General features: G+C 34.2%; 4 protein-coding genes across 15 annotated transcripts; 2 read left to right on the top strand and 2 right to left on the bottom strand.

The window, feature by feature from the left end:
* The first annotated feature begins 20,768 nt into the window (after positions 1-20,768).
* LOC141392016 (ethanolaminephosphotransferase 1) lies at positions 20,769-41,269 on the top strand. 11 transcript variants are annotated; one of them, XM_073964919.1, is made up of 10 exons: positions 20,769-20,998; positions 23,213-23,347; positions 37,402-37,470; positions 37,561-37,744; positions 37,817-38,073; positions 38,136-38,293; positions 38,373-38,553; positions 38,624-38,833; positions 38,895-38,936; positions 40,994-41,269. In XM_073964919.1, exons 2-10 carry the CDS (start codon positions 23,291-23,293, stop codon positions 41,048-41,050), a joined length of 1,215 nt encoding a protein of 404 aa, XP_073821020.1. In that variant the 5' UTR covers positions 20,769-20,998; positions 23,213-23,290; the 3' UTR covers positions 41,051-41,269. The 11 variants fall into 11 exon arrangements, with proteins under 11 accessions (XP_073821020.1, XP_073821019.1, XP_073821017.1 ...); XM_073964918.1 differs by having other exon boundaries at positions 20,769-21,039; XM_073964916.1 differs by having other exon boundaries at positions 20,769-21,039; positions 23,085-23,347.
* LOC141392020 (uncharacterized) lies at positions 41,159-51,984 on the bottom strand. Of its 2 annotated transcripts, none has more exons than XM_073964923.1 (4): positions 51,044-51,984; positions 49,875-50,394; positions 41,551-41,727; positions 41,159-41,493 (listed from the first exon to the last, which is right to left on the bottom strand). In XM_073964923.1, the coding sequence occupies exons 2-4, from the start codon at positions 50,216-50,218 to the stop codon at positions 41,259-41,261; spliced, it is 756 nt and encodes a 251-aa protein (XP_073821024.1). In that variant the 5' UTR covers positions 50,219-50,394; positions 51,044-51,984; the 3' UTR covers positions 41,159-41,258. The 2 variants fall into 2 exon arrangements, with proteins under 2 accessions (XP_073821024.1, XP_073821023.1); XM_073964922.1 differs by having other exon boundaries at positions 49,875-50,098; positions 51,340-51,664.
* LOC141392019 (uncharacterized) lies at positions 51,739-55,845 on the bottom strand. Its single transcript, XM_073964921.1, has 3 exons — positions 55,334-55,845; positions 52,055-52,234; positions 51,739-51,991 (listed from the first exon to the last, which is right to left on the bottom strand). Exons 1-3 carry the CDS (start codon positions 55,786-55,788, stop codon positions 51,739-51,741), a joined length of 888 nt encoding a protein of 295 aa, XP_073821022.1. The 5' UTR covers positions 55,789-55,845.
* On the top strand, positions 55,790-68,703 carry LOC141392023 (uncharacterized). The gene is made up of 5 exons (XM_073964928.1): positions 55,790-55,851; positions 66,973-67,241; positions 67,402-67,628; positions 67,690-67,860; positions 67,915-68,703. Exons 2-5 carry the CDS (start codon positions 67,041-67,043, stop codon positions 68,129-68,131), a joined length of 816 nt encoding a protein of 271 aa, XP_073821029.1. The 5' UTR covers positions 55,790-55,851; positions 66,973-67,040; the 3' UTR covers positions 68,132-68,703.
* The last annotated feature ends 3,386 nt before the right edge of the window (positions 68,704-72,089 follow it).

Raw genomic sequence — 72,089 nt, 5'->3', positions numbered from 1 at the left:
GAATACCCCTTGGGTAACATGGTTCTAATATATGACTTATCGATTTATGCACTACATTGCTCTTAAAACGATGTTGACATTTTGTAGTTTTGATTTCAGTGTTTTTTAAGTTTTCTTATAATTAGGCGGTGCAACCAGATATTATTCTGAACTAATTATAGGATTATAGAACTCGTGATTCCACGTAGTATTATGTATATCGCATGAGTGTGCTCCGTACAGCTTCCTAGTAATAGGTGCCCAAACCCCTATTTTTGGCTTTAAAATTTACAACTGTCCTACAGGTACCCTTGAACCCTGCGTGATTTTAGTTTTTTAGGCGCCGGATCCAATAAGCCCACCCGCGTTCCAATCCATCCACTAAATCGGCGGATATAGATACCTGGAAAGTCGGTAAATCTTCAAAAAATATATTTTGACAATTCCGTGCATTGAACCGCGATTCCCTTTGATTATTTTTACATAAATGTAATCCTTTCTACGCGATTATAATATTTCCTTTTTGGCACATTTTATCAAATATATAGAAACAATCTATTCCATGACCTGCAAAAATCTAATATTTTCAATATTTTTAAAATTTTTATGTCTTTGACTACGTTTATAAGTTAGTTTCATCATAAAGCTAAAAATATAATTTCAACAAACATTGTAATGCCAATTGTTATTGCAACTGAATTTAGTCGGATTTTTTTTGCAAAAAATAGTTGTCGACTTATTTAAGACAATAAATAATCTAAAAAAAATTAACCCACGATGTTCAATAATAATAATAATCAAAACCAATATCTACATGTAATGCAAGTTGTCAAATAAATGTTTTCGAAATTCTATTAAAGTTCCAAAATTTCCCTTGTTATTTTTAAAAAGGATTAACTACTAACAAGTTTCAACAATATAATATATAGAATACCACTACTAAGAGGGTTACCACATGGACCAAGGAAGTACCAGATCATATTACATGTAAACAATGTCATATAGATCTCAAACCGGGAATATCAACAAAACTAAGACATTTAATGAATTTTTCAGTTTACCAGGATGGACTGTCATCAATTGCAATAAATATTGCCAGCAGGATAACTTGATCAGGAGGCATGCTAGATCGACTAATAAAGTACCAAGTCATATAATAATAATAATAATAATAATAATAATAATGATAATAATAATATTTCGCTGAACCCACTCTCTACACTCCTTAATCAAACCCAATATGGCTATAAACTTAGACAGACCGACGCATACAAAATATCACACTGTTTCTACATGGACGATCTGAAGATATATGCAGGCACTAAGCCGAACCTAAATTGCTTACTTCAAATAGTGGAAACATTCTCCAAAGACATAAAGATGTCATTCGGTATCGAGAAATGCAGAACGCAAAACATTACAAAGGGAAAATATAACTCAGGAAATGTTTTCAGCACGTCTGAAGGAGAACAAATAACACCGCTCCTAAGAAATGAGCACTATAAATACTTGGGTATCAAACAAAATATAACAATAGATCACAACGCACACAAAAACACAATAAAGAACGAATTCACAGACCGATTACACAAAATCTGCAAAACAAAACTTAATGCCAAAAACATGATAAAAGCAATAAACACATACACCATACCACTACTAACATACACGTTCGGTATTATATCCTGGTCCAACACCGACCTAACTGATCTGGACAGAACAGTCAGGAAAACCCTAACAAAATACAAGCACCACCACCCCAGAGCTTGTATGGAAAGGTTAACAATACCAAGAAAAATGGGAGGCAGGGGACTGCTACACATCCAATCCTTACACAATAAGCAAATCCAGAGCCTTATTAACTACTTCCACGCGAAGGCAGCAACATCAACACTTTATAATGCCATTGTTAACGCGGATGATAATCTTACACCTTTAAATCTTAAAAACAACACCCCCGCAAGCGTAACACGCGCACCATCAGCAATAGAGAGTTGGAAATCAAAACCACTCCACGGTAAATACCCCAACCAATTATACCAACCACACATAGATACAGACAATACAACAAACTGGCTAAAATACAGCAACATATTCTCCGAAACAGAGGGATTCATGATAGCCATACAAGATGGTGTAATACCCACTAAAAATTATCGAAAATACATCCTGCACGACAGCAATATAACTGACGACAAGTGCAGAAGATGCGGAGAATCCCAGGAAACAACAGCACACCTACTAAATAGTTGTAAAGCATTAATACATAGCCACTACACAACAAGACACAACAACATGGGGAAAATAATATACATTAATATAATCAAAGCACTACAAATCAATGAAACTACCGCCTATTACTATAAATACCATCCAAAACCAGTGTTAAATACAGAAAATTACACCATATATTGGGATCGATCCATCCTGGTAAATAACCCTCCCGATGTAACAATCCCGAATAGACCAGATATGATAATAATCGACAAAAAAGGCCGCAGGGCAACAATAATAGACTTCGCAGTCCCACTAGACAACAACATTGTGGACACAATAAACACAAAGAAGCAGAAATACCAACCATTATCACAATACCTGAAGAACACCCAAAACCTACAAGAAATCAAGATTCTACCTGTAGTAATAAGTTCACTCGGAACCATACCCAAAGAAACAACAACCAACATAAAAGAGTTAAATCTAGAAACCAAAGTACTAACAGAAATGCAAAAATCAGTAATATTAAAAGCCACATCAATAATAAGAGAAACGATAGGATAAGTAATGGATGTCAAACATCCCAACTGAGCGCAACCTTTGGTCAATGACCCGGTGCGTAAATTCCAGCAAAGCTGAGAATGTAGTAACTCAGATAATAATAATAATAATAATAATAATAATAATAATAATAATAGTAATAATAATAATAATAATAATAATAATAATAATAATAATAATAATAATAATAATAATAATAATAATAATAATAATAATAATAATAATAATAATAATAATAATAATAATAATAATAATAATAATAATAATAATAATAATAATAATAATAATAATAATAATAATAATAATAATAATAATAATAATAATAATAATAATAATAATAATAATAATAATAATAATAATAATAATAATAATAGTAATAATAATAATAATAATAATAATAATAATAATAATAATAATAATAATAATAATAATAATAACAATAATAATAATAATAATAATAATAATAATAATAATAATAATAATAATAATAATAATAATAATAATAATAATAATAATAATAATAATAATAATAATAATAATAATAATAATAATAATAATAATAATAATAATAATAATAATAATAATAATAATAATAATAATAATAATAATAATAATAATAATAATAATAATAATAATAATAATAATAATAATAATAGTAATAGTAATAATAATAATAATAATAATAATAATAATAATAATAATAATAATAATAATAATAATAATAATAATAATAATAATAATAATAATAAAAATAATAGTAATAAAAATAATAATAATAATAATAATAATAATAATAATAATAATAATTTTTTTTTTTTTTTTTGCGGTTAGGGATGGGAAAATGCTTTACGCATGTGACGACGTCGTCACAGTCGTCCTATGCCGGACTCATGTCTATACCGGCTAAAAACCCACCTCCGTCCTCCCCAGGGGCTCGCCTCCACCTCGGAACCGCTTACGCATTACTTCGAGGTGGACCCCTATGTGGTGTTTCTCACCATCTTCTTCAAATATTGCCTGCGTCCAGGCACCGCTATCTCGTTCTATGCGTTCCTATCCAGGACAGTTTTTTTGTTGCGGAGAACGTATTCCGCGTATTTTGCAACTGCTTGCCAGTTTGCTTCTCTTTCCATCATTTTCATTGTGATGTTTCCACTTCCAAAATGACCAATCTCGGTTTCTAGTATTTGCCGCCTTTCTGTCCACCGGTTACACTTAAAGAATGTGTGTTCCGCGTCATCAACTACCTCCTCTTCTTCATATACGCAATAAGGTGTGCTGCATTTTCCCATTCGGTGTAGGTACTTCCGGAAATAACCGTGACCTGTTAACATCTGTGTTATGTAGTAGTTGACTTCACCGTGTTTTCTGTTATACCAGCTTCGTATGTCAGGGATTAGCTTGTGCGTCCATTTACCACTACTTTCATTTTGCCACCGTATTTGCCAAGTTTCCATCGTTTCTTCTCGGACAACTCTCGCGTACTCCATATGTGGTGGTTCGCTTTGCTGCTTGGTGATAAATATTTTATGGCGCTCCATTGCCTGTAGATCTATGGGGATCATTCCCGCTATAGCAAGTACAGCTCCTGCAGATACCGTGCGGTAGGCTGATGTTACCCTTAACGCTGCTGTTCTCTGCACCGACAATAATTTACTCGCCCTGACATGAGTTGTTAGAGCCGTAGCCCAGATTTCCGAACCGTACAGCAGTATGCTGTTGCTCGCCTCCATTAGAATTTTCCTCCTGCTTGGTATGGGGCCACCAATATTAGCCATCAATCTACTTAATTGTGAGGTTATTTTCGCAGCTTTTGTGGTTGCATACTCAATCTGCTTTGAGTATGTTAACTTTGAATCAAGTCTCAAGCCCAAATATTTTACGGATTGTTTTGTGGGGATGATTACGTCGCCTATATTGATATCTATTTCGGTTGGTATATGTCGCCTGGTAAGAAGTAACAGTTCCGTTTTTTGCAGAGCTAGTTGAAGCCCATGTTCATCCAACCAACATTTCGTGCGTATCATGGTCTGACGCAGTTTACTCTGAGCTTCGTTAATGGTCCTGGCTTTAATTACTGCAGCGATGTCGTCTGCGTATCCCACGAGGAATGTATCATGTGGCATCTCAATCTTTAGTATTTCATCGTAGGTTGCGTTCCACAGATCAGGTCCCAGTATAGAGCCTTGGGCTGCTCCCGACGTGACTTGCATACTTTTGTTACCTTGTTTGGTATCATACAGCAGTGTTCTATTTCTCAGGTAGTCTCTGATAATCTTGAGTAAATACTTCGGGATATTGAATATTTTGTCTAGCGTTTGCGTTACGTCAGCCCATCGTAAGCTGTTAAACGCGTTTTTCACATCCAAAGTTGCTAATAATATAATGGGACGGGATGAATGATTTCCGCACTGAGCACTTTCTACCGTGTCTATCACGTCTTTGAGGGCTCCTACCGTGGACTTGCCGGGGCGAAAGCCATACTGTCTTTTTGAGAGACCGCCTGCGGCTTGAATGGCTTCATTTAACCTGGGTTTGATTAATCTCTCTAGTAGCTTCCCAGCTGTATCCAGCATACAGAGTGGCCGGTACGATGATGGTTCTGTGCTTTCGCCTTTTCCTTTGCTTAATAGGACTAGTTTTTGCGTTTTCCATGGATCAGGAAAAATACCTTCCGTTAAACATCTATTGTACATTTTTAGCAACACTTTCGGTCGGTGTTTTGCTATAGCTTTGATAGCTTCGGTTGGAATACCGTCTGGTCCCGGCGCTTTCTTTGGTTTGAGGCTATGTGCAGCTGCTTGCAGTTCGTTTATTGTGAAAAGCGGTATGTTTGTGGGAACTTCTGTTTCAATCGGAACATCTCTGATAGTATGTTTTGGGAATAACGTATTTACAATATTATCCATTACGTCCTCGTCCATCTGCCCAACTGTATTTTTTGACCCGAGTTTTTTCATGACTATCTTGTAGCCAAGTCCCCATGGATCTTTGTTTATGTCTTCTCTTAGTTCTTCCCATTTATTTTTCTTGCTTCTTTCGATGGATTTCTGCAGCTGTTTTTTGGCATCTTTGTATGCATCGTGTTCCGTATGTGCTTCCCCTCTTCGTCTCGCTCTTGTGTATTTCCTCCTCATCTTTAGACAATTTCGCCTGGATTCATCAATCGTGGTGTTCCACCAGTATACCTCCTTTCGTTTCGGGCGAGCAATTACTTTTGGCATAGCCTTATTGCAACTTCTGGTGACAATCCCCATTACGTTTTTTACGGTTTGTTTAGCGTCAGCATCGTCTTGTGCTTCTTCGGCTAATCTGTCTATCTCAGAGAGCAGTAGGGCTGTATTGAGCTTATTAACGTTCCATTTCCGAGTGGTTACGTCGATACACTTGCTCCGCATGGTTTCATTTGTTTTCACACTGAAGGATATATATTGATGGTCGCTTCCTGTGTATATTTCCAACACTCTCCATTCTTTAATTTTTTCGAATAATCCATCCGATACAAAAGTTACATCTGGGATTGTGCCTTCGCACCCAGGTCGCCTGAAAGTAGCTGTGCTTCCGACGTTAACGGTAGTTGCACCTAATCGAGCTATCATATCCACACTCCGCTTACCTCTAGCGTCTGTTGTCGGCATCCCCCATTCCACAGCGCGAGAATTAAAATCTCCGGCGATTATAAGCTCTTCATGTTGGGACATAGCAAAATCTTCTATTCGGTCTAGTTTTTCTTGGAAGGTGTCAATGCTGTCGCTTGGAGTAAGGTAGCAGCTGATAATTGTAAACTTGTCAATTTGAATCCACGAGAACCCGTTTCCATGACCGCACTTTTTTATATTTTGTTTATCGCTTGGGATCCAAATTGCATCCAAATTGCAGCAACGTCAGTGTTCTCTTCTTTTACAATTTGAAACAGAAGTGCATGCGCAACTTTTCCCCGATGCATGTTCGCCTGAAGGAACCTCATTGTTGTTAAGCAAATTCCCATGCCTTTTCTGTCTGGTCCTTTGCAGTCCCATTGCATATGACCCGATTCAAAACATCTATAGCATCGCTTCACTTCTTGCTTGTATTTTATTTGGCTGTATCCCAATCCAATAAATATTCTCCTTTTGTCGATGAGTGTGTTTGCATCTGTTGCAGATAAAGATACATAAGCTCTCTTTTGTTCTCGTGCGTTGGTAGCAGTTACTCGCACTTTCACGTCTTCTAATGGTATATTCGTCGTTTTATTTATAGCATCCATCACCTCCTGTTCAGTCGTCAGCGCGTCGAGATTTTGAATTTCGATGGTGACCGTCGTATTCATGTTTTTCACTTCGGCTTCTTCTTTTAGTGACCCTACAATTGTCTCGCGAAACTGCTCTTTGTTTCCTCCTTTCCCCATAACAAGGAGTATGGAGCCCGTCTTTGTCTTGCGGACGGATTGGACTGCAACGTCTGTGCTTTCTGGGTTCACCGTTTTTCTAAGCGTTCTTAGTACATCTGCGTAGCTGTGGCCGTCTCGAGGTTTTATGACGACAGCATCTGGTCTCTGCTTTGGCCTCTTCGTGCGCGGCTTCCTCCTTCTGCCTACGGCATTCCATTCAGGTTCATTCTCTGCTTGGGTTCGTTTCGGCACTGCTTCTAGAGGAGTTTTTTCTTCTGTTTTATTTTTATGTTTTTTCTGCGGGGTGGTTTCGACTGGGCTGGTTGCACTTCGCTTCTTCTGATGTGCTTGGGGTGCTGAAAGGTTTAAGTGTGTTAGGGCATTTTGGGCCCTCAGAGCTTCTCTTTCCTTTTCGGCAGTTTTCCAGTTCCTTCGATAGTCGCCAATGACATCTATGAGCTCAGCTAGTTCAGTAACGCCGTTTTGGACGTCTCTACTAATGTTGCGTTGTTTGGTGAATGCTTCTCTCATTCTCCGAAGCACCTCGTGGCACTTCGCGAGTGCTTCTTCTTCGGATGCTCTCATCTGGAGTATGAATTCCTGCTTTGGGGAGTTATGAGTACACGGAACTGCGAAATTTAGTTGTGGAGTTCTGTCGACGATGTGTACACTATCGTCTGCTTCCACCGCTGCTGCCGTCACGTTAATCGGTGAACGCTTGGTCCTCGTACTTACGCGGAAAGCGCTTTCTCCATCTTTTGGGGGTTTCTGTTGTCATCATCATTTAATAATAATAATAATAATAATAATAATAATAATAATAATAATAATAATAATAATAATAATAATAATAATAATAATAATAATAATAATAATAATAATAATAATAATAATAATAATAATAATAATAATAATAATAATAATAATAATAATAATAATAATAATAATAATAATAATAATAATGATAATAATAATAATAATAGTAATAATAATAATAATAATAATAATAATAATAATAATAATAATAATAATAATAATAATAATAATAATAATAATAATAATAATAATAATAATAATAATAATAATAATAATAATAAAAATAATAATAATAATAATTATAATAATAATAATAATAATAATAATAATAATAATAATAATAATAATAATAATAATAATAATAATAATAATAATAATAATAATAGTAATAATAATAATAGTAATAATAATAATAATAATAATAATAATAATAATAATAATAATAATAATAATAATAATAATAATAATAATAATAATAATAATAATAATAATAATAATAATAATAATAATAATAATAATAATAATACTAATAATAATACTAATAATAATAATAATAATAATAATAATAATAATAATAATAATAATAATAATAATAATACTAATAATAATAATAATAATAATAATAATAATAATAATAATAATAATAATAATAATAATAATAATAATAATAATAATAATAATAATAATAATAATAATAATAATAATAATAATAATAATAATAATAATAATAATAATGATAATAATAATAATAATAATAATAATAATAATAATAATAATAATAATAATAATAATAATTTTTTTTTTTTTTGCGGTTAGGGATGGGAAAATGCGTTGCGCATCTGGCGATGTCGTCACAATCGTCGTATGCCGGACTCAGATCTATACCGGCTAAAAACCCACCACCTTCCTCCTCGGGGTCGGCTCCACCTCGGAACCGCTCGTGCATTACTTTGAGGTGGACCCCTAATTTGGTGTCTCGCACCAACATCTTCACTTATTGCCTGCGTCCAGGCACCGCTATTTTATTTTAGTGGTTCATATCAAGATCAAACTTTTTCTTGCGGAGAACGTATTCCACATATTTACATACCTCTTTCCACACTACTTCTCTTTCGATCATTTTCATTGCGATGTTTCTGATTCCAACTTCACCAATCTCGGTTTCTAGTGTTTGTCGTCTTTCTGACCATCGGCTACACTTAAAGAACGTGTGTTCCGCGTCGTCAAGCACCTCATTCTCTTCGTATATGCAATGGGGTGTGCTGCATTTGCCCATTCTATATAGGTACTTGCGGAAATATCCGTGACCTGTCAGCATCTGCGTTACATAATAGTTGACTTCCCCATGCTTCCTCTTGTACCAGCTCTGTACGTCTGGGATTAACCTCCGTGTCCATTTACCACTATTTTCGGCTTGCCACCGTTGTTGCCATACTTCCATTGTTTCTTGTCGAAAAGCCGGGGCGTATTCAGTTTGTAATGCATTTTGCTGCTTTGCGGTAAAGATTTTATGACGCTCCATTGCTTGTAGGTCGAAAGGGATCATTCCAGCTATATTCCAGCTATTACAAGTACGGCTGCTGCAGATACCGTGCGGTATGCTGATGTTACGCGCAATGCCGCTGTTCTTTGCACCGATAATAGTTTATTTGCTCTCGAGCAGGTTTTTAGAGCCGGGGCCCAAATTTCTGAACCGTACAGCATTACACTATTGCACGCCTCCATGAGAATCTTACTCCTACTTGGCAGAGGGCCGCCAATATTTGCCATCAACTGACTCAATTGTGAAGTTATTTTTGCAGCTTTAGTGGTTGCATACTCAATCTGCTTTGAGTATGTCAACTTTGAGTCCAATCTCATGCCTAGGTATGTAAGGAATTGCTTTGTTGGGAGTACAATGTCTCCTATGTTCATCTCTATTTCGGTGGGGATATGTCGTCTGGTAAGCAAAAGAAGTTCTGTTTTTTGCAGTGCTAATTGAAGGCCGTGTTCATCAAGCCAATGTTTTGTGCGAATCATGGTTTGTCGCAGTTTGCTTTGGGCTTCATCGGTGCTCCTGGCTTTAATAACTGCTGCAATGTCATCTGCGTATCCCACAAGGTAAGTGTCATGTGGCATTTCAATTTTCAGAATTTCGTCGTAGGTTGCGTTCCACAAGTCAGGTCCGAGTATAGACCCTTGGGCTGCTCCCGACGTGACCTGTATGTTTTTATTACCTTGTTTGGTATCATACAACAGCGTTCTATTTCGTAGGTAATCTCGGATGATACTGAGTAAGTATTTCGGAATATTGAAGATTTTATCTAAAGCTGCTATAACGTCGGCCCAGCGCAGGCTATTGAAAGCGTTTTTTACATCCAGTGTGGCTAACAATATAATAGACCGGGAGTGATGATTTCCAATTTGACTGCCTTCTACAGTGTCTATCACGTCTTTGAGGGCTCCTACCGTTGATTTGCCTGGACGAAACCCGTATTGTCTTCTGGAGAGACCGCCTGCGGCTTGTATGGCTTCATTTAGTCTGGGCTTGATTAGCCTCTCTAGTAGTTTCCCAGCTGTGTCGAGCATACAGAGTGGTCTGTACGCTGATGGTTCTGTGCTTTCGCCTTTTCCTTTACTTAGCAGGACCAGTTTTTGTGTTTTCCATGGATCCGGGAAAATGCCTTCCATTAAACATCTATTGTACATTGTGAGTAGTACATCAGGGCGGTTTTTTGCAATTGCTTTAATAACTTCGGTAGGTATGCCATCGGGGCCGGGTGCTTTTTTAGTTTTGAGACTTTGAGCAGCTGCTTGCAGTTCATCTGTGGTGAACAGTGGTATGTTTGTGTGGGATTCTGGTTCCGTTGATTCGTCTCTAATGGCGTGTTTTGGAAATAATGTGTTCACAATATTATCCATAATGTCTTCATCCATCTGACCAACCGTGGTTTTTGATCCGAGTTTTCGCATGACGACCTTGTAACCCAGTCCCCATGGATCTTGGTTGATGTCTGCTCTCAGTTCTTCCCATTTTTGTTTTTTACTTCTCTCGATGGTGTTCTGCAGCTGTTTTTTAGCATCTTTGTATGCCTCGTGTTCCATATGTGCTTCGCCTCTTCGTCTAGCTCTTGTGTATTTTCTCCTCATCTTGAGACAGTTTCGTCTGGACTCATCAATCGTGGTATTCCACCAATAGACCTCTTTTCGTTTTTGACGAGCTGTTGCCTTTGGCATGGCTTTATTACAGCTTCTAGTGACAATATCCATTACGTTTTTCACGGTTTGGTTTGCATCTAATTCGTCTTGTACTTCTTGAGTTAATCTGTCTATCTCTGCGAGTAGTACGGCTGTGTTGAGTTTGTTAACGTTCCATTTTCGGGTGGATACGTTGGTACATTTGCTCGGCAGGTTTTCATCTGTTTTCACACAAAATGATATGTATTGGTGGTCGCTTCCTGTGTATGTTTCCATGACACGCCATTCTTTAACTTTCCCTAGTAATCCATCTGAAGCAAAGGTTACATCTGGGATTGTGCCTTCGCACCCTGGCCGTCTGAAAGTTGCAATGTTTCCGGTGTTTACGGTAGTTACACCTAATCTAGCTACCATGTCTACAATTCGCTTGCCTCTAGCGTCTGTTGTCGCCATACCCCATTCGACAGCGCGAGCGTTAAAGTCTCCAGCGATTATAAGGCATCCATGTTGGGACATTGCAAAATCTTCTATCCGCTCTAGTTTTTCATGGAAGGTGTCAATGTTGTCGCTTGGAGTAAGGTAGCAGCTAATAATTGTAAGCTTGTCAATTTGAATCCACGAAAACCCATTTCCATGACCGCTCCTTCTTACATTATCTTTACCGCAAGGGACCCAAATTGCGGCAGTTTTTGACTCATCTTCGATCCATGTCCCGCTGGCAATGCTTGCGTACTGTTCGCTGATTATAACAATGTCAGTGTTCTCTTCATGTACAATTTGAGATAGAAGCGCATGCGCAACTTTTCCCCGATGCATGTTAGCCTGGAGAAACCTCATTGTTTATTTTCTTGGTTTGGTTTACACCTATAACTGCCGGGCATATGGTTTGTTCGGCTGTTTTTGTACTGCGAGCAGATACAGCAATTCACTGCGTTTGTACATTCCTTCAGTTTGTGTCCCTTCTGGCCACACCTTAAGCACATTCCCATGCCTTTTCGGTCGGGTCCTTTGCAGTCCCATTGCATATGGCCCGACTCGAAACATCTGTAGCAACGCTTCACTTCTTGTTTGTATTTTATTTGGGCATATCCCAATCCAATAAATATCCTTCGCTTATCGATGAGTTTATTTGCATCTGTTGCAGATAAAGATACAAAAGCCCTCTTTTGTTCTCGCGCGTTGGTACCAGTTACTTGCACGTTCATGTCCTCTAATGGGATATTCATCGTTTTATTTATAGCATCCATCACCTCCCTTTCGGTGGTGAGCGCGTCGAGATTTTGAATTTCAATAGTGGCCATCGTCTTCATGCTTCTCACAACGGCTTCTTCCTTTAGTGACCCCACAATTGTCTCGCGAAACTGCTCTTTGTTTCCTCCTTTCCCCATTACAAGGAGTACAGAGCCAGTCTTTGTCTTGCGGACGGATTGGACTGCCACGTCAGTGCTTTCTGGGTTCACCTTTTCCCTAAGAGTTCTTAATACATCTGCGTAGTTGTGGCCGTCTAGAGGTTTTATGATGACGGCATCTGGCCTCTCCTTTGGTCTCCTCGCACGCGGCTTCCTCCGTCTGCCTGCAGTTTTCCATTCAGGTTCGTCCTCTGTTTGGGTTCGGTTCGACACTGCATCTAGGGGATTTTCTACTGCTTTCTTTTTGTGTTTTTTCTCCGGGTTGGTTTCGACTGGACTGGGTGCACTTCGCTTCTTTTGATGTGCTTGTGATGTTGGAGTATTTAGGCATGTTGCGAGAGTTTGTGCCTTAAAGGAATCTCTCTCCTTTTCGGCCTTTTTCCAATTTCTCCTATATTCACCAATGACATCTAATAGCTCTGCTAGTTCGTTCACGCCATTTTGAACGTCTCTGCTGATGTTGCGTTGCTTTGCAAAAGCTTCTCTCATTTTCCGAAGAACATTGTAGCACTTCCCGAGCGCTTCTTCTTCTGATGTTCTCATCTTGAAAATGAACTCCTGTTTAGGGGAGTTGTAGATCAGTGCTGACCTCTCTTTTCGTGATGCTCCAGCGGTAGATTGTGGGGTTTCTATCACCATCGGCGTCACCGTTTCTTCTACTCTGATTTCTTTTTCCAGGGAGTTTACCGGAGTTCTTTTGGTTTTCGAACTCATTTGGAAGGCGTTTACTCCATCTTCGGTGGTTTTGGGGGTTTCATTATTCAACATCAGGTGAGTGGGTCCCAACTCAGAGCCGTTATCCTTACTCGTTATGCAGTTGTCCTTATAATAATAATAATAATAATAATAATAATAATAATAATAATAATAATAATAATAATAATAATAATAATAATAATAATAATAATAATAATAATAATAATAATAATAATAATAATAATAATAATAATAATAATAATAATAATAATAATAATAATAATAATAATAATAATAATAATAATAATAATAATAATAATAATAATAATAATAATAATAATAATAATAATAATAATAATAATAATAATAATAATAATAATAATAATAATAATAATAATAATAATAATAATAATAATAATAATAATAATAATAATAATAATAATAATAATAATAATAATAATAATAATAATAATAATAATAATAATAATAATAATAATAATAATAATAATAATAATAATAATAATAATAATAATAATAATAATAATAATAATAATAATAATAATAATAATAATAATAATAATAATAATAATAATAATAATAATAATAATAATAATAATAATAATAATAATAATAATAATAATAATAATAATAATAATAATAATAATAATAATAATAATAATAATAATAATAATAATAATAATAATAATAATAATAATAATAATAATAATAATAATAATAATAATAATAATAATAATAATAATAATAATAATAATAATAATAATAATAATAATAATAATAATAATAATAATAATAATAATAATAATAATAATAATAATAATAATAATAATAATAATAATAATAATAATAATAATAATAATAATAATAATAATAATAATAATAATAATAATAATAATAATAATAATAATAATAATAATAATAATAATAATAATAATAATAATAATAATAATAATAATAATAATAATAATAATAATAATAATAATAATAATAATAATAATAATAATAATAATAATAATAATAATAATAATAATAATAATAATAATAGTAATAATAATAATAATAATAATAATAATAATAATAATAATAATAATAATAATAATAATAATAATAATAATAATAATAATAATAATAATAATAATAATAACAATAATAATAATAATAATAATAATAAAAATAATAATAATAATAATAATAATAATAATAATAATAATAATAATAATAATAATAATAATAATAATAATAATAATAATAATAATAATAAAAAAGAAATGTTGCCAACATTACTGAGGGGTATTTCGCCGTCGAAAAATGTTTGATGTTGACTGGCCGGGAAATCGAACCCACGACCTTCTGCGTGCAAGGCGGGTGTGCATACCATTGCACCACGGTGGCACCCTGTTATGTTTTCTATATATGTACAAGATTAATACATCTGTAGTGGAATTCAGTACTTTTTTTGTGATTACCGGCAAAAATCAGTAAAAGTAAAATACAAAGTTATGAATGAACAAGTAAGTTTGGGGTATAGTCAGACTGGGCCGACCATGTGATACCTTACATCACTTCCTCTGGGCACTGTTTTTCACGGAATTTATTTTATATGATTGGGATACATTATGTTATTTATATAATTAATTCATGTTTCTTAGATAAGTTTTTCATGTTATATTTGCATCAAAGGAGAGATCAAGAGTTGGTTTTTATGTTTCGTGTTCGTAATTTGTGGGAATATTTAAAAATTGGGCCAAAAATTAAATTTCGATATCCGATAATTTTTTTCAAAATTATGGCATTTTCCTTGACAATACAACCTTTTACTTCATGCACAAATTTGTCAGTATTAAAATAGGGTCGAAATTATATCTAGCGTAATTATGGTTCTACTACAACAACTGTGGGATCCCTGCATATACTAGGCTGTAACTATGTTCTCTGACCATGTACATAAGGTTAATTGGCATCAATGGGAAATATAACTTACGTGGATGGAACATACCTCCCAGGAATAAAAATACTGTCATTATACGAACAATTTTGCCAAATTTAACACAAAAGTTTTGGTTCATTTAAACAGCTAAATACTATCTGATCATCATGTCAAATTGCAAGCTTTTTCCTTGTCATAAACACAAACCATATTTAAAATTTCGATTGGGGTATTATTGCGACCTACAGAGTAGCTACAAAATCGGGTCAAAATTTAGCTTTTGGTCTATTTCATCGATAAATATTTTTGGTCTGAGAGCGACCTCTATATAACAGTTCGTTACTATTGTTCCATATTTGCAGCCGGGAGTTTGATTAAATTTGTTAATGGACGGACGGACACACGATCACACATCTCAAAATCGCTTTATCTCGTCAATATATGGTGGTGTCTACGACGATTATTTCGCAGTGTTACATGCATTTTCGGAAAAAAACTTATAATACCCTTTCCACATTCCGTTCAAAGACATAGAACTGTAAAGACTGGAAAAGATGCAAACATTTTACCAACAACAGGTGTATGTTACTGATAAAAACCCCATTAAAGCGCAATTCGGCTTATACAAATTGTACGAAAGCAAAGATTTGGGATCAGGATTGTATTCCATACATAGCAGTTTCCAGTTCATTGAGTATGAATTTAGCGGTTGAAATCGCCTGAAATGGTTAACTACTTAACAGAATGTTGTTATGATATCGTAACAACAGAGCTTAACTCCATCTATTGACAAATGTTAACAATTGAGTTTTCCAATCTTAATGAATTTACATCTTTGTTCCGTTGTAGGGTACAAAAATTTAAATAAATGTTGTCACTAAGATGTCTGTTGTTCCGAAATTATGATATACGTACGTAACTCACTACGGGAAATATTTACCTTCCTACCACAACAACGCTCTCTGAGCGTCAGTATTATGACCGAAATCCCGTTTAAAAAACAGAAAATCGGGATTAATACATGTTAAAGCTTTTTTCATTCGTAGAAACAAATAATTTTTCTTTACAACAAATTGCACTTCATGTTTTGTTGGGCTTTTGTTTTCAAAATATAAAATACACACACATACATACAAAACATATTATACGTTCTGTTAATGTTGAATTTATTCAACGCTCGACGTGTTTCGGTAGTATTCATAAGAATACATGTGTTCTACTTTTTGCACCACAAACGCTTTGGGTATACGTATACGTATTTAGGCCTATTATAAAATAATTGCTACCACAGATTCTTAACGAATCGGCGACGGATATTTCAAGGATTTTTAAGACTAAATACAATGTCGTATGTCAAATATGGTGTTATTAAATGCTTTGGTGAGTCCGATATAAACAAAGCCATTGGATAAGCTTAAATGTGAAATCGGATAATAAATTGAAAGCCTTTATTAAATTTTTATTGAAACACTTTATTAATATCCAAATTGTATCTTAATTTGATAAGCTTAGTGTTTTTTATCTACGGAAATCCGATTAAAATTAATATACATATCACAATTTACTCAAAGAGTGTCATATCTCAATAAATCCGGATTCGAGAAACAACGCGTTTTATATTGCCAATTGAAATTTGACTTCCCAACTTAAAAAGATTATTGCAAAAAATGAAAAAACTAATTGCACCATCTTTTGCAAAGAGCTAAATTATTGTGCAAGATCTACAAGATTGAAGTATTTTAATGCTTCATAAACTTTTGTTGTTGTATTATGTATATCAAACACATAGTAAATGAGCTGTAACTCGTTGAGTTTTATAGATATCAACACGAACACACGGTGCTCTTGAAATAATTTTAAATGGAAGGTGCTTACACCTCGGAAGTTTTTGCGGATTCTGAAACTACAATGTTTATAGATGAGAAAAATCAAAAAACAAAAAAATCGCCGGAGCGCTTTTTAAATAAATCGCGATTTAAGTTGACATTTTTAGGGGTTGTTTAGGTTTTCGCGATTTTGCTTAGAAACCGCAAGTTCAATCAAAATGAGACTAAAACAAATGTTGTAGCTATGAAAATTCTCTACAAGGTTGACCTTTATGGTATTCTCGTCGGTTTTGCCGTTTTTGAGATATAGAAGTTCAAATTGGGACAATTCAAATTCAATTCAATTCTGTATCGCCCCCTTATAAAACAATGTCATGACTGCAAATTCCCAACTTTAACTTATATATCTATAAAAATGTTACAACTTAGAATAAGTTACTTAAGCCAGTCTTGTAGAGAATTTTCACAGCTTTAAGATTTTTTCAGGTCCCACATCGATAAGACTTACCGTATTCAAGCAAAATCGCGAAACACTAACAAAAAAACCTAAATATGTAAACTGAGCTTCTTTATCTCAAAAATGGTACAGGCTAGGAACAAATGATAAACGTGAATCCTCTAGAGAATTTTCACAGCTATAACATTTTCTTTAGCTCCATTTCGATTGGACTTGCGGTTTCCAAGCAAAATCGTGAAAATCTAAAAAACACCTAAAAATGTGAATTTTGTCCGCGATTTATTTAAAAATCCCTACAGCGATTTTTTCTTGTTTTTGGATTTTTCTCATCTATGAACACAGCTGTTTCAGAGTTCACAAAAAACTTTCCCTGTGTAAAAGGTTTTCATCAAAAATTAGTTAAGGCGCACCCTTCATGATATTGTTTTATAAGGGGGCGATACAGTCAGTGCATTGTCCCAATTTGAACTTCTATATCTCAAAAATGGTAAAAACTACGAAAATACCGTAAAAGTCGATGTTGTAGTGAATTTTCATAGCTACAACATTTTCTTTAGTCTCATTTTGATAGGACTTGCGGTTTCTAAGCAAAATCGTGAAAACCTAAACAACCCCTAAAAATGTCAACTTAAATCGCGATTTATTTAAAAAGCGCTCCGGCGATTTTTTTTGTTTTTTGATTTTTCTCATCTACGAACATTGTAGTTTCAGAATCCGCAAAAACTTCCAAGGTGTAAGCACCTTCCATTTAAAATTGTTTCAAGAGCACCGTGAACATTTTACACAATATAAAGCAGAAGTTGTAGATAAAATAGGGAATTATTAACTCATTTTTGATTTATGCCACTCTTTGAGTAAATGAGCGATCACTGTGAGCCTGAACTAACTTTAAATGAAGGGTGCTTACACATGGGAAGTTTTTTTATACCTATAACAAACAAGTAAGCCAAGGCTATAGTCGGACGGGTCCGACCATGTGATACCCTACACCTTTACCACTGGGAGTTAGCTTTTCACAAATCAAAATTTCTTTATTGAACAAATAAACTTATTGTAAGAAATAACGTTGTGGCTTCTGGTACCGTATCACACAAAGCTTAAATAATAACGAATTTGCCTGGCTGGGGAATCGTTTTGCAAAAAAGGCGGCAAAGGATGGGTAGCCTACATCGTATGTATAAAAATCCAATTGGACAATTAAAACGTTAGTGCACCATATAATTTGCACCAATGCAAAAACTGCGAATAGGAAAATGTGGTTCTCTACACAAAACACATTATATATTAAGCAGTAGGCCCGTTATTTAGCAGACTCGTTATTGCAATTTGCATCAAAAGGAAAAGTCAGTAGTTCTTTTTCCATATGTAGACTATATTGCCGGTATATGTCCTCCAGGAAATAAAATATAGACCTAAAATATTTTTTTTATTTTTCATACAAAAGCAATGGTTCGTTTCACCCGCTAAATAATATCAGATCATCATCCAAAGTTGTAGCCATCTTCTTCTAAACTCTTACCTCGTGCAAAATTTCGTGACTATTGCGATACAATTGCGATCTCTAGCGTGTTTACGATTACACTACAAACAATTAGGTTGTAACTCTGTTATCTGACCATGTAGAACAACACAATTATCATCAATAAAAAGGTCAAGCGTTCCATTTTGTTTTTCAAACTAGTCAGGCTTAATCCCATAGTCGTTGTTTTAATATTTTATTAAAACAACTTTAATTTATTAGTGGGAAAACAAATTGGCGATGTTTACCAAGGGGTAAGGCAGGGAAGACTATAGTTTCAGATCTCGCCACAGATCTTCATCAGTTATTTAAAATTTCGAGCTGATCGGACTATTATTGCGACCTACAAAATCGGATAAAAGTTATGTTTTTGGTCCATTTCACCGGCTAAATATTTCACGATCATCACCATTAAAAATAATGATCTATTCTGATGTGAAACCGACCTCCATACTAAATTTCGTGACGATCGGTCCATAATTGCGGACTGGAGTTTGATTACAATTTATAATGGACAGACAGACGGACGGACACACATCTCCAAATCGCTTTATCTCGCCGAGATATGAAGATTGGTATACCACATTGGGGGTCTGCAAAGAATATTTCGCGGCGTTACATGCATTTTTACCAAAACATTGCTGTAGGGCTTTTTAAATAAATCGCGGTCAAAGGTCACATTTTTATGGTTTTTTTTAGGTTTTCACGATTTTTCTTGGAAACCGCAAGTGCAATCGGAATGAGTCTAAAGGAAATGTTGTAGAAGTGGGAATTGTCTACAAGATTTATCTGTATGATATTTTCATAGATTTTACAAATTTTCAGTTATAGAAGTTCATATTGGGACAATGCACTGACTGTATCGCCTCCTTATAAAACAATCCCATTCGAGTTTGGGAATTCCCGACTTTTTTCATTCCCGGGAAATCGGGAATAACAATTTCTCAATCCCGGGAACCCGGGAATTCCCGGAACTATGAAAAATCGAATTTATATTTATAGTTGTATAATCAGTTATCTTTTGGAACAATATTAAGGGTAAAATTCCTATAGGGTGAAATAGCAATAGCAAACATCTTAAACGACGATGAGCCAAAATCTTGAAATTACCACCAAATCATATATGGCTGTTCAAAAGTACTTATATGCATGAGCTCAAAACCCAATTATCCCCCATTCTTTTCTCGACTCTATTTTTAGGTCACGTTCTTCTTATAGTTCGAAGGGCGTGTCGATTATAGAATAAATCCGTTGATAAAGGATTTTTGCAAGGTGGACCTTTTGTGTACAAGGCTTGGCAATTGCACCACTGTGGCACCAAGGATATAGAGGCGTACTTATATGAACATACATATCATAGTCATTACTGACTTCCAATCCTAATATACACGATTTGCCAATTACACATTATACAGTTTTTTATATTACATACAATAGTTTTGGAGAAAGCAACGATTCGAATCGATCACAGAGTACGGTGCTCTAGAATGGATGGTGCTTACACCTGGAGTTAGTTCAGTTGTATGTAAATCTGAAATTGTTTTTCCATATTATTAAGAGAATTCTTCATTATACCGAAAAATAAGACGTGTCATTTTTTTGTTATTTCAATTTTATTCAAAAACTGATTAAATAATGTAATCTATATTACAGTGTTTTTAAATGTCAAGAATACAATACTTATCACAATGTCACAAAACGAACATGTAACCTAAAACATCGCACAATCGGCAAGTAGGGTATTAAAGAAAGCACACCAACACATTTGACCAGTCATTTATTTGTCTGCACTCTCAATGTTTGCATTTTCAGTTAAGTCTTAAGAATCGACCGGAACAGACGTACTAAAATTGTCGAGCAACTGAAGGTTGCAACGGAATAGTTTTCTACTTTAAAATTACGTGTACCCGGTTTTATCGAAAATAAAAAAAAAACGTGCGAAATACTTTCCCACATACGAGGAGACTAGCATGTCGTAGCAATAGACCTTTAATTGATATTATTTTATACTAATAGTCATTCCAAACGTAATTCCGCTGTTGCAAATACATTTTCCTACTATTAGTCTGTATGTTGTTTTTATTGTTGTTTAATAATTGTGTGTTTATTAACGAACACGGAGAATATAACGAATATAAAGTTATTATACGGTATGAAATATGGCATTAGTCAATCAGATTGAAACCGGCAAAAATTACCTTTAATCTGTGGAAATAACCCCTTTACTAATTGTTCATATCACAATCCAAGTGTAGATTTTTTAGTCAGTATTCTACTTAATACCAGTATTTGACATTGATTTAAAAATTCAAATTCCATTGAACTTAAACCCAGTAAATATAATTGTTTACATGGGCATCAATGTACATATGTACATTTATGTTTTCCAGAAAATTATTGATGCATGAAGCCACAAAACACCAGCTTTTTATAGTATAAAAATACATATAATTACCAGAATTTATATACAGTCAGTGTCGTTGGAAGTCTGTGGCACAATGGCATAATGAGTGTAACAAGTCGATCTATCAGAATTCCCGGTTACCGAACGAATTTGTTCGAGTCACTATCAGAACCCTGTTGGTTTAAAAATAGTTTTGGTCTTTCCAAAATAGTAAATCGAACAGATTGATGCGCATAGTATTTTACAGAAAAAGGCAGTTACTCTATCGCCGGTTGTGAAATTTACAGAAAAAGGCTGTTATTCTATCGCCGGTTGTGAATTCAGTATGGGAATTTCGCGTAAGCCCTGCTTCAGTTCGATAAAACTTAGAAAGATAATGTCAATACAAAATTTGCATTAAATTAAATCATCTTCAAATTTAGCTTAATCAAAGACTTATTAACCCATACGGCCATTTACTTTATTTTACGTCATTTTGAATTTAATAAGGGCTCAGAATATCAGCGATAAAAAAATATTTTGACTAAATTTTTTTTGTTATTTTAAATATTTTGATATTTATGATCATCAATTCAAAAGATACTTAATGTTGACGCTTATTGTATACGCATAAGTGTTTATAATAATTTGTCCGTGTATTTACCTACGTCTGTATGACAAATTCATTGAAATACATGCTCACTGTTATGCTACAAATAAAAATAACGAAAGCATTTTAAAGGAAGTAGGAATATTGTCTGTCTCTTCTCTCGTTGAACTGCGCACAGTGGAAGATTTCTTATGAATAAACATTGACACATATCATTGATATAAATATTATGAGACATTCACAATGTTAACTTATTTTATAGTTTTTAAATTGAAATTGAACTCAATAATTTAATTTAAAAAATGGTTACATAAAAAGTTCAGAGATTAAATGTACTATAGTGTTAAATGATTAAAAATATGTTTTTTATTGTGAATTTAAGAAAATTTAGGGAAGTTTCATTCATTAGTTCATTAGTACATCCTTTGGAACTTAATCCAATCTGATTGGTTGAATTAAATTTCGTTGCGTATGTTCAGTTCGACGATATTGGCCTAAATTTAATATCGGAAGCTTAATGTTTAATGATTTAAAATGCCTTAAGAAATTTTCTAAAAATCAGATTTCGTTGATACTGTATTCGTCAATATCGATTTTGCCTAATCCAGTTAGGAGTTTGTGATGAACATTTAACTAATTTATATTATATTTTTTTTGCCTTATTCCAACTTCATCAGAGGCTCTATTCATTAAGAATTCTAAATAAATATAATATATAATGAAATGGACATAATAACACTAATTATAACTGTATATAACAAAATCTAATTTTACATGATCTTCTATGATGTTTTACGAATTTCCCATCCCCTCACGACCATATACTCGTAATTTTTTCTCGTAATTGTTTCTTATTTCCCCTTTCTTATTGTTCTACAAACAAGTTGATTCTCTTTAAGTTTGTAACTAAGTACTACTTTAAATACATTTATAATAAAAATCTTACACTGTGCTGTGTGTGTTTCTTCTCATAATCAATTCCCCGCTAATTCGGAATCTTGCGATAGCCATGAAACACTTTTCAACTGATTAAAGTCAAACACGGTTGATAACGCCTATTCTGTCGCTTTTTGCGTACACAGCGGCGAATATTTGAAATGTCAAACATATTTTGCGACAGTCGGTCGTTAGTGTGCCGCGCGAATAGAAGTAATAAAAAAGAAAATAAAAATAGAACTAAATTTAAATTTCTCTAATTAAAACGCAAGTGAAATAACTAAATCCACCTACGGTTTTGTCTACATTTAGGCTACTTTAACTATATCATTAAGTGAAATAAGTTCCCCGGAGCAAGAGGAGGACATCATAATCATTGGCTGTGGCAACATGTTGGGCGTCAAATATTTAACCGAAGCCCATTTGAAGGGCTTCGAAAAATACAAGGTAAGCAAAGGAAAAAATACCCAAGAGAGAACCATAATTAAATTAAAACTGACGACACCGCTAAAAAAATTAAAATTGACATGCAACAAACAAAACAAAATGAACTGAACCGCAGCATTTGTTGATAGAACAACACATACTCGTCATGTTGTGTTATTACAAAATGCCATCGATTATTTTTTTTTTCAATTAAAAATTGATATTGAATTGAAATAATTATTAAGTAAACATACAGACATATTTGTGTCCTTGGTTCTATACGGATTCAAAGAAAAAACAAGTAAAAAAGCATTAAGTTCGGCCGGGCCGAACTTTTCATACCCTCCACCATAAAATATTCATTCCTGTCCCCAACTTTAAGTGAGTACGTTAAGATGTCAGATAATGTACATAAAATGCTTCATTCGGGAGGTCCTTTTTTATGGTGCCTATATCTAACTGTTGACAATTTTGGTGGGCTAGAAATTGGGAGGTACTGTTATATAGGGGTTATAATATGTTGACAGTTTTTGATGGGAGCCTTTAATGTCAAATAACTCCTAATTCGGTTAAAAATTTAGCTAGAATCCTCAAAATACCGAAAATCGGTACATAACGTGGGAACTTCAAATGTCATTAACAGCTAGTTCGGAGGTATCTGGGCTATACGAAAATATGAACTTAAATGAACAATTTTTGTTGCAGAATTTTTGTTGACTTTTAAATTTCAAATTACAGAAATTCGTCCAAAAAATAAAGCTAAGGTACGGAAAATCGGGAGGTTTGTTTTGGGGCTATACAAAAACATGGACCTACGTTCGGTTAAACATTTTAAGTAAAATCCTCAAAATACCGAAAATCGGGAAGTATCGTTATATTGGGGCTATGTTGAAAATTGTTGATGCAGATGTGTGGTGACCACTACAACCTTCAAATGTAAATTACAGTTAGTTCTGTTAAAAATTGTAGCTAAAATAGCAAAATTACTGAAAATTGGGAGGTACCGTTACATGGGAGCTATATCCGAACATGCACCTATGTTGACAATTTTTGATGGAGAGGTGTTGTGATCACTAAGAACTTCAAATGTCAAATTACGTGGACCTATGTCCACAAGTTTTGTCACATAAGTTTATTGACATTTAAGAACTTCAAACGTCAAATTAGAGCTTCATCGGTCTGAAAATGTAGCTAAAACCGTCAAAATACCGTAAATCGGGGGGGGGGGGGGGGGGGGGGGGGGGGGGGGGGGGGTGGTACCGTTATATAGGGGCTATACCAAAACGTAGACCTATGTCCACAACTTTTGTTATATAAGTTTATTGACATTTAAGAACCCTAAAAATGTAGCTAAAAACGTCAAAATACCGCAAATCGGGGGGTACCGTTATATGGGGGCTATACCAAAACGTGGACCTATGTCCACAAGTTTTGTTATATATGTTTATTAACACTTAAGAACCCTAAATATCAAATTATAGCCACATCGGTCTGAAAATGTAGCTAAAGCCGTCAAAATACCGTAAATCGGGGGGTACCGTTATATGGGGGCTATACCAAAACGTGGACCTATGTCCACAACTTTTGTTATATAAGTTTATTGACATTTACGAACCCTAAATGTCAAATTATAGCTACATCGGTCTGATAATGTAGCTAAAAACGTCAAAATACCGTATATCGGGGGGTACCGTTATATGGGGGCTATACCAAAACGTGGACCTATGTCCACAACTTTTGTTATATATATTTATTAACACTTAAGAACCCTAAATGTCAATTTATAGCTAAGTCGGTCTAAAAATGTAGCTAAAAACGTCAAAATACCGCAAATCGGGGGGTACCGTTATATGGGGGCTATACCAAAACGTGGACCTATGTCCACAAGTTTTGTTATATATGTTTATTAACACTTAAGAGCCCTAAATGTCAAATTATAGCCAAATCGGTCTGAAAATGTAGCTAAAGCCGTCAAAATACCGTAAATCGGGGGGTACCGTTATATGGGGGCTATACCAAAACGTGGACCTATGCCCACAACTTTTGTTATATAAGTTTATTGATACTTAAGAACCCTAAATGTCAAATTATAGCTAAATCGGTCTAAAAATGTAGCTAAAAACGTCAAAATACCGCAAATCGGGGGGTACCGTTATATGGGGGCTATACCAACACGTGGACCTATGTCCACAAGTTTTGTTGTATATGTTTACTGACACTTAAGAACCCTAAATGTCAAATTATAGCCAAATCGGTCTGAAAATGTAGCTAAAAACGTAAAAATTTCGTAAATCGGGGGGTACCGTTATATGGGGGCTATACCAAAACGTGGACCGATATAGCCCATCATCGAACTTGACCTGCCTGCAAACAAAAGACGCATTTTCCCAACATTTCAGCGTCCTATCTCCATTTTTGTGGATGCTAGAGTGATTACCACAGACGGACGGACGGACGGACGGACGGACGTGCTCAGATCGACTTAGAATTTTACCCTGATCAAGAATATATATACTTTATAGGGTCGCAAATGAGTATTTCAATGCGTTACAAACGGAAAAACAAACTTAATATACCCTCCATACTATGGTGGAGGGTATAACAAGAAACTCATTTAAATATAATAAAAAGGGAATATTTTTGACTAGAATACGCCATAATTAAGTGAATCTAGTATTTTTCGACGCTTTAACGTATTGATTTTTCAAATTTAAATTTTGTGTATTATCGACCTTTTTATTCAATTTAACATATTGATTTTAGAAGAATTTCACTTTTTAAAATTATTTTCCGTGCGGAAAATTGCAAGGGAAATATTCATGACTGCCCTGGATATTTATAATAAAATTCGTTATGTTTTCATGTTTGTCTATATATTTGGATTTACACATTGAATGATATTGGTGCTTTACACCGTTAAGACTTTATTTTTCATATTTGCAAAAACTTAGAACCCTAATGTACATATGTATATTTGTATGTATGTATGTATTTTTATTGATAAATTGATACCATGTATTCACAATAATTTGATATATGTATATAAGAGGTTAGTTACAATATATAACTTTTCTACTTAAACATATAAACGGTCATTTAATCAGTATGTATACAAATAACAGTATTTTGGGGAAAAGTTTAAAAAACCCCTGAAAACATATGTATATTTCAAATTTAGTTTATTGTTATTATACAAAATTCATCCCCAGCAATCCCCCAAAATACATATGTACGAGTACATACATATATATGCATGTGTATATTCACACTCAAGATAGTCTTGAAACCGGATCAGCATCATTAAGATTTGGGGTACCATCTTAATGGCGAATTTTTTGATTTATTTAATATGATTTTTGTTAGTCAATTGTTATTTATATCGCCACCGTTTTGTGTCCGTTCATCCGTTCGCTTTTCCCCTCTATTGGGGATGCTTGCTTATCTTTTCCGTTTTTTATTATTTTATTACAGTTCAGAGAATTTATATTGTTTGCTGGCTAGCTTGAGAGTGATCTCTCAAACTCACTCTCCGTCTATCTAATTTCGTGATATTCGAAATGTGGGGGGCATTGACCAAGTAAAGCGTTGTTGTTCTACTTGGTTGATTCTGTCATCTCATCATCTTTGTCCAGTTTTGCAAATCAATTTTTCTCAATGGAATTGTAAATCATTTTCTTGTAGTGGAGTGAGGCATTGTTTTTCCTAGCAATGAAAGTATCAGCGGGATGTGCGTGCCAAATGTGATAAGCTGCTGTGTGAGGCACTTGCGTTATCATTTTTATAAACGGGTGCCTATTTAGTAGAGCATAATGTGGGGTTTTATTAGTAGAGGTTGACTTTTAAAAAAATTCAATAAAATTGTTTTTTTTTTTTACAAGAAACCCCAATGACCTGTATATAAAAATGCACGTGCGAATTTATTTATATACAATTTCCGAAACAATGTTGAAGGAAAGGGTAACTTAGTTTGTTGTTCCGCTTATAACGCAAATAATCATTTGCGACCCTACAAAGTAGACATAAAAATGTACGTCCGTCTGCGGTATTCACTCCTTTAGAAGAAATTTATATGGGAACTATACCTAAACATGGACCTATGTTACAGTTTTTAATGGAGTAGTGTTGTTGAAAATGTTCAAAGTTCAAAATGATCGACTTTAGAATACACGTGTTCTATTTGTGGTAACAACACCTTGGGAGTAAGGGTGTATTTAGGCACGAGTGTTAAACATTAAAATCATCGAAACAATAACAATAAAAGTGACAGTCATCGATGTATATTTTTATGAACTCCCCTTCAAAGATAATCTGAAATGCTAATTATTTCATAAGTGGCTTTCTGATTTTGATTATGGTTAATCTTATCTTACCTCGTTATCGTTGTCTCTTACTTGTCGGACAATCATGATTCTTGTTATATACATATCGCTCATTTAATCAAAGAGTGACACATTTCAAAAAATCCGGTTTCGTGAAAAACGCTTTTAAAGTTAGCGATTGAATTTTGAGTTCCCAACTTAAAAAAAATATTACACAAAAACTAAAATAATCACTTGGACCATATTCTGCAAACAGCTAGCCAGATATCAGTGCTAAATTTCTGTGCAAGATCAAGCATGATTTGAGTTGTTTTAGTGCTTCATAAACCCAAAAAACAGTTGTGTTGAATTATGCGAAGCTCGTAGTAAATGAGCTGTAACTCGTTGAGAGATATTAGCATGAAAATTTGACACAAGATAAATTAGAAGTCGTAGAAATTGCTAACTCAGAAAACGCATTTTTTGGTTATGCCACTCTTTTAGTAAATGAGCGATATGTACATAAACATTAATAACGCATGTTAACAAATTTATGTCAACTTTTGGAAGCAATCCCAGAAAAAACTCGGATCTGTTAGTCATTATGTAGTACGGGGATACAGAGCATGTGTACGATGAAGTACGTATGACTGTACTTACTTTTAAACATCCCAAATAAAAAAAAAAAACAAATAATTTGCAACATATTAAAAATTATATTTTAAAAAATATTGAAGACTAGCATGTGCCCGCTACTTCGTTAGCGAAAAGCTCACATTAATAGAAAATGGGATGCAAACAGACTTTTATTAACCCGTTCATATTTTGAAAATTTATAAAGTAAAATATGAAAAATTTGTTCAAATTACAAAATTCGATGCCTGACATGTCTAAAACTAATGGTACACCCTATACAAAATTTATTGATTTTTGCAAATTAGTTAAACCTAAGCAACAGCAGTGACCCTAATGTCAAAATTCCAGCTTTATCGTTTAATCCAAGTTGTACACTCCAACTGTAATCTTAAATTCAAATTCCAGGATTACAGCTCTATTCGTTCCTCCAAATCCAAATTGTACCAAATTTAGTACTTTTCGTACCCATAAGTACGAATTTCCGAAACTACCTCCATATCCAACAGTAATACTAATTCCAAACTTCAGAATTCCAGCTCTATCCGTTAACGCAAATCTAATTTGCAGCGTACGTAAAAATACTTTAAATAACATTTCCAATCGCTTCGTTTCGTATTTTCCATAGGAACAATACAAAACGAAACATAACCCACGTTGACCGAACTCGCTGTTTAGTTTAGTTTTGTTTACATTCGTGAGTGCGAACAAAACGAATAGCGAAAAGTTCTCAATTCCACAACAACAGATAGAAAACGAAAAAGTTCAAAACACATGAACGATTCAATGAACGAATGATTCAATTGGTGGTTGAAAACATCAACCACATCAACCTTAGTACCATAGTATGTTCAGTATGTTGATGTTAGCGATAGGAGGGTTGTAAAGCAATCAAATGTGTGTGTGTATGAGTGTGTCGCTGATCATTTCGCACAGTAAATGTTTGCCAAAAATTCTTTCTGTTTGGGTGGTTAATGAAACAACTCGGCAAAGCATAGCCGAAGTTACATTTCAGCTATCGTACGGTTTCCATCTTTTTACATTGAAAAGTTTGTGGTTTTGTTTTGGTTGTGAGAATGAAACGATTCAGAGAATCTGAAAATTTGTTGGCTTTGTGTGATTGGTACGGGAATCGTTTTGTTTCTTTCCGTTCATTGCTAATTTGTATAAAATTTAGTACCATTCAGTACTTTTCGTACACAAACCACCTCCTTATATTAACCCTAATTCACATACTTGTTTACCTTTCCAAATTTCAAGTTTTTAGCTCTATCCGTTAACATAATACCAAATGGTACCAAATTTAGTACATTTTAGTACGTTCCGTACATTTATAGTTCGAATTTCCGAAAACCCTTCGGTACATCTATCCTGCACATCACACCCGTGCCCCCACAGCAAATGCTACCATTTTAGGTACCTTTTAGTACTTTGCGTACCCTTCTAGTCGGAATTTCTAAATACCCAATCTTATCTGACACCTTCGGACCAAGAGGGACCCTCACACAAAACTTCAAGTTTCTAGCTTCATCTGTTTGGTCTGGGCCTTGATCAATCAATCAGTCAGTCAAATGATACCAAATTTAGTACCATTTAATACTTTATTTATTTACAATATATTTTATAAACTTATTTTATGAAATATAGCTTAAGGCGAACCATTTAATACTTTCTGTACACATAAGTACGAATTTCCAAAACTATCTCTATATCCAAAAGTTTTAGGGTTCCAGCTTCCAACTTTATTCGCTGATCCAAATCCAATTTGAACCAAATTTAGTACTTTTCGTACACATAAGTAGGAATTTCCAAAACTATCGAAATCCTTCACATTCTCCTTCACATCTTAGTTCAAGTTTTAAGGATTTCAGCTATATCTGTTCAATCAAATCCAATTTGTACCAAATTTAGTACCATTTAGTACTTAACGTATACATAAGTACGAATTTCCAAAACTAACTCCATACATCTATCTTGTACTCCAACAGCAATATTGTACCAAATTTAGTACAATTTAGTACGCATAAGTACGAATTTCGAAACCTACCTCCATATGTAAATTCTGTAGAGTAATCATAATTCCAAAGTTTAGGATTCCAGCTTTATCCGTTGACCCAAATCCAATCCATAAGACAAATTTTCAAAAACTACATCCATACATCTATCCTGCACTCCATCAGCAATCTTAGTTCCAAATTTTAGGTTTCCCGCTCTATCCGTTCAACCAAATTCAATTTCTACCAAATTTAGTACCATTTAGTACTTTTCGTACACATAGGTACGAATTTCAAAAACTACCTCCATACATCTATCCTACACTCAAACAGCAATCCTAATTCCAAATTTCAAGTTTTCAGCTGTATCCGTTCATCCAAATGTAAATTGTACCAAATTTAGTACATAAGTAAAAATTTCCGAAGCCATTTTCTTATATCATCGCCACTCCCAACCTTGATTTCCATACCAAATTTCAAGATTCTAGCTATATTCGTTCAATATATACAATTGGCACTAAATTTAGTAACTTTTAGTACTTTTAGTACACTCATAGGTCGAATTTTCAAAAACCCTTTGGTACATCTTTCTAACCCTCCATCAGCGACCCTCATTCCAAATTTCACAATTTTAGCTCTTCCCGTTTGCCTAATACAAAGGGTACCATATTAAGTTCTTTTTAGTACTGTTCGTATACATAAGAAATCCAAATTGTACCAAATTTTGTACTTTTCGTACACATACGTATGAATTTCCAAAACTACCTCATTCCTAGACTCCAACAATAATCTTAATTCCAAATTCCAGGAGCCCATCTTTATCCTTTCACCCAAATCCAAATTGTACTAAATTTACTACCATTTAGTAGTTTTCGTACACATTAGTACAAATTTCCAAAACTATCTCCACATCCAAGTTGTTCTTTAGTACCATTTAGTACTTTTCGTACACATAAGTACGATTTTCCATAACTACCTCCATTAGGCAGGGGCGATTTGAAAACCATCATGGGCCCTTCGCGTTTCTGATTCCTGGGATTGAACTGAGCAAAAAAGTCCACTGGACCATATATCTACCGTGAAAATCGAGCCTCCCGATTTTGACTTTAAGTTTTTTATTGACGTTTTTTGGATATTTTGGCATATAACAGCCAAACCATTGAGATTTTCGATCCAACACAAAGACAAACATTGTAGCCAAGACAGTAATTGAAAACTCTCTAATACATCGCAAAAGCATTGGAACGCTCCTTCAGGCAGTTTTGACCTTAAGAATGTGCAAACTTTTCGGAAAATGTCGATAAATGACATTGTGCTATAAAATTTGACCCGAAACATATTCAATTGTTCTGATGCAAAATTATATCGTGTTGGGATCCATGGACAATGACAACGCATTTAGTTCGTTTGGGTCACTTCGTTTTATTTTTTTATAACGGTAAAAGTAGTGAAAATCTGGTTTTCTTACATTTTCAAATTTAAACGGACATATCTTCTTTTTTTCACAACTGATTTCTAGTGATCCTTCTTCCTTTTAAAGGGATGAATAATATCTTTAGAACAAGTTATTATTTGTTTAAATCGGTTAACAAATGGCTAAGTAATAGTGGTTTAAATCTGAAAACCCCCACAAAAAAACTATAACTGAATTTCTCATAATTTTCAAAAATATAATGTTGTTTTGTTTTGTTCAATATTTATTTTGAAAATTGTGAGAAATTCAGTTATAATGTTTTTGTGGGGGGTTTCAGACTTAAACCACTATAACATAGCCATTTGTTAACCGATTTAAACAAATAATAACTTGTTCTAAGGATATTATTCATCCCTTTAAAAGGAAGAAGGATCACTAGAAATCCGTTGTGAAGAAAAGAAGATATGTCCGTTTAAATTTGAAAATGTAAGAAACCCAGATTTTCACTACTTTTACCGTTATAAAAAAATAAAACGAAGTGACCCAAACGAACTAAAGGCATTGTCGTTGTCCATGGATCCCAACACGATATAATTTTGCATCAGAACAATTGAATATTTTTCGGGTGAAATTTTATAGCACAATGTCATTTATCGACATTTTCCGAAAAGTTTGCACATTCTTAAGGTCAAAACTGCCTGAAGGTGCGTTCCAATGCTTTTGTGATGTATTAGAGAGTTTTCAATTACTGTCTTGGCTACAATGTTTGTCTTTGTGTTGGATCGAAAATCTCAATGGTTTGGCTGTTATATGCCAAAATATCCAAAAAACGTCAATAAAAAACTTAAAGTCAAAATCGGGAGGCTCGATTTTCACGGTAGATATATGGTCCAGTGGACTTTTTTGCTCAGTTCAATCCCAGGAATCAGAAACGCGAAGGGCTCATTAAGGTTTTTTCCCTTCCACACAAATCGCCCCACCCTAACCTCCATATCTCAATTCTATTCTCCAACGGTAATCGTAATTTAAGATTTCCAAATCTATCCGTTCACCCACATCCAAATTTAGTACCATTTAGTACTCTTTATATACATAAGTATCAATTTCCAAAACTACATTCCTACACCCCAAGAATAATCTTAATTCGAAATTTAAGGATTCCATCTTTATCCGTTCACCCAAATCCAAATTGTACTTAATTTAGTACAATTTTGTAGTTTTCGTACACCTAAGTACGAATTTCCAACCTATTTCCACACCCCAATCCTATACTCCAACTTTGTTCAAATTACAGGATTTCAGCTTTATCCGTTCGCCAAAGTCGAAATTGTACCAAATTTAGTACTATTTAGTAATTTTCGTACCCATATGTACGACTTTCCAAAACTACCTCTATATCTCAAACCTACAACAGTAATCTTAATTCTAAAGTTTAGGATTCCAGCTCTATCCGTTCAACCACATTGTACCAAATTTAGTACTTTTCGTACACATTTTCAAAACACCTCGTATATCAGCCCTACTTCCCTTTCTTGATTCTTATTTCGAATTTGAAGATTCCAGCTCTATCCGTTCACATAATACAAAATAGTACCAAGTTTAGTACATTTTAGTACTTTTCGTACACTTTTCTTTGGAATTTAAAAAAAAACCGGTGGTACATCTATCCTACCTTTTAGTACTTTTCGTACCGTTCTAGTTCGAATTTCCAAAATCCCAGCCTTATCTGACACCTTCGGACCAAGACTGACCCTCACCCAAAATTTCAAGATTCTAGGCGTTCGAATTTCGGTCAGTCAGTCAATCACTTTACTCTCCGAGAGTGAATCCCTATACATACCACTAAAAATGAATGAAATGAAAAATGTGCACAAAATTGTATTTTTTCCTATATTTTGGCCTATATATGCTAATGTGTTAGTTTTTCCTTACATATTCATTAGAAAGGGCATTCGTTCGAATACATTCGAACATATCAATACTTTTTCTGCCGAATCTTACATTGAAAGTTAGAAAGTTTTTGTCGGTTTTCCTTTTTTTGCACGAGTATATTCCGCGTGCGAAAATCTTTTAGCCTTCAAAATATGTGAAAACGATGGGGCAATACAAATCGTAAGGACTACATGAAATAAAAACTATCAGCAATTCACGACCAAGTTCCAAACTGGATGTAAGCCAACATTTTAGTGTGCTTAGCCTTAAAAGTAGACCCCCAGTTGTAAAGCTCAATAAAAACCATTTTTCATAATTGTTTTTTTCCGAGCAAACTACGTAAATTTTGGCAGTTTTTTCTTCATTTGAAAGAGATTACCATTTGAAATATTACCAAGTTTTGAGGTCGTCGACGAAACGTTGTTTTTATTAAAGCAATTTACGGTACCAACTCTATTTCGAAATCTAATAAACCAATTGTCATATATTTTTGTGGCCGATTTCGAGAAAACCACAGTTTATATGCTGCATACAAAATAAAATAAATTGTTCCCATCCAACGCTCATACTGAGGCAATATTGTTCCGTTCGACTTAAAAATTTGACCACATATTCTATGCTACCTATACTTGCTAATTTTTTCTGAAATTTATAAGTAGGGATCACCCCTTAAACTAAAATTCAGCGCTTACATTTTGAATTTTGGTGTGGATCATTTTATTGAAATATTTGAGATATATTGTGTACACCGCTCAGCACGTAGGCAGATGGATGTTTTCTGGAACAGAAAAATTAGCAAACGATGAGATTTCGTGCATGAACATATTCTACAAAAATGTTGCTAGGAAAATTTTATGTAGGGTCGGTCCACTAGGACAAGAAATCGATATTGTCATGTTTTCATTGTCCTTTATCACATTTACCCGATCCTTTCTCAAGAAAACTCTATGAGTATGTATTTCATTGAATTTAGTATATGCAATTGATTGTGTAGAAAACTCGGATACACATGAACTATATCTGTTCCTGGCGGACAGATCCGGTTATTTGAATGTCTAAATCTGAAGCCTTCATTGGGTATATAATGAATCCTAGAAGAAAGATTCGCCATTTGTCAGACGTCTGAGTTATAGCGGGATGAATCTGTCGTTAACCAACAACGAATTTATGATGCCTAGTTCAGAACCGTAACCATCCGAATTTGATATACATATACTTAATAGATTATGGGAAATTTACCGAAATACATAAACATACGTTTTTTTTTGAGAAAGTAACGGGTAAAACTGATAAAGGACAATGAAAACGTGACAATATCGATTTAATTTTGTTTTACTTTTTGAGTTCAAGAACAAAAAGGACATAGAAGAAACTGAGCTAAAAGGACAGCATATTTGACAGAAAGTTTCCTCATTCCATTTAACTGAAAACATGTCATCTAAAAATGATGAAACAATATCTCCAAACAGAGATATAAAAGCTTTGTTCCTTTACGTTAAAGTTTCTTCAGGTTTTACCAGTTTTACCTCGGAAAGCGTTCCTTAACCCCAAACAGTAGTAAAACTGGAAGCAATTTTTACGAAAGTGAGAGAGGAGAGAGAGCCAAAATGGCCTTTCTCTTTTACTACTTTCCGCTCGACAAATTTCGTTGTGTAAAAACTGCTGATTTGACATTTATTGGCAAAAGGAAAAAAGAAAACTACGCGCTTTATCAAAGCAAACAAGTAAAAAAGTATCAGTCGGCTTTGCCGACAGAGATATACCCTCAGCCTGTGCATATTGAAACACTTTTTTCACAAAAAACTTATGTATTTAGGGGGTTTCAAAATTTTGGTCGTATGAACCGACAAAAATGTTGATTAGGATTAAAGTTCAAAAATTTTGCGGAAAAGGTACTTAAAGGAATGGACCGTCATAGACCATGGGAGTGCCATAGTAATTGAGGCAGCGAATGCAAGTTGTTATGAAAATATTATGAGAATGTGTAAAGTATGGACCAAATCGGTCACTCCCATCAAGAGTTATCGTGCGCACAATTTTTCCGAACATTTTCGAACTTTTGTGGGGGAGGTACCGGAAGGAGTGGACCGATATAATCCATCTTTGAACTTGAACTAAGTTTGGACAAAATATTACGAAAGCCAAATTTTGGACCGAATCGGCAGCTCCGTTCGAGAGTTATTTTGCGCTCCAACCACTACACACGGTGTCATAGGGTTTTTTGTAACTTTGAGGCTATTTTCTCAGGAAGTATGGACTTGCCCCTAATGAAACTTACAGCGTCGTATAGAGGACAGCGAATACAACTTGCGTAAACAAATATCAAAGAGATTCGAGACCAGGTCCTAAACTGAACTTTTCCGAAATTTTGTGTGGGAGGTACCCTAAGGAGTGGAACGATTGAGTCCATATTGGAACCTCATCTAAGTTTGGTAGAAATTACACGATGTGCAAGGTATGGACCAAATCGGTTATTCCCTACAAGAGTTATCGTGCGCACAAGTTTTGCGACAATTTTTGAATATTTGTGGGGGAGGTACCTGAAGGAGTGGACCTATATTGCCCATCTTCGAACTTAAATCGAATCTGGACAAAATATTTCGATACCCAAAATTTAAACCGAATCGATTGATCCGTTCGAGAGTTATCGTGCGCACCAGCCAGCCAGACAGACAGACAGACGGACAGACAGACAGACGGACGGACATTGCTAGATCTACTCAAAATTGTCTGAAACGGATATCGTACAAACATACTTGGGGTCTAAAACCATTATTTCGATGAGGCACATTTTTGGTCGTATCAAAGTGTAAATACCCTCTTTAGCCTAAAGGCTGAGGGTATAAATAGAAAGAAATAAAATAATAAAAATTTAAACCAGTGAAATAAAAAAATAAAAAGCAGTGAAATTTATTTTGTTTGTTATTTTTTTTTTTTTTTAAACAGCAATGTTTGTTTTTTGACATTGCTGCCAGATCTACTATTTTTCCATTTCTTTACTTTTGTGCAAAACTTGTTACGTGAGAACAATTTTCACAGTTTTCTGAGAGAAGATAGAAAATCGTTTTTTGCTACTTGTACTACTAAAAAAGTAAAGGAACAATGCTAAAGCTATTTTCTCAATCATTGATGGGGGTCAATCAAAAAAATCATTATGTCATGACTCAGAAATTTCAGCTATGGGATCCTTTGGGGTTCTTAATTGGGGATTTCATTCCCAATAGGAATTTTCCTCCCCCATATCTTAACTGCAATTTTGTGTCACAGGGTATTCAGTAAGATTTCCCATACAGACCACAATGTCTTTAATTGAAGACAATGATGACTTCTCATAAAAAACAAGATGAGAATACCAATATGCCTTTGTGAGAAGACGCCTTACTGGTCTGACGAAAGAGGTTAAAGGTCCAAACCTAATACGATTGATAGGACTTTACTTTTGTAAATATCCTGTGAATTGTCCTTTAACTTAGTATAATATATAATTTGCATATATATGTTCTTATACATATCTTTTAAAATAAATAATGATTTTTAAAAAAAAATTTAATGTTATATTTCTATAACGTGGAAAAAATGTTGCCCGGGGTCGAGTTATTTTTTCGACTCAGACTCCGACTCCTTTTGAGTTAGTTTTCGCACAAATTGTGCCCCTTTTCATATTCCCAGCAAAAATAAATAATAAGGTGGACTATATTGACAGTTATAACTATACACTATTATGTTTTTTTTTTTTTAATTTTGCTTCCCTTCGTAACAAATTGTTCTAATAACTTCATATTATTTCTAAATTTTTCATTCCAGTACAACAGTATTGACAAAGGATTTCTAAGTGTTTATGTTATGCATCCATTTTGGAATAAGTGTGTTGAGGTAGGTACACATATATACATACACACATTCATGTTTATATAATTATAGCCAATGTTTGCAAATGTCTCAAACATCCACAAACTCATTTAGTTTCTTCCAATGTGGTTAGCGCCAAATATTTTGACATTTGTGGGATTCCTTATGACGGTGGTTAATTTTCTACTACTTTCCTACTATGATTGGGATTTTGCCGCAGCAAATCCTGCCGAGAATACAGTACCGCGATGGGTATGGTCTGTGGCTGCCTTAAATATTTTAATATACTATAATTTAGGTAAGTTATTATACAGTGGAATGGATAAACGAGAGAGAGAGAGAAATTAATGATTTCCGTATACATATTTAGATGGCATGGATGGTAAACAGGCAAGACGTACCGGTACAAGTGGACCACTTGGAGAATTATTTGATCATGGCTTGGATTCATATTCAGCTGTGCTGATACCCATCTACATGTTTTCATTGTTTGGTTCGGATGATTTACCGCCAATTCGTATGTTTTTCGTCATATGGAATGTGTTCCTAAACTTCTATTTAACACATGTTGAGAAATATAATACGGGCGTGATGTTTTTGCCATGGGGCTATGACTTTACGATGTGGGTATGTAGAATTTCCAAATATATTGTACTTTTTTAATGAAGTTTTTTTTCTGTTTCCTGTAGGGTGTGAGCATAACATTGTTTTTGACCACGGTAATTGGACCAAGCATATGGCGTGCTCGAACCTTTTTCAATCTATCAATGGCCAATGTATTTGAAATTGTTCTAATTGGTTCTGGTATTGTTACAAGCCATCCAATCATCATCAAAAATATTTATATGTGGGTATTATTATTGTGTTATACAATACACATAACTGTATCTCTGGACCCTATCTAAACTCACACATATTTGTTTAAGGTCATATAAAAATAAGACTGGAAAAATGAGACCCTTTATGGAGGCAGCTCGACCAATGTTTCCTTTTCTGTGGCTATTTGTCATCACCACAATATGGGCCTTTTACTCGCGTAATAATGTTCTGGATCTCGAACCACGTATTATGTTCATTTTATTTGGAACATTATTCTCAAACATTGCGGTATGTATTTTCTATTCCTAAAGATATTTGTTTACATTTAAGACATGGTAAAATGGCTCTGTCCGTTCAGTGTCGTTTGATAGTTGCCCAAATGTCCGATACCCGCTGTGATAGTTTCAATATTCTAATGTGGCCCTTGGTAGCAACTGTGGCTGTTAGTTGTTTTCCATGGTATGAACAGTTGATGGGCAGCGAAATTGAGGCCAATGTTGAACGATGGATTGTTCAGGGTCTGACAATATTTGTGACCGTGGCCCATTTACACTATGGACATGGATTGGTAAGTAATTATCTTACCGATGATGATAATATTTCTTATTTTATTTGTTATTACATTTTAGGTACGAGAAATGTGTAGCCATTTTAAAATACGCTGCTTCAAAGTAAGAGATCAGCCAGTAGTAACGAAAACAGTTCGAAAGGTTTCAAAGCATGCTGAATAACTGATGCGACAATTACCCAAATCATTGATGGGGTTTTCAAAATACTAACCATTCGCTGGGGCCAAGTGAAACAAAATGTGCTATTGTTTTAAACATGGGTATACTTACGGGTATCCTTGTGATATTTTTCTGTTGTGTTGTCCAAAAGACGTGTGTTGGTATTGATTGGCAAATTGTGAATGTCCCACAGGTTTGCTGATTTCTGTGTCTGTATGTATGTATGTAGACTAGGCTGGTTTTAAAAAATCGATGTCGGATTTTTTTATGCGGCACCCCTAAAGTGTTTAGTTTTATTAGATTTTAAGATTGCCAAAGTTTGAGTACAATCGAAATATGTTAACACGTGCCACTGGGGCCTCAACGTTTCCATGGACCCTATATATAGCTAATATAACCATCCGACATGATTTTCAATTTTTTTAGGATTACTTGCTTAGCCACAGAAATGAACTGATAAAATTGATTCGGTGATCGGACAATAAATGTGACCTTTAGAGCGATTTCGTGAAAATTCTCCTTGGATCCATACAAATTAGCTGTGTTCCTTCACTTACCTGAGGTTACCATTTGTTACCATTTTAACCTGCAAAGCGTTCCTTAACCCCAAAAAGTGGTAAAACTGGCAGCAATTTTGAAGAGAGTGAGGGAGGAGAGAGCACATATGCCTTTCTCTTCTACCACAAGCTACCCGACAAATTTCTGCAGGTAAAAAATGGTAGAACTGATTTTCCGACTTTTGTTTGACGATTATTTCACAATGAAGAAAAAATGGACGAAAAACAGAAGAAAAAGTCGAACGCTGACAAAACTAAATTAAAAACTGTTCCTTTGTGACATTGCTACCAGATCTACTATTTTTCCATTCCTTTACTTTTCTGGTAAAAAAGTTCATGAGAGAGCAATTTTGACACTTTTCTCTTTTACCACTTTTACCATTAAAAAAGTAAAGGAACAAAGGTATTACTATGGAAACGTTGGGGCCCCAGTGGCACGTGTCAACATATTCCGATTGTGCTCAAACTTTGGCAATCTTAAAATCTAACAAAACTAAACACTTAAGTTGGGCGCTGAATAAAAAAATCCGATATCGATTTTTCCCTCTGAGTTAAAACCAGTCTTATGTATATGTGTGGGTATAAGCGGAATGTAATTGATAAATAGGTATTTTGTATTGTTGTTGTATATTGTGCAAGTATGTATGTGTTGTATGCGTGGGTGTTTGTTGGGATGTCTGTACTGGGAGGTTACCCATTTTTTTCAAAATCAAAGCGACTGCAAATTGTAGTTGTTAGTTCTCATAGCAACGGTTGTAGAATCTGGAATATATTCTACAACTCACGATCATCTCAAACCATTTTTGGTTCTTCTTTAAATTCTCAACATTTTTATTTAAGTGTTTAAGTGTGAAAATGTCGATTTTTTTCCTGTATACGTTTTTGTTTATCTAGAAAAAATGCCAGACAAGTTGATTTATTTTAGAATAAATTATTGGGAAATAAATAAATTGGATTTGCAAAGTAGATTCGTTTTCACTGTTACAATATTATTGGGTTTTAAATAAAAATATAATTTATAATTTAATGAAATGTATAAAAGATTATTGTTGATACTGAAACCGTTCTCAATAAGATTTACCTTGATATTTATACCATGGCCGACTGTTAGATTTATAATAATATTTTTTTATTATTTTAAGTAATTATTTATGTACATTAGTCAATTTAATGCAAACCCTTCGATAATTACGTTTTTAAGGATTTCAGTTGACGATATGTTCTTTTGGGATTTCATTCTTAATAATAATCATATTTTAAGCATGAAACATCATTGATTGTTATTGAAATAAAATTAAATATAATATTAGGGAGACTATACTTACGATACATAATGAACAAACTAATCTGCATGTCTCATATCAAACGGGGTATTGGTTAAGTAATTTATATATGCAATTGATTGCCTTCTTATTAATATTGTGTGTTTGAATGTGAAAACAGATTACAAAACCCGAACCCACAGAGGAGGAAATGCAGCCAACAGTGGAAATCGCCTAATCTCAGTCAACTGCCATTATCAGAGTGGAGTCAATCAACATCACAACAATACGGATAAGTTTAATAAAACTCAATAAATAATAGTAATGATAACAATAATGACGATTAGAATTAAGACAAACAGATATATTTATATCTATATACATACTCGTATGTACATGTATTTGATAATTATTTATATACACAATAAAGTAGTAATGATGATTTTTTAATGTTGAACATTTTTTGTTTCACAGCGTACAATGAAAACGGTTTCCTCTGACTGAAAACCATGTTTTAAAAACAATTTTTTAGAGATTTCATTACCGTCGTAGATCATTGTTCGTACCGAATCGCCTTGTTGTGCTACACGTTTGGAAAATTCGTTGATGAGCACTGATGCCAGCCCATGTCTTCTGTATACTTCGCGAACATGTAAAGTACCTAAGAAGCCGCAAGGACATCTGCGGAAAGCAAAAACAATAAACAAATTAAAAAAATGCATTTAGCTTGGAACTAACCTTGTACACCATGCGACTAGCTCATTGTTATCTTTGCGGTAGATCCCTAAGCATATGTTGTACTCTATTAAATTCCTGAAGAAATCGATAGATCCATTCTGTCGAGAGTACCATGTATCGTTAATGATAGTTGCATCGGATATACATAGAGTTCTCACTACGAATTCATCCGGACATCTTGGGATAAAGTTGCGTTGAATAAATGTTGCATAAAATAATCAATTATAATTATTATCGAAATAAAAATCTCAGGCATTAAGGCCTCGGTACATAAGCAGCATGACATTCCTGCTTAACTTATATCTGGTGAAAGAATAAAAAAACTTTTCATTTAACATTTATTTTACCAGACACGACTTAATCAAGAATGCCTGCCGCTTATTTACCGATGCCCTTTATATTTCACTGGCTGACAGCCAGTGGCTGTCATAAGTTTTTTAGGACACCCTGATGATATGGTAGTATCAATAAAACAAACCAATTAACGTTAAGATCGAAGTGATAATAATACTGTTGATTCCATGTTACTTCTGACTGAACAAAAGTTCAAACCGCTAGATGGCGGCAATTTACTCAAAAGGAGAATATGAAAACTTCTATGGAAAGCCCAAGTGAAGTAGGGCATCTTGGTATTTGGTGTTGTTGTAGAGCTGAAAACAGAGACGTTTACAGTGTCCCGCCTGCATTTGTCGTTTTATTATCGATTTATGTCAATTTCAGGTTTTTAATAATAATTGTGGAAGAACTTCTGTGTTTCACAATACCCAAAATTAACCAGTAAGGGAAGGATCATAGTCGAGCGGGGCCGACTATATGATACCCTACACCACTGTGAATGTGTAAAATATATATAGGAGATACATCAATTTGAACTGATTTCTATATAATATGATACACTTATTACTAGACAAAATTCCGTCACACATTCCAAATTTCATCAAAATCGGACGTATATAGCGTGTATGGTGCAGCAAATACGTCAAATCGGCCGAAAATATATATGGGAGCTATATCCGATTTCGATGTAATCTGGCGCATTTATTTTTAGACCGAATTCAGTCACACATTCCATATTTCATCGAAATCAAACATATATAGCGTGTTTGGTGCACCAAAATTGTTAAAGTTAATGTTAGCGAAAATTTATTATTTAGCAATGATTTAAACTTTATTTTAGGCTTATTTTATTGATGAAATAATTTTCATTACTATTTTTTAATTAAAATGGTGTAAGATTTCTTAGCCAATTTCCCCTTGTTTCAGGCTTCAATTTTCCACTCCAGAGTATGGTAAATTTTTCAATTTCGGAAGTTCAGGTGTCCAATCGTTTTTGATTGTCATAAAGAAACTAACTATCGTTACTTCCCTAAAGATATTTTGGTGTCCAATCGTAGATCTTATCACAAAGAATTTCTGAAGGCCGATAGTGGTTTTCTTGATAAAAAAATATTCTGAGTAATAGTGAGTCTATCAATCATGAAATTCTAGCACCTAATCGCGGGTATGTAATTGACGAATTCTATTGCCCAATCGTGCATGTAAATATACTATTTTGACGTCCAATCGTCGGACTTCTCTTATAGAAATTCTGGTTTCCGATCGTGGATCTTCTCATAAATTGACCAGGAACTAGGAAAACTCTGGCAACCAGTCTTGAATTCTTTTAAAACGAAATTCTGGCGTCCATTCCAAGATCAGTACATGTATACATTCTTTTAGCAAAAATCCATGAACAAAATGTTTCCCAATCTACATTTTTTATACTCCCAGCCTTTAGTCAAAATAAACCTCATCGAAATAATGGTTTTAGGGCCAAAGTGTGTTTGGAAGAAATCTGTTTCAGAAAACTTGAAGTCGACTTAGCTATGTTCGTCCGTCTTGGTGGAGGACACGATGATTCTCGAACAGATCGGTCCAAAATTCGGCCTTCGTTTTATTTTGTCCAAATTTTGATCAACTTCGAAGATGGACCATATCAATCCATTCTTTCGGTAACCTTCCACAGAGTATTTCAAAAATGTTCAGAGATGTGCAGTGTAAGACCTCTCTCGACAATAAATAAGTGGATAAGTGTAAGCTGAAGCACTAAGTAGTCATGGCTTCGCTTCCTTTTTGCTAATAATTTAGTTATAAGTAAAAATATGATATAAATAAATTAATAAATAACACTTGCAACAAGTGTTCTCGGGTCCACTATTTCTACAGTACAAGTTTTTCAGGGGAAAGTCCATACTTTCAGAGAAAATGGCCCAAAAGATGTAAAGAACACCTACCGCCGGCATGTGTAGTGACTGGTGCGCGCGACAACTTTCGAACCTTATACTGCGGTACATCCTTCAAAAACCATGAAAATAGTTGTTAAATGCAGTTTAAGGACTGTTCGAGGGTCCTTAGAAATGTTTACTGAACGTATTCCTTGTGTTTAGAACGGTATTGTGTTTTTCGTGGGCAAGCCCATATTTCCTGAAAAAAAACTAAAAAATATGCTGTGACGAACTGGAATGACTGGTGGGAGCAAAATCTTTTAAAAGGAATGACTTCCAAAATAAAATCTACTTCCAAAATGAACTATGCCGGTCCGGTCCATTTCTTCAGGTAACTTCTCCGCAACACTTGTGATCAATGATATAATCCACATTTTGTCGCCAAGTTCATACGTTCGAAAATGGCTACACAATTCTGAAAATCTCATAATACATAGCTTTGGGTAAAGGATTTTGGTTGTGTGGACCCTATCCGATCTGTCCATAGATGAAAATTTCAGTTCACACAGACTTAGGGTATATTCCTGTCCGCAAAGCCGACTGATTCTTGTTGAGATTGTGACGAAGAAGAGCATCTGTTTCCGATCAGTTTTTTTTTTTGATTTCGTTTGTCGTCACAAAGTCCTTTGTCAAAGCAGGAAAAAGGTACATTTCTACAAATGTGCATCCATAATTCCCAAAAATACAATTCAAAGAGTAACACTATGCAACACTGAAAATGCAAACAAGTTCTAGTATGAATTTTTTGAAAATACATATACGATCGTTCCGAGGCGCAAACATTGATTCGGACCACTACCTTGTTGCAGCAAAGGTACGCACCCGCTTAAACGTAGCAAACAAAATACGAACAGACACAACACGAAAGTTAGACATCAGTAAGCTGCAATCACAACAGATAGCCACAGCATATTCCACTCAACTAGCCCAATTGCTTAATCAAAGCACTCCTCATCCCGATAACATATCAGCGCAATGGCAAAGCATTGCCCACTCAATGCAAACAGCCGCAAAATCCATACTTGGATACCAGAGACCTCCACCAAGGAATCCATGGTATGATGAGGAGTGTCGTGCTGCCACCGAAGAGAAAAATGCGGCATATAAGGCTACTTTACAATCCGTAGCAACGCGTAGCGCACGAGAGAGATACAGGGAGAAAAGGAGAGAGGAGAAACGTCTTTTCCGCAGGAAAAAGAGAGAGATGGAAAAGCGGGAGTGTGAAAAAATCGAGATGTACAGGAGCCAGAATGAAGTCCGAAAATTCTACCAAAGAGTCAAGCATCAAACTGATGGCTTTGGTACAGGCACATCCTCCTGTAGAGACCAGCAAGGTAATTTGGTAACTGATACAGATAGTGTACTCAGGATATGGAAAGAACATTTTTCAAATCTGTTGGTATCCAATAGCAGCGAAGACGACGAAGATACCATAGTCCCAATCCCAGAAGATGGTATTGAATGTATACCGCCCAGCCAAGATGAGGTAAAGACAGCAATAAATCGGCTGAAGAATAATAAGTCAGCAGGGGCCGATGGCTTACCAGCCGAGCTGTTCATAACCGGAGGCGACACGCTGATAAGGTGTATTCATCAGCTAGTTAGCACCATCTGGCAGGAAGAACGAGTATCCGACGGTTGGAACCTGAGTATCCTGTGCCCCGTCCACAAGAAGGGAGATAAGACTGTATGCTCTAACTATAGGGGCATAAGTCTACTCCCTATTGCCTACAAGATCGTGTCAGGGATATTGTGCGAACGATTAAAGCCTATGGTCAACGAGATAATTGGACCATACCAATGTGGCTTTAGACCTGGCAAGTCCACCATTGACCAGATATTTACCCTGCGGCAAATCCTGGAGAAGACCCAAGAGATGCAGATCGACACCTACCACCTTTTTGTCGATTATAAAGCAGCCTTCGACAGCCCGCTGCGTTCAAAGGTATTCCAAGCCATGTCTGAATTTGGTATTCCCGCAAAGCTTATCCGGCTTTGTAAAATGACTTTAACTGACACGAGGTCCTCAGTTAAAATAGGAAAGAACCTCTCCGAAGAGTTTGGTACCAAAAGAGGTTTCAGACCAGGAGACAGCCTTTCGTGTGACCTCTTCAACATCCTGCTAGAAAAGGTTATACGAGAGGCAAACGTCAAAAGAAGTGGCACAATCTACACCAATAGTCACATGTTACTTGCTTATGCTGATGATATAGACATCATGGGCCGATCATTAAAAGAAGTAACTGATACCTTTATAAAGGTTGAAGGAGAATCTGCGAAGACCAAGTTGATGGTGTCGACGCGCAATGCGTCCATTGAGCTCGGACCGACTGTGGAAGTTGGTTCCTATAATATTGAGGTAGTAAAAGACTTCGTCTACCTCGGCACCTCCGTAAACACAACAAACGACATCAGTTGTGAAATAAAAAGAAGAATTGTATTGGCCAACAGATGCTACTTTGGTTTAAGTAAGCAGTTTAAAAACAAAGCCACATCTCGTCAAACAAAAATAACGCTCTACAAAACACTGATACTACCCGTGCTGATGTATGGCTCCGAAGCCTGGGTACTTGCGCAAGCAGACATGGCAGTGCTTGGTGTGTTTGAGAGAAAAATTCTTCGAAAGATCTACGGACCAATCTGCGTTGACGGTGAATATCGACGTCGCATGAACCACGAGCTGTATCTGCTATACAACGACATCAATATTGTTAAACGTATCGAGATGCAGCGATTGCGTTGGCTAGGCCATATCATAAGAATGAGCTATGATGAACCCGCTAAAAAGGCGTATGAATACATGCCACATGGCGGTGCACGCAGAATTGGCAGGCCAAGGAATAGATGGCGCAAACAAGTGGATGATGAGATGAAAAGGCGCGGTATTCCAGAGTGCAAAGCAACAAATAGAGAGGAGTGGAGATCTCTTCTTAGTTCGGCCTATAGAACAAATGTTCTGTAATGGGCCAGTTAAGTAAGTAAGTACATATTTAGACTACAAAAACCCTAGTAGGGTTTTGTCCTGTCAGATCCATTTCGGATTTTAAGGCCTCATCTAAACCGGGCTAAATCTACACGTTTTTGCATTTATCAGGCCTTTATCTCAGAAAAGAATTGGAATTTGGCCTTGCTGTCTTTAGCAATATTGTAGCCCTGTACTAGTAGAACTTATCTACTGAAAAACCCACATAAGAAAAAGGCATCAAAATCTATAAAATAGAGAAAATTTTACATAACTGCTGAAATTCTGGTCAGTATGGGCTAAACTGTTGGGAGTTGAACCAAGTAACCTTTTAAAAAAATCTTCCAAATAAAGTTCTCAATAGAACATTCTGAAACTCTAAAATGCTTACTTCATGTTGTTTCAGCAGTATTTTGCATCATATCTTTTACAACACGTATTTCAAACACAGTTCACACCAACAGTTTATTCTCGCATTTCAGAGTTCACTACATTATTGATATTTTTATTAAATCGTCGTTGAAAATGTACTGAAAACAACAGCATAGAGGCATTTTACAACAATGACATGTTCTGAAGAGTTGGGTATTTCATTCCAGGGAATATTTTTCAGAAAAAATTGACGGTTGTGGAGATACGGTGCGAAATGTATATAAATCGTGGAATTTTTGCATATATTTTGAAATTTGAGGCAATAAATGCAGTTTTTCGAGTTCATTATTTCTCCAAATATTTTATTCTTGTCCTTATCTAAAAATTTGCTTCAGAGGTCAGAAGAAGATTCGCATTGGTTTCAGAGATATAGCGCCGAATTTCTTTAAAAACTCAATATTTAACCATGTTTAGATGGGGCCATAAAATCCGAGCTGGATCTCGCACAACAAAACCCAACTAAGGTTTCTTGTCGTTTGGGTCTGTACTTTCAAAAAATCATCAGTTCGAATTGTTTGCACAAGATCACATTAAAAATGTTGCACAGTGTAATCGACAGGAAAAAATCCCTGAAGTTGAAATTCAATGTAATTTCGAAATATTGGAAATAATATGCAATAAATAAAATATAAATATTGACCTCAAGCTCATTAATCTTGGTTTTATTAACATTCGAAAGGTAGAACAAAACATAAAAGTACGACAGAAAAATCCTTTTTTGTACAATAGACATTTACTAATTTGTAACAAGAGACCAGTTTCTAATAACCTCAACGAAAGAGACTGCGGTGGAATAGAAGTTTTATCATAAAAAATGGTTGGTATAGTCTCTTTTGCAAATTTGAAACATAATAAAGAATAAGGACCACAAGAATGTTTTTTTCTAGATATTGTTTACAAGCCAGTAAACATCTTGTTCTGAACTCAACAACACTTAGAGTTAGCCTAAAATTACTATTAAACGCTTAAACAACACCTTAAAACTTACCAACAACTATGCAGGAAATTGCTCAAAAACCCTAACTTCTTCATTATTTCATACTTTGAATAAGTAAACCAATGTAGTTGACCCAAACACTTTACATATTTCTTTAAAAATCTAAAACATTTTAAAATTTTACTCAAAAATTAAAAAAATGTGTAACATAAGCTAATATCTTGTGGGAACGAAAATCATTTCGGGGGACGTCGGTGATCGGGACAAGAAATTCATAATGATATGGTGAATGTGTTAGGTGAAAGTGCTCCTTCATATGCACCAGTAAAAAATTGGGTTGCTGAATTTAAACGTGGTCGTACAAGCATTGAAGATGAACCACGTAGTGGACGTCCAAAAACAGCAACAACAACAGAAATTTTAGCCAAAGTGCATGATATGGTATTAAATGATCGACGAATAAAAGTGCGTGAAATTTCTAATATCATGGGCATCTCAAATGATCGAGTCCATTTAATTTTGCATGAAGAACTACAGATGAAAAAGTCGATCAAAAACGCATAAGAATGAACATTTCTCAAGCTTGTGTAGATGGTTTTAAGCGAGATAAAATGGATTTTATGCTTCGTTTCATAACTGTTGATGAGACATGGATCCACCACTATACTCCAGACACAAACGAACAATCCAAACAATTGACTGAATCTGGAGGTAGTGCCCCAAAGAAGACAAAAACAATTCAATCGGCTGGTAAGGTTATGGCAACGGTTTTTTGGGACTTCAAAGGTATTTTATTGATTGACTATCTGCAAAAGGGTAAAACAATAAATTCAGAGTACTATTGCAACCTTTTGGATCAATTAAATGTAGAAATTCGAGAAAAACGTCCTGGCTTACAACACAAAAAAATAATTTTTCATCAAGACAACGCACCAGCGCACAAGAGTGTTTTAACAATGGCTAAAATCAACGAATTAAAGTACGAGTTGCTTAACCACCCACCTTATTCTCCTGATTTAGCTCTCAGTGACTTTTACTTGTTCCCAAATCTAAAAAAAATTCCTTGCTGGCAAGCGTTTTACCTCAAATGAAGATGCAATTACAGTTGTAAACCACTATTTTGAAGACCTTGAGGAAAACTATTTTAATCAAGGGATAGAATTGATAGAAAAGCGTTGGACTAAGTGTATTGAAGTTTCAGGAGATTATATTGAAAAATAAAAATATTTTTGAAAAACTAACTATTCTCTTTCATTGATAGGCTAAGAAGTTTCCGAACCGCCCTCGTACGTCAAAACGGCCGAAAATATATATGGGAGCTATATACAAATCTGAACCGATTTTCCCCAAAAGCAATAGCGTTCTTCCAATAGCTAAAAAATTATATTCCCTAATTTTCAGCTGAATCGTTGCGAACAAAAATACATGGACAGTCGGACGGACGGACATGCATAAATTGACTCAGAAAGTGATTATATGTATATCCCCGAAAGGAACTATGGGTCTATTTCGTTTCGTTTTGTATGTTACATACAAATGCACAAAGACATAATACCCCTTAGGTAGGGTATAAAAACTGTTTACATATTTTAGATGATTTAAGAATTAGTTGGGAATCCCGAAAACATCTATTTCGACTGCGTCTTCCATAATTAAAAATTTCTTTGATTTTGAAACAAATTCGTTTGTATATTTTGTCGTTTTTCTTACGATACTGCATTCTACTTACATCGTATTAGTGGGCATAGCATGGTTCCGAACTTGTTGATATATTTGTAGGGGAACCTTCTTGAATTTTAATTCTAACTCTCCCAGGGTTTTCTCCACAATGACAATGAGTGATGCCGGAATGGCTGTAATTTTAAATTCCTTGTCCCAGTTCATTGACCGAAGAGCTGTTGTTACCTCCAATTCATTGTATACCACACAATTAATATAAAACTGGTAGTCATCCTGTTGGAGGGAATAGAAAGGGCCATATATAGAGTTGCAAATATTTAGGGGGTACATAATGGTACAACAATACAAGGTAAAGTCAATACTAAAACAAATACAACTCAACAACAGCCACATAGCCCAATAGAAAATCGAGTCTTCGATGACATTTTCGTCGACGATTCATTGATGAAATTTCTGAAATTATCGTGAACGACACGATGCATGTCAACTTCTTGCAATGTGTCACAATAAAAAAAAACTAAAATTACTCAAACAAAATATGCTATGAAATAATTGTAAATATAATATATCTAGAAATTGTTAATTTTTTAATACGACTGAAATCGTTTAAACATTACAGAAACACTTTGACTAACATACATATGAACTTTAAAACAATAATTTTGTTTGTAATGAAGTAATCAACATGGAATTGGATTTTTTATTTTGAGTCTATTATATTGTAACATGCTCCTGGAAACATTTAAATGGAAGTGTATAAATGACATAAATACATATGTATATTTATACATCACAAGATTGTGCATAATGTTCTATTCTTTGCAGAATTCGCCTAAAAAGTCTATCCGTCCTAGGAGTTGTTGTTATAGGGCCGTTTTGGATTATAGGCCGCGGAAATGATTTTGTATTATGTAGTTTATATTTATGTATATGTACATACATTTTATATTTTTTATGTTAAGAAAATCTAGGGTTTTTTGTCTTCGAACTTGTCACCGACGACAGCTTCGCTTACATTGTCGTGCATGTTGTCGTGCATGAATACTGGGACACTTGTGAGAAAAAGTCGTCAACTATTCCAAAGAGTTGTATGCAAAGAGTCGTGAACGAATTGAAAATGTCGTGCACGATTCATCGATGTTGTCTTTAAGACACTTACTATTGGGAGATTTTGTTTATGTTTGTAATGTTAGTGTCACCGGCAAATGTAAACACAACATTTTATTTTCAAAAACTAATATTCTTTACTTTTTTTTAAATTTTAAAAAATTCCGCAGTATTAACAAATATTGTGCCTCCGCATCTTAGGTACTTTGACGAGATTCCATCTAATAGACATGACAGATTTCGGTAATATTGTTTTATTATTCCTAATGTACATCGAAAGTACAAATAAAAATTTAAAATGTCTTATGGAATTTGACACTAATATTACAGCACAGTTCAATCAGCTGGGTATAGCTGTTACCTTGTATAATTCTACCATGGGGGTGCACATATTTTTCATAATTTACTTCGATAATAAAGAAACCTGTTTTCTGCCATGAATGACTGAGCACATGAACATTTACAGAATCCAATTGTGGATTCCGTTCAAACCACCGAATGTAATTCGTCAACGTGTAGTAGCCATGCCGAGTTTTCAAAGACGTCTCGTCATATAAGTCACGAAGTATTTTCAAATCTTCAGCACTTTGTAGAACCTTTAACTCTGTCATATTTTTCTGTTGTTTATTATTTATTGTAAATTAAATACGCTGGTAAATTTATGACACACACACAAGCGTGTAGATTAAACAATGTATGCATTGCAACTGAGAATGTTATTTTTTTGTAAATTATTATTCGTACGCTTGAAAATACTTCGGTGGGTACCAGATTAGAGCACGAGGTATTTGTATTCTCTTCGACGATTATTCTCCATCGGGCCAGCTAAAATTCTCCACTGTGGGTAAAGTACGCAGCCAATAACAGCGATCAGTTACAGTAAAACCGAGGTTTTCAAACATGCCTCGCGAAGGTCGATTGTCTTCGAAGACAAGTGCCATCACATCTTCACCCTGCTCACCTAAAGAACGAGAAATAGCACGGGTTACAACACTTCCTAGCCCCAGTCGTTTGTATTCATGTTTGACTTGTAGAGCTCCTAAAAATCCACCCTGTAAACTATATTCGGTTTTTATTTTATAAATATATTTGAGTAGCTTCTATAACGATGCTGTCACTTACCGCAAACACCATGCAACTAATTCATTTGTTCCATCAACATAAACGCCCATATTTGCATTCCAATCGATTTGTCGTTTTATGAAAAACAAGGAACCTTGATGCCGATTGGGCCATAGCGAATCAATTATTTCAGCATCAGTAGCTGAAGAAAGAGGCTTGACGTAATATCCTTTGGGGCAACTGGAATTTTGAAGATAAGAAATATATTTATTTGTGAAATAAGCAAATCTCTCTATGCGATTCACTCTAAATTGGAGTAGTAACTTGATGCGTGTGTATACTAGGGTGATGACTACCCAGCAAAATTAATTCGAAGTAGTGCAATGTAGATTAGTTCTTTCACGGCATGTTTTTATGCAGTTCAAACGGAGTCGTGAAAAAGGCACTCCATTCCTCACATTTTAGCCGCATTTTAATGCAATCCAAAGAATCACATCCATTTGTCACATTTTAACAACATCCGGAGGCAGTTCAACGGAGTCGTGAAAAAGGCACTCCGTTCACTATATTTTATTAGCAGTTGTTAGAGATCCCTACATGTACATAAATCAGTTTGTACATCTCTACAGGTAGCGAAATACATTTCCAAAAAGAGATAATCGTGTTAACATTTCCAAACATTTGTTAATACAAACTAAATTATATTTAATTTGTGAACATTTTTCCGGTAACTCACGAGAAGTGAGTTTGAGTACATGTCGAAATCTTAACTAGTGGTGGGAAGACAATATCAAACCCATTTAGCAGATGAAGCAAAAGCACTTAAGCTTGGATTAAATGAAGAGCGGTGGAAACACACATTTTTGCGATTGAATTCAATAGTCCCGGTCCACACTAGCGTGAATTTCATTAAAAAATTTCATGAAATTAGGTGTTCTTAAATCGAACTCCCCACTACAGCAATTAGAGACGCATAATTTCATATCAAAATTTCAGTGAAATTACTGTAGTGTGGCCCGGGACATAGAGAATTTTCATAATTTGTGTTAATTTAATAAAGTTATTAATATTTTTGTTTTACACAAATAATAAATGCATTTTATTTTGTTATTCAAAACACGTGCTCTGGACTGCCTCCTATTCTACCCCAAAGGGTCAGTTAAAATGCAATGCCAAAGGGTCAGTTAAAATGCAGTGCCAAAGGTTCAGTTAAAATGCAATGCCAAAGGGTCAGTTAAAATGCGGTGCAATGGAGTGCCTCTTTCCAGGGTCACTCCCTTGTAAAAATCATGAGTGAAAATGCATAATTTGATGCACTTCCAAATCACTTGTACATATCATTTAACTGCCTCTTTGGAGGCAAACTTTTCGCTGGGTATTTACAACCTCGTATTCCGGTATTATATTTTGATGAGTTTTTATTTGATTTTATTTGATCAAATCTAACATATAAGGCAATTCAATAAAAAATCAATATACGTAAAAATAAGTTCTTTATACCCTTCATCGCAGTAGGGAGGGTATATTACGTTTATTTTTTAGTTGGTAACGCATTGAAGTAATCATTTGCAATGCATTCCAGGAGCATTCCAATAATTTCGCGATGTACTATAGAGTTCTTAATTATTGTGCTGGCTACAATGTTGGACCTTGTGTTGGGTCGCAAATCTCAATGGTTTGGCTGTTATATGCCAAAATATCCAAAAACGCCAAAATAAAAAACTTAAAGTCAAAATCGGGAGGCTCGATTTTCGCGGTAGACATATGGTCCAGTGGACTTTTTTGCTCAGTTCAATCCCAGGAATCAGAAACGCGAAGGGCCCAATGAGGTTTTTTCCTTCCACACAAATCGCCACGGCCTAATATATATACATATATTCTTTATAAAAGTACAATTCTGAATCGATATATACACATACGCCCATCCGTCTGTTGTAATCATTGTAACATGCACAGATGCGCCTAGCCCCCATATAACGGTATCGTCCTGTTTTAGTTATTTTAAAGTTTTCATCGACATACATCACCGTATTATGAAGTTTTGTTTTTATCGAATTTTCACCCAGAATTGGATTTAATTCGGCATTTAGGGTTTAAAGTGGTAAGGCCTTGTGAAAGGGTACATAGATCTACGTTTTGGTATATCCCGCATATAACGGTCCTACACTATTTGAGGTATTTTGAAGTTTTTATCTAAATTTTTGGTCTAAATGGGTTGTAAAAACTTCTTCCGTAAAAACTGTGGACGCAGGTCGTCGTTTTGGAACAGATCCCTTTGAAAGGTACCACTCATTTAAAGTTTTCATATGCCATTTTGGTCTAAATTGACTATGGTATTTAGGGTTCTTAGTGGTCAAAGAACTTATCATCAAAAATTGTGGGCGCATGTTTACATTTTCGTATAAACCCCATACAATGATGTAATTTAGGGTTCAAAGTCGTCAAAAAGCTTCTCCAGCAAAAAATGTTAACATGTTTCAAGGTTTTGGTATGGTCCACATATAACAAACGCTATATTTTTGTACCAAAGTGTATTTTTGTCATAGGCAGGTCAAGTTCGAAGATGGACTATATTAGCCTACGTTTTGGTATAACCCTCATATAACGGTACCTTCTGATTTTCGGTATTTTGATGATTTAAAATACAATTTCTAACTAAACTTGCTGCAATTTGAGGTTTTTAGTGGTCACAGCGCTTCTGTAACAAAAATTGTTTATATAGGTATATGTTTTGGTATAGCCTCCATGTAACGATGCCCCCAAAAATCGTCAATATAGGTCCATGTTTTGGAATAACCCCCATATTACGGTACCACCCAATTTTCGGCATTTTGATTTTAGCTATAATTTTTAACCGAACTAGGTGTAATTGGACACTTGAGGTTTTTAGCGGTCACTAAACTTCTCAACAAAAATCGTCAACATAGGTCTTGTTTTGGCATAGCCCCCATAAAACGGTACCTAGCGATTTTCGGTAGGATATTAGCGACTATTTTTAACCGAACTAGCTAAAATTTTACATTTGTTCTCAATCTTCCCGAAACTTCTCCACCAACAATTGTGCACATAGGTCCATTTTTTGGTATAGCCCTTATAGAACGGTACCTCACATCCACCACAAATCGTCCACATAGGCCCATGTTTTGGTATATCCCCAATAGAAAGCACCAACAAATTGAAGACATTTTTAGGTAAATTTTTTACCTAATTTAGTAATTTGGTGTATTCGTGGTCGAACAAGGTATGAAAAGTTCGGGCCGGCTGATCTTTATTTTTTTTCTTGTTTGTTTTAATTTCATTTGTCGTAATTTCTTGTCCAAATTTAATATCAATTCTTACCATATTTCCAATTCTTTCGCCTTATGATGCGGCATATAATACATAAGTGTCAGACTATCATATTCACACTGTAAGCATCGGTTTTGCACAACATTTACTACCGACTGTCGATGGCATTCACGAAAAGAGCTTACTTTCAATCCACCAGACCAATCCAATTGTTCCAATGCTTTGGAGAGATTCTCACAGTTGCTGGTATTCAGAGAACCAATAAACAATTGATACCGGTCCACAATAACGTAGAGAGCTTCGACATGATCGCTCTCTTCTCTCAGTGTGTAGATTTTTAAATTCTTAATGTTGCCATTCACTTTTTTCCATTTGTAAAAATTGTTCAAACAATAGTAGCCAACACAGTGTTGGGGCCACTCTTTTAAATAATGGTCTCTTAGCTTCTGAAGATCCTCAGCATTGTGAATTTCAATTAATTTCTTATTATTTGCTTCGTCAGACATGCTTTTTGTTTGAGTGAAATGTGTAATGTTTTGATTTAATCGGAAAGAATAGATGCTTTTTGGGTAAAGATAAATGAATAACTAAAAAGAATGAATTCATACAATCAGTTTTGATTTTTTGTTGGGCTGTTCTTGGTCAGATGAATTTTTGGCAATAAAACGAGTTTTATTTCATTTCTCGCTCGATGTTTCGCCGGCTTTTTTCAAGAGCTTTTTTATTATTGAAATTCTGGTAACAATTTAGAAATAGATTTATGATCGATTAAGCATTGTTTCAGCTATTGCACTTTAATTATTACTTACATTATTTACTTTTCATAACTATTCATTCTTGTTAATATTAAAAACTGGACTCCATAACACATAATTAATATAATGAAATAAATAATCAAAACAAAAAATAAATAAATAAATCACAGTAAATTAAAGCTAAATCATTATTGCAATGGAATACTGAAGGTTTGTTTTATCTTTGTCTTCTTTTGTGTTCATAGATATGTCTAGTCCTTGTTGTATACGTAGGCTTTCAAGTGTATATCTTCTATTTTCCCTTTTCTCCTTGTCTAATATTTTGACGTTTTTCCAATCAGCTGTATGACCATTCTCTTTCATATGTTATGATAGTGCTGTTTTTTCGGTTCCCTTTTTTACATCCGCTTCATGTTCACTCATTCTCATTGACAGCATTCTTTTTGTTGTGCCTACATCGGTGGTGCTCAAAATATTTTGTGCATTAGTCTCTCTGAGCGAGCCATCCCTTTGCTAAAGCACGGCAGATGAGAAAAAATGAGAACATATGTTGTTGTTGTAGTCACGTTAACGTATATGGGTGATCTTGGCTGGCCTACATACACCTTCCTGCATTCCTCTTTCTCGTTACCTCTACATGTGATCTCATATACAACATTGTTTTGGTTCATTTCTTCTCCTTTTGTTTTTCGTCGTTTAAATATCGTTCTCAATGTTTCGTTTGATTTGTGTGCTACCTTTGTTGTTGCTGTGTCATTAATGATGCTTCTAAGGTTTTTTGTGTCTGTCAATTTTGGCAAATACGATACACTGAAAAAATTAATATCCTTCGTTTCTGTTTCTTTTTCGGTAGTGTTTTTTATGTTGATGTTTTGTATTATGTTTTTAATAACATTAGGTGGGTAACTATTTTTCTCCAGTATCCCAGTGAACTTTTTTGTTTTTCTTCAAAAAATTGTTGTCCGTTATATTTAATATTTTATTTAAGAGGCTCCTTGCTGTGTTTATTTTCATTTTTTGGTTGCGTCGAGTGATAGTTTATAATTCTTCCCGATGATGTCTCTTTTGTATACCATTCTGTTAATATGTTGTCTTCTTCTTTTATTATTAGCATGCCTAAATACGGCAATTTGCTACATTCTTCCCTTTCAATGGTAATTATTTAGGAGTTTTAGTATCGTTTCCTCGTCATTTTTATTTATCATCTACATACTTTGTAAGCAGTTTCATTTTGATGTTCTTTTCGTTGAGTTCGGTAATAACGTCGTCTAGTAGTGTGTCAAGTACGATGTTTGCAATCGTAGGAGACAATGGATTGCCCATTGGCATACCATAGGTCTGATGGTAAATTTTGTCATTGTATTGGAAGTAGTTATTGACCTTTAAAACTAAATTTAATATTTTTAGAAAGGTTTGTTTCGGTATTTTTGTAGTTTCTTGAAGAATTGCACATTTTTCCATGATGTTTTTTATAGCTAGATGCGTTGATATGTTCGTGAATAACGATACTACGTCAAATGAAACAATAATGTCTTCCTTGTCCAAGGTTATGTTTTTTAGCTTTTCTTTAAGTTCCATACTGTTTTTTAGAGTTTTCAGGATTTTTCCTATATATTGGGCCATATTGTAGCATGGTACATTTGTCGAAAATGTAATTGGTCTGAGAGGAATGTTTTCTTTATGAATCTTGGGTAGTCCGTAAAGTTCTGGTGCTATTGCGGCTAAGCTTGTCAATTGTGATTTTTTCCCATTTTTTTAATTATATTTTTATTTTGCAGTTCAGTTATTAATTTGTTTTTTATTCTTTGAAGATTCTGTGTTGGGTCCTCTCTTATTATTTTGTAAGTCGATTTATCTTGAAGTAATTTGTTGAGTTTTCTGTGTAATCTTCCTTGTACACAGTCTTACATAAGTATACGTACGCCTCATAAATCTCGGGTTTTAGAAAAAGTAATTATATTTATGAAATTCCAAGTACACAGGTTTATTTCGTCTCACTAATAAACAATATTTAATACAACAAAAGTATATTCCATAATATAAATAACGGTAAATTTTACAGAAACCAAAAAATGATACTTACAAAAGTATACATACGCCCCAAGAAAATATGAGTATTATCGTACAATTTATGGAATTAGCAGCAAAATTTATACATTTTATTGTTTTGGCGAATGTGTCTGGGTGTCCGAGATATATTTTAGAGAAAAAAATATTTTTTGGGTGTTAAGTGCCGTTATTTAATGCCAAACTTCTTGTATAGCTCGATAAAGCGGACCCTCGCTGATTTCTTTCCGGTTTAGGTATTTGAGTATACAAAAGCCACAATATTAGTGTCAGATTATAGATTTTGAGATCCTAGAAAGCTTTTTAGTTGACCTTGTGCATAACACACCTTCCTGGGTGTCGATAAATTCACATTTTTCCTGGGATATCTCAGGAAGTTAATAGATTCCTCGGAATTCTTGGCTCAAATTACATACAGACGACCTTGAATTGTGTTTTAATATGGTGTTATATAATCCTTGGACACCAATTGAATCAGAAATGTACAATTATCCGATACTTTCCGACCTTATATTGACGGTAATGGTCATAATACGAAAACTACGTTGTTCACAGTGTAAATTTCATGCTTTTTGGTAGTGATTATATTTTGATGCTCTGGGAGCAGGTTTTTAACAGAATAGTTCACATTTCTGATTCAATTGGTGTCCAAGGATTATATAACACCATATTAAAACACAATTCAAGGTCGTCTGTATGTAATTTGAGCCAAGAATTCCGAGGAATCTATTAACTTCCTGAGATATCCCAGGAAAAATGTGAATTTATCGACACCCAGGAAGGTGTGTTATGCACAAGGTCAACTAAAAAGCTTTCTAAGATATCAAAATCTATAATCTGACACTAATATTGTGGCTTTTGTATACTTAATTACCTAAAACGGAAAGAAATCGGCAAGGGCCCGCTTTAACGAGCTATACAAGAAGTTTGGCATTAAATAACGGCATTTAACACCCAAAAATTATTTTTTTTTCTCTAAAATATATCTCGGACACCCAGACACATTCGCCAAAACAATAAAATGTATAAATTTTGCTGCTAATTCCATAAATTGTACGATAATACCCATATTTCCTTGGGGCGTATGTATACTAGGGCTATAACCAAAAAAATACCACCACATAGCCGTGTAGAGCATGGAAAACTATTATGAAATACGGTGTCAATTTTTCTCTATCGCGAAAAAAGTTTCCGCACCAAATGCATTGAAGTTCTGTAATGCATTTTTTAATTTTATCTGTCATAACAACATATTTGCTTTTTATTAAATTTTTTTTTTTTTTGTAATCTAATTTAAAATCATTATCAAAGCGTTCTGGACCAATTGTTCTAAAATCGCGCCATTTCGGACCATATTAAGATTTTTTGACACTATTGCAATTTTTGGTTTTTCTTTATAAACTCGTGCACTTTATGTTTCTATTTTTTTCACCTATTGGACCAGGGAATATGGGGTCATTTGCAATGAATTCGCGAAAGTTACAGGCTGTTTTTGTTGACTTTGCTTGTGAGCATCGTATTTGTTTTCTACAAAAATACAACACCAGTACCATGTGGGGAATTTTGTTCTAATAATGAAAAAGTGCAAAAAGTTATATCTCTAATGTATACTTTTGTAAGTATCATTTTTTGGTTTTTGTAAAATTTACCGTTATTTATATTATGGAATATACTTTTGTTGTATTAAATATTGTTTATTAGTGAGACGAAATAAACCTGTGTACTTGGAATTTCATAAATATCCTTACTTTTTCTAAAGCCCGAGATTTATGGGGCGTACGTATATTTATGTAAGACTGTGTACATGATTACAGTCTTATTTCCTTTACCTGCCGATGTCAATAATATTTTATGCTCTATTTCTTTTAGGAAGTTTCTGGTATCATCAAAAATTCATACAATTTTATTCGTGTTTTCGTATGCATTCTCAATTGGAGAAGTAAGTTTCTTCAGGGTTGCCAAGTGTTATCTTAGATTTATGATATTTATATAAAAAATGGAATATCGTGAACAATTTTGTAGACGACACTAAATCTCGACATATAACTTCAAGGTGTAGTGTATAATATGCCAAGTAATGTTTAAAAAATTGTTTAGTAACATTGCACTATAGGTAATTTGCCATGTTTTTGAGGCAAAAATTAATAACGACGGAATTAAAGGATTTTTTAACTTTTTAAATTATTTATGTGTAAAAGTGAAATAAAACAAAGATTTCTACAGATAAATTCGGATATAACGAACAACGGTTATAAGCAACTACGTATATAACGAACACAACAAACTGTTTAAAAAGATCATGGTAGTAAGTAGCAAAAATTTTGATCCCGCGGGTAGGTTTTCAGACGAATTGCTATTACAATTTTGGAAATTTTTCAAATATACGTTCATAAAGTCGAGTTTAGTACTCCTTTAAATTGTATCAACGATTAATATGTTAGAGAGAGATAAAATAAAGCTTACTACTGCCGCACCGTTTATAGAAAACCAAGGATATAACGAAAAATTTGTCGCCATTGCTTATTTTAATTGCAATGAAATTGCAAACAATAATATTTTTATATTTGTTATTTAGTTCCACAAACCAAAAGTCCACAATTTTAAAACTTTTTATTGAGAAGTAACCTAACAAAATCAGATAAATATCAAAAAACGGGCAAAATCGGGTTTTGAAATGCTGTAACACCAATGCAGAAGACTCTCAGTAGTGTTCTAGGTGCCAAAATCGCGGCCAAACACGACCAATTTAGTAAAAGTCAATATGAAGTGAGTTTAAGAAAAATAAAATATTTTTTTCCACTTTTAGTGTTTTTTGGTCGCTACACAAAATATTTAAGCTTTATTATATATTAAATAAATTGCACTAGCAATGGCCAATCTATTCCATTTTACATACGAGCCCTAACCACAATTAATTCGTACACAGAGCCTATTTTAACAATGTGTTATTAAAGTATGTATATTTCGGTTGCCCAAATAAAACAATTTTTAATTTATTTTGGAGCTCTACCCTCTAAATTTGTTTCCATTTGATCCAAAAACCTTATTTATTTATTTTTATTTATTTATTTATTTATACCTGCACAACAAGACAATGTCTTATAAATTACGGTACAGGTTTATAAGTACAATCATTTCTCCAAATTAAAATACAAATTATAAAAATTATTAAAATTATAAAAATAAACATTTTAAATTAAAATTGTGATAACTTAGTTGATCGGTAAATAAGGGACAAAATAAATTGATTTTACGATGTGGATGAAAAAAGCTTTTAAGCTTGTTTTTAAAAATATATGCGTTGCTGATACACTGCAAATTGTGTGGTAACGTGTTCCAAAGACGTACTGAACTAACAAAGAACTGCCATTCTGAAACTAGGCTTCGTCGCCTTAGAGGTTTAATCCTTCTTCCTCTTTTGGATCTGCCAAATGTGATTCTTTGGAATAGATTTTTAGGTGTTTGTTTGGTTATGATCTTGTGAAGGAATTGCAATGACTTTATTTTAATGAGTGAGTTAAAACTGAACCCATAAAGAGAATTTGCGTAAAGGGAAACATTTTGGGTTCTTCTTAATCCATATACGTATCTTATTATAGAGTTATACGCCACATTTAATTTATCACGACTTATAGTGTCACAATTTCCAAAGAGTTCACTTCCGTATAGCAACCTGGGAACCAAAATAGTTTTAGCTATGAGACTTCGAATTTTAAGTGGTGTGAATGAATGCGTTAACCAGAGCGTACGTAATTTCGCAAATGTCTGCCCAACGGCTGTGTTTATGTGATGTGACCAGCTGAGTGAATTATTAAATACAACCCCTAAATTTTTGGCAGTGGGTACAACTTCAACCTTTTCGTTGTTAATATATACGTCGATATTTTGCAAAGACATTTTTTTATTTTTGTGTATAATCAAACATTTTGATTTAGTAGGATTTAAAACTAGACCATTTGCCTTGGCCCATTCACATACATTGTGCAGATCACTGTTGAGTTTAACAAGTGACTGACTAATATCATTCAGTTGGCTGCTCAAATAAATTTGAACATCGTCCGCGTACATATGTACTCTACTGTAAACTAGTTGATCAGGGAGATCATTATCATACATTGAAAAAAGAAGTGGACCAACAATGGATCCTTGAGGTACTCCTTTTCCAACTGCTAATGGTTTCGAATTCGATGACCCAATATATACGGATTGTGTTCTATTAGTGAGATAGGACATTATAAGCTTTGTTGATGTAGTAGTAAAGCTGAAAAAATGGCGTAGTTTGAAACAGAGGTTTTGGTGGTCGACGGTGTCGAACGCTTTTGAATGGTCAAGGAGGACTAAGAAACATACCTTATTTTCATCAATATCACCCCTAATAGATTCGGAAACATCTAACAGTGCTGTAATGCAACTGTGGTTAGTTCTAAAACCAGATTGCACATCAGTTAGCAGAGATTCTCTTTGAAGATACTGTAAGATTTGTTTGTAAATGATTTTTTCGAAAATTTTTGAAAAATAGCACAGAATTGCTATGGGCCTATATTCTTTGTTTGTCTTGGGCACTGGTATAATCTTTGCATGCTTCCAATCGTTTGGGTAAGTGCTAGAGGTAAGGATATTATTAAACAAGTAGGTTAGGAATGGTATAATACGAGGTATGAGTATTCGAATGAACTTTGGGTCAACACCGTCAGGACCAATAGCATTAGACTTAATATCTGCAAAACATTTCAAGACTTCATCACGGGTGACACAACTGAACTCAAAATTGCCTTCACCACTTGTGCGATTCAGAGTTACATAATCAGTGGAATAAAAAGATGGGTCGGCTTGTACTGTTGGTATGCTAATAAATGTTTTATTGAGTACATCGGGGTCTTCGTGGCAATGTCCAAGGTTTTTAGTTTTACCAATACCGATGTCTTTTATAATTTTCCAATTACACTTAGAGTCTAGGGCTGAACTGAATTTATTGACATAATAATCGGTTTTTGCAGAATTAATGGTTGTGTTAACGATTTTCCGCGCTGTTCGGAATTCATCGTATAGTTCTGGGGTTTTAAACCTTTTCCACCTACAATACGCTTTATCTCTGTTAACTATGGCATTTTTGATATGGGTATTAAACCATGGCTTACTATTCGTGTTGGTTCGTTTGGTTTTAATAGGAACAGTTGCATTGTACAAGAAAATGATATTATTTTGAAGGAAAGCAAGTTGCTGATCTACAGTGGTTAAAGCGTATAATTCACTCCAGTCAATTTGACTGAACATATCATCTAAGTAGTTGTAATCTATATTTCTGAAGTCCCGATAAGAATACGTTTCTTCAACTATATGTATGTTAAAGTCATAAGATAAGAATATCAAATCATGCTTGGAGAAGCATGGGGCAGAAACTTGATCATAAAGGAGAATATTATTTGGATTGCTCACAAAGAATAAATCAAGCAGTGTGTTTGCAGAAGTTGAGAAATGAGTACGGCGTGTTTTGTTGGTAGGGTATAAACCAAACGAGAACATGTTATTTGTTAAAGTTGGGTCAACGAGAATATTTGAATTAAAGTCACCCGGCATGACTACTTCATGGTACCCCAGAGCCAGAGTTTCCAAAATACCATTGAAGTCACCAAAATCGATGGTGTTATTCGGCCGATAGATGCAACCTAACAACATTTTCTTATCGTTGGAGTTGAGATCAATAAAAATATATTCTATCTTGTCGCCATTACTCGATTTTAAACGAAACTTTGGTTTAAGAACGTTCCTTGCGAAGATTGCTACACCTTCCCCACGTCTTTCTCTATCACTTCTAAATACGGAATAACCCTGCATTTTGATAAAAGTGTCGGGTATAGATGAGTTAAGCCAGGTTTCTGTGATGCATATAACATCAATGCCAGAACTTTCAAATATATACTTGAACTCATCGGTTTTATTTACTATACTTTGTGCGTTAATGTGACATATTTGTACTCCGTTTCTTTGTTTTGCAAGGATTTTAACAAGATTTTTGGTAACGTCTTTGGATACACTGTCTACACTACCCATTTGTGTCACTGACAGTGAAGGGAATGATAGTTGGGGTATCAGCAGCGCATATAAGTAAGATTAAAGCAGATATCCATATTGTAACAGAGTAAACAAATGACAAAATTTTAAATAAAAACGTTGAAAATGAAAAGATACACAAATGAATAATAAAATTATAAAAACAAATTAAGCAAAATGTGTTAAAAATATAAAAGATAGTATTAATGTACGAACTGTAAGCTATCCAAAATATTGTGAATGATTTGCGTCTGTTAGTTCTGTGATTCGATGTTAGCTGCCTCTCCCACATTTCGAAACTCATCAATGATCTTAGGATGATAGATGCAGATAGGCTCGTTACTGTTGTGGCGCTTAACGTACACAAGGCCACGAAAAGTGTAGGCAGCCTGTACTATTCCCTTTTTCTTGAGATGTATGGCTTCTTGTATATGAAATTTTAAGGCGATCGGTTAACTTTAACCCGTGTCAACCGAGCGATCTTTGTTCCTATAGTAATTTGTATGGAGCCAAAGGTGCACTTTTACGAAAATTCTCTAAAGGCCGCAATTATGATCCAATCGCCGGAAAACCCCTACCAGTTCATTGTTGTGGCAAAAAAAAAAAAAAACGATTTCTACAAAAATGTATGACGATCGGTTAACGATAACCCGTGCCCATTGGTCGCTCTTTATTTTTCATAGTATTTTGTATGGAGGCCAAAGACGAATTTTCAGAAAATCGATCTACAGGCCACAATTATTTTCCAATCGATCAACAAAATTTACCAGTTCATTATTGTGACTAAAAAACGAATCCTACAAAAATTTATAAAAATCTATTCTCTTTGGGCATACATTTGATGTTAATTAAATTTCATGTTAAATAGTGAAAAAATACCTGGTGTACGAATTATTAGTGGTTAGGGCTCGTATATTTATATTTGGTTTATAATTCCACGGTTTTAAACACATTGCAATAGGCCTTAATATTTATTTTTTTAGTTTTTCTTCGAAATTCTCACTTTGACTGCAATTTAAACCGCGAAAAATGTCATTCAATTAATGTCATTCATATTAATAAATTTTGACATGTTCTTTTTTCAATGCCCACTAAAAAATTATTATTATTAAAAGTTGGAAAATCGACTTTTTGGCTCAAAAACTGGGCAAATTACCTATAGTGCATTGTACGTAATAACAGATTTTGCCGGGATAAATTATGTTCAATATTATCTGCATGTGTAAATTTTGCCATAGTAATAGTTTTAGTTTTTATGCAGAGAAACGTTTATTGTTTGCTATAACATATATTTTAGTTCATTTTCTACTATTAAAGCTGTTCATTATCAATCCTTTGTGTTAGAAAATAAGAAATTCTCTTATCTGACCCAGTTAATCCATTGCATAAATATGTATAATAGCGATTGTTGTCTTTGGAGTCACCGTTGTAAATAATTTTTAATAGAATTAATTTCATATACATCATTAGTTATTTGTATATAAATCAATCAATAATTTTAATAATCAATTAATTAATAATAATATTTTCTTATTTGAATTTAAATATTAAAACATTGTTTTAGCCATTTCTCTTTTAAACACATATTTTCTGCCCAGTGATGCCAGATTTGCCGATTTATCGGCATTTTGACGATTTTTAGACCAATAAAGCAGAAATGCCGATTTTACGATTTTTACACGCCGATTTTTAGTTTTGGCGACTTTTTCACAAAAAATTAGTTTTTTGTGTGGTCACTGATCTGTGAAAGACAACAATACATAAACCTATCACCTTATTATAGTACGTTTATATATAACCGAATTTTATAAAGCCACTGGGTTTTAAATGTCAATTCCATAAAGACGGTTAACCCGAAAAAAAACGTATAATATAAGCAGGTTATTAAATAACCTCTTAAAATTATATTTGTATTAGTTTTGTTTAAAGGGTCACACCAAGCTCAAAAAATATAATTTTTATGATTTTTTTCCAAGAAAAGTACCAGACTTTTTTAATAAATATTTTTTTCATGATGACATTTTGATCTACCATCGGTAATTTTTTTGTTGAAAAATATTGCATAGTTTTGTGGCAAATGATCAACTACCGCTCTATCTCGAAAACGACTGGACGTATCATCACGTATTTCTATTGACTTATTAAGTATCTAATAATCTTGTCTTTTGACGAGAGGATTTTAAAAATATTAATTAAAAAAATTGTGGAAACTTTCTTAAAAAATTTAGTACTTTTTTGGTCAAAAAAGCGTTCAAAATTTAAAAAAATTTCTTCTTTAAAGAAAAGATTTTTATTTACTTAATAATATAGTATAATTGTTCCTCAAACATCTCAGAACCGGCAAAAAATGATCGGTATGATCATCGGTGCAGTCCTTCTCGAACTATAGTGAACATCGTTTTTTTTTAACATTAGATGTCGTAGATGGCCATTTGTCACAAAACTGTTTTGTTTTAAGAATTGGAAATGCTTTCTTTACTTAATATTTTATTTTTTATCTTATATAGTAATAATTTGAACTGAAATTCAAGTTTTTGTATTTGCCGATTTTTGGACGATTTGAAATACTATTTTGCCGATTCGACGATTTTGGCTCTCGAAAATTGACGATTTTCGACCAAACTTATCTGGCATCACTGTTTCCGCCTATTAACTACCCATTCTAATGTATAACACGTGTGTTTGGTTGTATGTTCGCAAAACTATAATAAAACATATGATTACACTCGGCCACATTGTAGACATTAAAATAAAACAACAGTAACAAAAACCGTTGATAAAGCGTTCTCTTTACCTTCTGCTATAATTGAGTTTTAGTTTTCTTCTAGACTTTGTAAAGTGTGGAGCTTTGACATTTTTTCGGTTCGATTTGTTAAAGAGAAAATATGAATAAATTAATTGAGATACCGGCAGAGAAATGGCCTCAGCTACGTGATTTATATTCGGAGCATAAAGATAAAGCGTCTTGCTATAATACTCTACAATCATTTATCGATTGGAAGAGACAAGAACCGACTTTACCCCTCAAGATTTATTCGCTTAACAACGAATGGGAAAACAGTGGAACATATGCAGCCCATTTAAGTGTAAGTAAACAGGAAGCGGCTACATTAACTATTTATTTACTTATTCAAATATTTATTATAATAAAAAATTACAATAAAATTATATAAAAAATAGCACTAGCATCTAAAGAATTATACATTAACTATTTATTAATTATAATTTCATTTCTTTGTTTTGCAGACATTTAAGCAGGTGTTCTGCAATACTCTGAAAGATGATCTCTCCGATTTAATCGAAATTTTGAATTGTTTTGATAACGACAATATGATAGCTGGTTTTCAAGAACGAGTTTTGCCGGCCGTTGATAAACATTATCTAGATTCTGGTTTGAGCAACGGACAATTTTCGAATAACTGTACTATTTGGTATCACATTTCCAAAAATGAAGCCTTAAATTTCGATATTAGGTATGAGTTGTATTAATTTTTGTTTCTTCAAAAATGAATAAAATTTAGTCTCTTGGTATAGATTACCTGAAAACATAACAATAAAGGATTTGGATGAAAGTCATGCTGAACAAGTTAACAGTGTATGGCCTCACAGATCGGAGGGTTCTGTGCATTTTGTAAAAATGCTTATAAGACTCCACAAAAGTATTGGTATTTTTGAGGGTGACAACTTGGTGGCATGGTGCTTGAGGTAAGTGTTATGAGATTTCCCTTAAAATGCTGTACTTAAGTCTAATTTTTACAGATTACCATTAGGAGCCCTTGGCCTATTGCAAGTTGATCAGTCTCATAAACGCAAAGGTTTTGGTTCGCTGGCGGTTATGTTGATGTCAAAATACTTAGCAGAGAATAATATTGAAATCACAGCTCCAGTAGTGGATCAAAATGTTGCTTCGCGTTCTATGTTCAAGAAATTGGGTTTCAAAGAAATTGACAAAGTTTATTGGGAATTTAAACTTTAAGTAATATACAAAAAACCAAACTACATATCACAAACAAGGACTGCAAAGGATGTAATGGTTACAGATATTTTTGTTGAGAGACTCATAGTGAAATTTGATTTGGAGCCTTTGTTCTTTTAACAATATTCCAAAAAAGTGAAGGATTTTGTTAGATTTTGGCAAAGTATGGAAATTTGTAAAATTAACAGTCCAAAATTAATACAAATAACTCCATCCTAAAATATATAATTTGTAATCCAATTTTCTTAAAAAAAATATTATACCTAAATTTACGGTTTATTCTGAAACTCATAGTGAAATTTTGGTAGAATTTTTCATCTTTTGGCACTTTTCACCTAGATTCAAGTTTCATATTACCTTCATGTATCAACTCGAAAAATTGGGATTTATTTTCATGTTTTTTCAGAAAAATTGATACTGATATTTTCATGATATACATATAATGTAAATGTAGACTAATTTCTTTGGTGACCTATAGTGAATATTTTCGTCTTTGACGTCATCTCTCTAAAATTATATTTTGTGGGACAATTTTGAATAAACTCTGATGAAGTCCGACATTGACACTAAAACGTGTTATTGATTTTTAGACATTCTTGGCGATTAGATAAGATTTACAAAATTGGTGTATTCTGAGACCTTTAGTAAAATTTTTGAAAAATAATTTAATTTGATATATCACATTTTAATAGATATAATTTTAACGGTTTTCGAAAAAAGGACCAAAAAGACACCTTTCATTACCGCATGAGGGTTAATGTTTTTAACAAAAAATAATCCCACATCCTCCTCAGAAAGTTGTCAAAGACACTGTATACCCAGGGTTTAAAAGCCAGCATCTAAAAACATTAGCATTAGCTGTACACTTCAACTGCTACACAATATTGACACACACGGCTAAATAAGCAACCGAACGCATATTTATTTTTGTACATTTTTGCTTATTTCGTTTTTTACGACTAATCTTTTTTTCGTTAGGTATAATCGACAACCACGCTACATATTTAGCAGTCGGCTGACCATTCGTCGCAGCGAATTAGCCAGAGAGGGTGTTTTTTGTCATTAGAGTTGCCAACTCAGTAATAAAAAAGATGTCATTTAATGTCAAAATGCCTCCATCATATGGTAGAACATAAGGAATACTAATTATTATTGTTTAAAAATAAAAAAATATATGGTAACATGGGGCACCTTCGCCACGTTTTTGTTCAAAATGTTCTCATACCAACATCGTTAAAGTTTTTTCAAATATTATTTTTTGGTACAAATATTAGCATATCTTGACTATAAGTTTTGATATATTAATAGCTAGCTAGAACTTAAGTTAAACATGACAAATTTCTAACATTAGCCCACCACGTCCCTATCATGGCGTAGATGCCCCACCCCTTACTTCGTCTTCTAACGGTATAAAATGTGTTTTTGATATCACAAAAGGTAAAGAAGATATCGCAAAACATACCTACCATAATTATTTTTCCCAATACCCTGAAAACACAAAACCGCATGCGTCCCCTATCATACCTATGACACTACTGCCAACTTTTGGGAGATGATAGATCTACATTAAACTCACAATTTTTCCTTTAACGGATTTTTTCTATCATTTGTAGTTTGTGAGAAAATCGGCGATGGCGTAGCCGCCCCAGTGGCGAAGGCGCCCCATGTTACCATATATTGAACAGCTTCACCAAAAATTTACATGCCCTTTGAACGAAAAAGTGGAATTAATTATATCGTGATTTTTAATGCATTATACTGGTAACCCTGATCTCAAAAACAATTGTTTGCTGAAAACATGGCTAAGCCGTTGAAACTTTGTTGCTTATTCTCTTTTGCTTATGCTTTTTTATTAAAGCGACAATATCAAATAGCATCAGCATCGCTAGCTATATTTTTGTGAAATTTGTTGCTACATGTTGGCGTTGTTCATTGTTGCTAAACATATTTCGAAGAAATTTTAGCAGGCAAAGCTGCAAATATTCGGTGCTTTTGCTAATATGGCGTTAGCATTTTAAACCCTGTGTATACCTAAAATGCAAGGAAAAACTATAAATGGGCGGAACTTGCCCCGGCTACTTAGGTTACTTCCCGATGGAAACTTTAAAAAACGCCGATACACGTGCCTCATATGTTTAACTCTACTTTTATCATTAAAAAAATGAACTTTGATGCATAGTGTTAATAGTGTTAGGTGCATTGATCTAAAGTGTCTATAGAATGTAACGGCATTTAAAAATAATTGTTTTCCATCAGCCAGATTGGAGTAACGGATAATTTTTTTGACAAGTTCTAGGCTGGTTTGGACAATATATTATTAGTGTTTATTTATTTGTTTATTTATTTTTTTAATGATACGAAGTTTTTTGAGCTTGAGGTATATATTGTTTTTATTTTATTTTCCCAATATTTCGCAATTTTTAAATTGAATCTTCAGGGGTATATTAAATACGTGAGGTTTGAACCTGATTCCTCTCCAACAAACCGACAATGTTGTCGAGGTCTTAACGTTCTAAGCCACTGCCAATTCACGAAGGAAAACCCCCTTCGATTTGTACATTTAAATGTATTGAAAAATTATTATAGACGAGACACTAGGTAGACTTGATAAGAAAAAGGCTTCAAAAATACTTCATATACATTATGTATGCAAATTTGCAATAATGTTTGTATAAATAGAAGTTATCAAACTCAGTCTTTGTCATCTAGACATTCACATCCAATATGCGTGATGAGCTGAATTAAACCACCAACGAACGTAGCATATTGATTGGGTGTGTGGGACTTCGATAGAATTAACTTTTTCGATACAAAACTCCTTAGGTCATGTTAGCTCGATTAATTCAATTGATTAAAAACTTTCATATAGAATGGCCTTGACCCTAGTGCTAATAAGACAACAATAAATAATAATGTCAAATAATTCAAACAATTCCTTTGTTGATATTGCACTCTCTCAATATCAACAACAGACTAGGTTAGTGAATCTACACTAGTTTACTAGAATTAGTTGACGTTAATTTTTACGTATTCAATATACCCTTTTAGATGCAATTTAAAAATTGGGAAAATAAAATAATAATATTGGGGAAATAAAATAAAAACAATATAGACCTCAAGCTCAACAAATTCTTATCATTTCAAAAATAATATAAAATGTTGAACAAAATCCAAAACACAAGAAGCAAGTAGCAAAGATCCTAGAGGCACTACTCCTCCCCACGATGAGAAGGTGTTTTCCAGTTGCCCAACATCAACATGGATTTCGGAAAATACATAGTACTACAACAACATTAGACGCCATATCCACACATATCAGTAGAGGACTGAACCAGAAAAGGTCGTGTGGTCCGAACAGTTATGGTGGCCCTTGACCTATCGAAGGCTTTCGACACCGTCAACCATGCCAAGCTGTTCTAGGATATGGAGAAGACTACTCTCCAGCCATGTTTGGGTAATCAACTATATGTGCGGACGTCAGTCGTTTGTGGAATTCAGAAACAAGAAGTCCAAACCACGTAGGGTGAAACAGGGAGTTCCCCAAGGAGGGGTGACATCTCCGGAACTGTTTAACCTCTACCTTTCTGAAATTCCACACCCTCCAGACGGCATAGAGATCGTGATGTATGCGGATGATTTTGTACGATCATGGTGATGGGTCCTATCTTCGATGACATATGTGATAGGTTAAATGTCTACATAGCTGACCTAGTGCAGTTCTTCCATCTGAGGAATATGAAAATATCCGCCGCTAAATCCACCGCCACACTGTTCACCATATGGACGGCTGTACATATTGGTCGATGGTGAACTGCTTCCGACCACTAACTACCCCAAAATACTGGGTGTAACGTTCGATAGCATGTTTATGTCGTCCGCGCATGCCACAGCTTTTGCGATAAGATCAGAAGTAGGAACAGGGTGCTCAATTCGCTGGCCGGCAGCACTTGGGGGCTGA

The sequence above is a fragment of the Musca autumnalis genome, unplaced genomic scaffold (assembly GCF_047663935.1).
Source record: "Musca autumnalis isolate F117 unplaced genomic scaffold, ASM4766393v1 scaffold_2, whole genome shotgun sequence".
Classification (NCBI taxonomy): domain Eukaryota; kingdom Metazoa; phylum Arthropoda; class Insecta; order Diptera; family Muscidae; genus Musca; species Musca autumnalis.
The sequence above is the reverse complement of the archived record's forward strand: the minus strand, read 5'-3'. Positions and strand labels throughout refer to the sequence as shown.

What these genes read in the sequence shown, in the direction of transcription:
- LOC141392016 (XM_073964908.1), top strand. Translation starts at nt 21,372, where the DNA reads ATGCATGAAGCCACAAAACACCAGCTTTTTATA. An exon ending in TTTAATATACTATAATTTAG is followed by an intron (nt 37,745 to 37,816) that starts GTAAGTTATTAT and finishes ATACATATTTAG; the next exon opens with ATGGCATGGATGGTAAACAG. An exon ending in GCTATGACTTTACGATGTGG is followed by an intron (nt 38,074 to 38,135) that starts GTATGTAGAATT and finishes TGTTTCCTGTAG; the next exon opens with GGTGTGAGCATAACATTGTT.
- LOC141392020 (XM_073964922.1), bottom strand. Translation starts at nt 51,543, where the DNA reads ATGACAGAGTTAAAGGTTCTACAAAGTGCTGAAGATTTGAAAATACTT. An exon ending in GCTATGCCCACTAATACGAT is followed by an intron (nt 41,728 to 49,874) that starts GTAAGTAGAATG and finishes CTTTATCCCAAG; the next exon opens with ATGTCCGGATGAATTCGTAG. An exon ending in CTAGTCGCATGGTGTACAAG is followed by an intron (nt 41,494 to 41,550) that starts GTTAGTTCCAAG and finishes TGCTTTCCGCAG; the next exon opens with ATGTCCTTGCGGCTTCTTAG.
- LOC141392019 (XM_073964921.1), bottom strand. Translation starts at nt 55,788, where the DNA reads ATGTCTGACGAAGCAAATAATAAGAAATTAATTGAAATTCACAATGCT. An exon ending in GCGAAAGAATTGGAAATATG is followed by an intron (nt 52,235 to 55,333) that starts GTAAGAATTGAT and finishes TCAAAATTCCAG; the next exon opens with TTGCCCCAAAGGATATTACG. An exon ending in TTAGTTGCATGGTGTTTGCG is followed by an intron (nt 51,992 to 52,054) that starts GTAAGTGACAGC and finishes AACCGAATATAG; the next exon opens with TTTACAGGGTGGATTTTTAG.
- LOC141392023 (XM_073964928.1), top strand. Translation starts at nt 67,041, where the DNA reads ATGAATAAATTAATTGAGATACCGGCAGAGAAATGGCCTCAGCTACGT. An exon ending in CATATGCAGCCCATTTAAGT is followed by an intron (nt 67,242 to 67,401) that starts GTAAGTAAACAG and finishes TTTGTTTTGCAG; the next exon opens with ACATTTAAGCAGGTGTTCTG. An exon ending in TTGGTGGCATGGTGCTTGAG is followed by an intron (nt 67,861 to 67,914) that starts GTAAGTGTTATG and finishes TAATTTTTACAG; the next exon opens with ATTACCATTAGGAGCCCTTG.